The sequence below is a fragment of the Phasianus colchicus genome, unplaced genomic scaffold (assembly GCF_987193195.1).
Source record: "Phasianus colchicus unplaced genomic scaffold, bPhaCol1.hap1.1 HAP1_SCAFFOLD_62, whole genome shotgun sequence".
Classification (NCBI taxonomy): Eukaryota; Metazoa; Chordata; class Aves; order Galliformes; family Phasianidae; genus Phasianus; species Phasianus colchicus.
Window position 1 is genome coordinate 197,443 of NW_028325238.1, and position 72,089 is coordinate 269,531.

The following is a 72,089-nucleotide window of genomic DNA, read 5'->3' on the forward strand; positions in this document are numbered from 1 at the left end:
CTGGGTCTGGTTAATACCTGTTCAGATACAAGACAGAGTAAGGAAAATGTGTTTATTATTTCAGATCAGCCCTTTTTTACAAGGCATCGATTGGTTACTTGGTGGTGAATGTTGGGTTCTATTGCAGATGTGATGCCATCCATGCAGTAATGGATAGAAATACATTAAAGGAGCAGCATAACAATTTATTTCACAGGGCAAAGGTCAAGAGAGTGCTGATTCCATATTACAAATCTAACAAAACTGAAGTGGCAGAAGCATTCTTTGAAGGCTTAAGCAGATGAGGGATGTTCATTTTTCTGTTACAAAACCTAAATCAGAGAGCATTGAAATCTGTTGAATTTTGGAATAGTTGAGAGTAAGAATGTGAATTCTGTTTGTAACAGAAAAAAACTTGTTCTCATTCCATCCCTCTACTACTCGCATCTGCTCCACATGTCGAAGTAGGAAAAGAGTCATTTGTTGCTCCGTTAATTGCAAAACTGTATTTGTCAGACACCAATTCTGAATCAGCTCTCATACCTGTTACCGTGCTTTCGATAACAAGACTGCAGTTGGGGTTGGTTTGTAGGGAGGCTAGATGAATTGAAAGGGAGTGGATTGGGATAGTATAGCTGCTGGACAGAAACACCTATTTTAAAAGATGATCATCCTATGAAGTATGCCAGTTTTCCCACCTTGTGTATGTGACCTGAGGAGCTATGTTAAGATAAGCTTAAGATAATGGCAGGACAAGGGGAAATGGCTTTAAGTTGAGGGAGGGAGGATTTAGGTTGAGTATCAGGGGAAGTTCTTTACAGAGTGAATGGTGAGGTGCTGGAACAGGCTGCCCAGAGAGGCTGTGGACACCCCTCTTCCTGGAGGTGTTCAAGGCCAGTTGGATGAGGTCCTGGGCAGCCTGGTCTAATATTTAATAGGGAGGTTGGTGGCCCTGCATATGGTGGAGGGGTTGGAGCTTCATGATCTTTGAGGGTCCCTTCCAACCCAAGCCATTCTATGATTTTCTGATTCTAAGCTCAAATGCTAGTGTCTTGGGAATCAAAGCAGAGTTTCTCTTTGCCATCCCTATTTACAGTTGCTTAACTAGGATCTGTAGTATCAGAAAGAAACCTGGGATATAATTGGAGTAAATGCAATTAAATTCTTCTGTAAAATAGTCAATTTAAAACCCTTTATGTCTTGAGCGATCATGGAAAGAGTGACATAAAATGATTATTTAACGGATGTATTTGGGATCTCTGCTTGATTACTATAAAAAGATTCCTTCATAAGACATTGTATGGAGTTGGCTGATATTTGCTGAAATACTCCTGTTGAAACTTTCTGGTGTGGAATATTGCTTCCAGTATTTCATCATACCTTTAAAAACTTACGAAGTTTCAATCTACAAGTTTTGGACTCCTTCATAGTGCTTTTCTGTAGCCATTTGAAGTATTACTTCTGCCTTTCAGTCTTGCACTGAGACTTCATTTGGTGGTCTCATTCTCTACTGATCTAATTTTCTCATTTGTTTCCTTTAATATTATAGTGCTTATCATTGATTGTGTCTGTTAGTACCTCTGAAATTCTATAGAAAGATGGCTATTGCTTTCCTTTTAGCAAGTTGCTGCAGCTACTTCAAGCCGACAAATAAAAGTTTGCTTTCTCCGAAAACCTCAGTAGCCACTGCTTTGCTTTTTTGATACAGATCAAACTAGAAAGTTTATCATTATTGTCTTGAGGATTGTGTACTTGAAAGAGAAGGGCTTGTGGACTTAAAAGCTTCTTTTTGCCACAAGTGTTGTGTTTAATAGAAGATGTTATGGTGGATTGCATGTCTTGCTTTACTGAATTCACTAAGTAGGGAACCGGTTCTCTGGGTGTCTTTGTTCCACTTTGGGATAATGTTGCCTGAAGATCATAACTGTGAAATACACCTCAAGTTCTTCACTAAACTCCAGTTTTATACAGACTTCAGGAGAGAGAACGTAATTGCTAATAGAACAAGTTAAACGTGCTTAAAAAGCTCTCTGTGTGTTTTTTGTTGCTGTTGTTTGTTTGTTTGTGGAAAATACTCTTCCTTTATTTAATTCTGGAATTTTCCCAAGAAATTATTGGAAGTTGTCATATAAGAAGAGTAATAAAGAGCATATTCTAGGAACTTGTTTCACAGATTGTACCAGTTACCCCCAAGAATATGCTGCTCCACTAGCATATGTTTTATAACTTTCATAGAGTAATTTTCAAGATGGTAATGTGGAGTTTACACTTCTGTGAACCTGTTAGCTATATTTTCCAGCTCTTAAGTCTCTTGCCAAAGCAGCATTTGTTTCATGCAGATTTTTGCATCAGGCTTCCAACTTCTTCCTCAGGCTAGATGTTGGCCTAGTGCAAGTGGAGCTGAGAACATACAATGATGAGAGGATGGAGTGGTGTTCCCACTGATGTTTAACGACTCGTAGTTGCAGCATTGTGATCAGACTGTATTGTGTTAGTGTGCATGTGAGTCTAGGATTTACAGCCTTCTGCAGCTCTGCATGTAGTCTCTTCAGTTTTTTGTGATGGCTATTGTCTCCGAACATATGGAGATCTACAGATGATAATTGTCCTCTTGCATATGAAGTTAGAGACTCCCTCTACTGTGTAGAACAAATTAAACATTTGCTAGTTAACATGAGAGGTTTTTTTATGTTAAAAAATTCTTTTTATATTTATAAAAAATAGAAACATAATGCACTCCTAAACAAATTCTCAGAAGATAACCATTAAGAAAGATAATGAAAATGCTTGACTGAGATTGCATATGTGTTAATGCTAATATCAGACAATGAAAAAAAAAATCAAACCTTATGTCCACATCCTGCTCATAATATTTAACATATACAGCTGAGATGATTTATGGAAGACTGTCTCAAACTTGTCTATTAGACATTTTACTGGAAATTTTTTAATGTAGTAAAGGACCAGTGATTACTTGAGAATGACTATTCTTCAGTAAGTCTTGTCTCACAGGAGACTTGTTAACAGGCTTGGAGCTTGTTATTATCTTCAAGAGAACATAGCAAGGAATTAAATAACAAAGCTACAAAGCCCATCGTTTTGAACATCGTTTTGAACAGATTGATGCTTTTGTTTTCTGTAGCAGAAACGTTACGTATAGAAGAAAACAGCACTTCCAAAGAGCATCGCTTTTCTGAGGACTCTATGGATTCTGCACTTAATTCAGTAAATCTGTCAAGCCCAGCCCGTCAAAATTCCACTGAATATCGTACTTCGGGGAGTGCAGCATATTACAGGAATTCCTTTCAGCCAGTGACTGCTACCTCAAATTCAGCCCCGATCCTGCGCCGGCTGTCATTGAGCTCTGCTGGGAACAGCAGTTACTATGAAGTCAGAAGGAATCGAATACAGAGGAGGATTGAAGGTATGCCTGAACTTTCCAAAGTATGTAACAGCTTTTATGAACATGCAAAGTCCGTGAGTTATGAACAAAACAAAAGCATCAATCAATGATAAGCACTATAATATTAAAGGAAACAAATGAGAAAATTAGATCAGTAGAGAATGAGACCACCAAATGAAGTCTCAGTGCAAGACTGAAAGGCAGAAGTAATACTTCAAATGGCTACAGAAAAGCACTATGAAGGAGTCCAAAACTTGTAGATTGAAACTTCGTAAGTTTTTAAAGGTATGATGAAATACTGGAAGCAATATTCCACACCAGAAAGTTTCAACAGGAGTATTTCAGCAAATATCAGCCAACTCCATACAATGTCTTATGAAGGAATCTTTTTATAGTAATCAAGCAGAGATCCCAAATACATCCGTTAAATAATCATTTTATGTCACTCTTTCCATGATCGCTCAAGACATAAAGGGTTTTAAATTGACTATTTTACAGAAGAATTTAATTGCATTTACTCCAATTATATCCCAGGTTTCTTTCTGATACTACAGATCCTAGTTAAGCAACTGTAAATAGGGATGGCAAAGAGAAACTCTGCTTTGATTCCCAAGACACTAGCATTTGAGCTTAGAATCAGAAAATCATAGAATGGCTTGGGTTGGAAGGGACCCTCAAAGATCATGAAGCTCCAACCCCTCCACCATATGCAGGGCCACCAACCTCCCTATTAAATATTAGACCAGGCTGCCCAGGACCTCATCCAACTGGCCTTGAACACCTCCAGGAAGAGGGGTGTCCACAGCCTCTCTGGGCAGCCTGTTCCAGCACCTCACCATTCACTCTGTAAAGAACTTCCCCTGATACTCAACCTAAATCCTCCCTCCCTCAACTTAAAGCCATTTCCCCTTGTCCTGCCATTATCTTAAGCTTATCTTAACATAGCTCCTCAGGTCACATACACAAGGTGGGAAAACTGGCATACTTCATAGGATGATCATCTTTTAAAATAGGTGTTTCTGTCCAGCAGCTATACTATCCCAATCCACTCCCTTTCAATTCATCTAGCCTCCCTACAAACCAACCCCAACTGCAGTCTTGTTATCGAAAGCACGGTAACAGGTATGAGAGCTGATTCAGAATTGGTGTCTGACAAATACAGTTTTGCAATTAACGGAGCAACAAATGACTCTTTTCCTACTTCGACATGTGGAGCAGATGCGAGTAGTAGAGGGATGGAATGAGAACAAGTTTTTTTCTGTTACAAACAGAATTCACATTCTTACTCTCAACTATTCCAAAATTCAACAGATTTCAATGCTCTCTGATTTAGGTTTTGTAACAGAAAAATGAACATCCCTCATCTGCTTAAGCCTTCAAAGAATGCTTCTGCCACTTCAGTTTTGTTAGATTTGTAATATGGAATCAGCACTCTCTTGACCTTTGCCCTGTGAAATAAATTGTTATGCTGCTCCTTTAATGTATTTCTATCCATTACTGCATGGATGGCATCACATCTGCAATAGAACCCAACATTCACCACCAAGTAACCAATCGATGCCTTGTAAAAAAGGGCTGATCTGAAATAATAAACACATTTTCCTTACTCTGTCTTGTATCTGAACAGGTATTAACCAGACCCAGTTGTACCACAGCACTGGTAAAATACTGAAAGCAGAAGGCACTGCCATGTGATCTTATGCTGTAAGGCAGGCCCTGTAAGTAATAACTGAAGTTTTATTCTCAAGTCAGCACCAGACACCAAGGCTTCATACATGTATGAGTCCCAATTAGGAAGTTCAGCTTTTCAAAAACCAGAGTTAAATATGTTAAAGGCTGCTATTTAATGATTTCACAATGCAGCAAGCTGTTAATGACAGGTAAATTCAGCAGAAGTAGAACTTCCATATGCAGAAGATCATTAACAACATGAAATTTACTACATCTAAGAGCCACTAACAGAGCCCAGTAAGCCATATCAATTTTATCTACAAATATCAGTCTTCCAGAGGTGAGTTTTTGCACACTTGAAATGTACAAAAGATCAATGAATAATTGTCTCACCTGAAGCTGGAAAGCATCCGTTTTTCAAGTTAATTTGGTATAGACTTTCTGCACCGAACGTTTACTGTTTCAAGACCTCAAGAGGAGATGAGCAATTGCTTGCGCATCCGTTGTTATAAATCTAGATTACAAGTATCTGTGTGTATATGTAGATATACATGCCATAATTATTATGCTTTTCTTTTTCTCTATCTCATTTTTTCCCTCATTTCTCCTCTCCATCTCACTGAGATGGGGGCAGTGAATGAACAGCCACGTGACGCTCAGTGATCTGCTGGGTTAAACCCCAATGCATCACCATATCTTAAAGAACTTGCACGCTGTAAAAGATTTCTTCTTTTAAGAACGTTGCAACAAAACGTTGCTGGCATGCCATACAGAGACTTCCTAGCCTAGAAGGAAAAAAAAAACGTCAAGCAGCAGCTATTCAGTTTGAGATGTAAGGATAATTTATCTGTAGGCATGGCATTAATATGTAGCAGAACTAAACCTATTCCTTAATAGAGGACATAAGAGAACGAACACTGACCTAAGAGACCAGGGAATGGGAGAAAGGAGGAAGCAGCAAATTTAACATGTGGAATCACTTGCCTGGAAGCTAAACAGATTAGCTGGAAACTTTTCACTCACTTGGTTAAGGTATTAAGAACACAAACATTATGTATGGATAAGATTATGAGAATGACTTGAATTAATAAAGCTGATACTCCACTCATACTGAGCTTACTTGACAAATGTATAGCTTGTATAGCTGCAGCTGTTGAGATGCACAAGCTCTGCTTATTACCAACAACCTAACTGTACAGTGTACATGTAATTCAACTTTGCTATTGCTAGACTCTGATTTAAGAACTGTTCAGAAAATCCTGGACTCCCAGTGATATAAAGTATACTCCACCAGGACTATCTTAATAAAGTAGTTCACAAACATACATTCTTGACTATGCTTAAGGAGTTACAAAAGTGATAGAATCTCACTGCAGGTTACTTCAGTTCTTTCTCCCTACCCTAGGTTCACAAACAAGTGAAGAAACAAAAAAATTAGAAACATCTTCACATACCAGTTATCATTTCTGCAAGCCGAGATTACAGCTTTGAGAGTGCGGGAGATATTTCCATCCTCCTGATGGCTGAGCCAAGAGGGAAAAAGGGGAGGGGAACAAAAAACGTCCATCTATGAGGCGAAAGCTCCCGAACGAGAAGCCCCGGGCACAATCCCGCGGCACCAACCCCGGCCCGCAGCGGGGGCCCGGCCACCGCCCTCAGCGGCCCCACCCGCAGCCCCGCGCCCGTTGCTCGGCAGCTGCGAGCCAACCGAGCCTGCCGGGAAGGCGGAGGGGCAGCACCACGGATAGCTCCTATTGGTCGAAGGAGGTGAGGGCGGAGCTCGAGGACGGCCGTCTTCTTCGCTATTGGCGGAGAGAGCCGTCAGTGCGGGGCGGGGGGCGGGGCCTCGCGGCTAGCGGGGTCGCGTTGAACTCCGCGTTAGGGCGGGGGAACGGAGCGAGGGGGCGGCGGCGGTCGAGGGTAAGCGAGCCGCCGGCTGCGAGGAGAGCGGCGCGAGGTAGGGAGCGGCGCGGGGGCCGTCCTCACCTGTCACCGGGCGCTCAGCCCTCCCTCCTCGCGGCCCCCGGGCTCCGGCCGCGGGCGCGGTCCCTCGCGGTAGCGGCCGGGCTGGGGCTGTGCTTTCGTCTAAGGGGACCCTCGTCCGAGGGAGGGCGGCAGGCAGGCAGGCAGGCTGTGCGCGCGGTGCCACCGGCTGTGCGCCGCTGCGCGGACGGATGCCGGCTGCCCTCAGGTAGGTGGGAGGGGGGCGGAGAGGGCAGACCCCGGGAAGGCCGCCTCTGGGCGCGAGGGCTCCCCGCCGCCGTCGCTGCGGCAGGCGGCACCTCGGAGTGGCGCTGCGCGAGGGGGGGAGCGGCTGGGGGCTGCGGCTGGGGGCTGCGGCTGGGGGCCGCCTCCGTGCGCGGGGCGGGGGGAGTTGCGAGGGCAGAGCCGCGCGACTTCTTATTCGTATAGCCGCGCTTCTTTTCACAGCAACGTGAATAGCTGTAAAACACATAATTCTACCTAAATTAAGTTGTTTAAATTGGAGATAAACAGATGTCTTAGACCTGCTTCTCTTTTTTTGCTGGAAGAAGTGAAGTCAATCACATTCTCTTACAAACAGGGCCTGGGTGTCCCTGTAGACAGCAGGGTGACCACAAACCAGCAATGTGGCCTTGTGGTCAAGAAGGCCAATGGTATCCTGGGATGCATTAAAAAGAATGTGGCCAGCAGGTTGAGTGAGGTGAGTGAGCAAAGTATTATTTACTAACCAGCTAACTGCAGGAGAAGACTCTTAACAGAATAGAAATTTATGTTCTTAACATGCTCCTTTTTGAAGAAAATGGTAGAAAAGACAGAAGTGAGGAATAGAGGATACTTAAACCAACCTGGATCCACTAGAAAACTTCAAAGTAGGGACAGTTACAAAAGCTCAGCTATTCCATTGAGGGAGTAAGCACAAAAAGAAAGACTGAAGCCTTTAGCTAGCAGTTTGTCAGAAAACAGTCTTAAATATGCGCAAGGGTGGAAAGAGACTTCCTATTTCCTTAAATGCAAGCAGATTGAAACAGTTTCTTTTGATTTCTGTATCTATGATTTTCATAAGCAGTTACAAGAACGGTGTTCTCAGATTGGATATTATGAGTAAATGCTTGTGTTGCATTTAAGGAAATAATAAACAGCAACTATTTCTCATCCAAGAAAAAGACAAACACGTAAACTGAATGAGCAGCTTATATACATATATCCCCTAGATATCTGTAGCACTCCCATGGTGTTGGCAGAAATGGCAGAGAATTTATAGAGATGCATACCTCCTCAAGCAGAAAGCAGAGGTTACTAAGGCACACTACCCCAGGTATCACCAATAGCAGTAGAAGCTTGTGCTTAGGCAACTCAAGTACACCTTTCACCCCCCACACGAATATTAAACATTACCATCATAGCATCCCCCCCCCCCTTTTTTTTTTCTTTCTTTCCTTTTAAATTGTCTTTTATCTCAGGCCCATGAGATGCATGGAAATCAAAAGTCCGTGAGTTATGAACAAAGAAGTTCTTTGCCACAGAAAATACGTTACATATGGAGTGAGATGTTGTGCTGTTGCCAAGCACATCAGGCTTGCTAATGTAACTTCAAATGCAGAACTTCTAGCAGAACGTGCTAGAACTAATACCATGGTACAAGCCAGAGGAGTCTTGTCTGCTGCTCTTTCCTCTCACTGCTGTCGTGGACCCTGCAACAGGCTGGATTGGACAGTGCTGGTTAAACACAGCTTGTTTCCTGAGCATTTTATCAATTATTTCTGTATTGCTGATATACAGATATAGGGTTTTTTCCTGTTCCTCTGCACAGTTGAATTTCCATTTGCCACTTTCCCAGATACTGGCATCTTGGGACCTGGGAACCAAACACAAGTCAAACTAATCCCTCTAGGTATGTCATAATGCTGGTTTTTATGTTGCTGTAATTATCTGCAGTTGTATAGAGTATTTAAGACAAATGGAACTGTTTGGTATTACGGTTTGGTACATGAAAGAAAATAAAACATCCTTTATTTTAATATATGACAAAGAATGAATAATACTTACTTGCCACCAACCACTTCTCACTTCTGACACTCTACCAAACTGATGGATGTTCTACATAAAGCAACACTTTCCTTCTTCCCTTTTGATTTAGTAGATTTTTTTTTATTTTAATGTTTGTTTCAGTCTACATATTGAAATAGGTTTTACTGGGCACCTTTACTTCTCAAACTTTCTGCATTCAGGTTTGTAAAGAAAGGCAGACTTTTCTTCTCCAAGATCAGACAGACAGCACATTCTTTGGCCAACAAATTCTTGTTTCTTAACAATACTGACATTTTGCTCTGCCAAGCATTTAAAAGTGCATTCCTTTTAGAGACCTTCTCTTCGTTACAGTCTATATGTAACTGTGATACATATTTTCTCTGTATTTGGGAAAACCTAATAATAGATACAATTTACCACCAAAAATATTTGCAGTCATGACTTCATCATAGACTTTTTCATGAATTATTTAAATTTCTTCCGCTCTTCAAAAACAGAATCAGTTTCACTTATGAAATCAACATGGATGTTTATGTTTCTTACAAAAAAACTTTTATTCTTCTAGTTTTGAACCTGATTTAGCATGAAAAATACTAAGCTGAAACTACTATTTTTGTTAACCACGTTTATGTTAATGGCACTTAAGCAATCCAACCAGGATCAAAGCTCCATTGTAGGAACTGTGCAGATGCATAGCAGTAGACATATCCTGCCCTAAAGAAAAAGCAAAAATAAATAACGTAATGAAATGGAACACAAAGTAATTGGTAAAGTTATAAGAAGCATCATAGGGGGAAAAAAAAAATAGATGGACAAAGAATAAAAAAGAGGTTTGAGACAAAAATAAAAATGTTCTTACTGTCAGATTTCAGAAGTTGTACAAGGAAAAGGAGTAAAAAATTAAATTTATACAACGAGGATGTCCAGAAAATCTAAGAAGTTAATCTTGATTTTACATTGAACAAAAATAGAATGAATAAAAATCCTTAGGTCTCACAAATACGTATGTTATGATCATAAATGCACCATTAAGAGTCTTTCAACATCATCTTAAGTAATTTATTCATTTTATCTTTAGAGGGTAACAATGTGGAGCAAAAAAGTTTTGCAGTCCTCTGTGATAGAACAAGTGGCAGCAAACCTTTGAGGAGAAAGAGTAAGATGGATGGCCTTAAACAGTTTTTGCTTTTATTAATGGAGCCTGATTTGTTTTCACAGAAATGAGGCAAATAATAAACATACACAGAAAGGAGAGTAGGAGATAGAAGGACAACAAGAAAAAAAAAATGGAGTGTCAAATTTTCTCCCAAATGGACTTGCAAGAGTTGACAGTGACTTACTAGAGCATTAATTTCTTCTTTACGGCTTTATTCAGGTCTAAGACAGAAAAAAAGAACATGCACACGAGTCTTCCAATCCATATTTTCTATGTTATTTAAAGTAATAAGGTTATGTATGGTATTTTATGTTGGTTTCATTTACATTTGCAGGTACTAAAATCTAACAAGTTTCTCAAAACCTGTAACAGAAAAATGCTGAGAAGAATCAAATTTATTGCTCTCTCTCTTCACATACATTGGGCTTATGATCCTCCCACTTCAGTGGCTGCTCTTCCATGTATTACTGAGTGCAATCATGTACAAATATAAGATAAACATTTTCTTTAAAGTATTTATAGTATGTTGCGCTCAAATAAATATTTGAGAAAATAAAGAAATAACCTGACAGCTATTAATCAGAGTTTTATTGCCTTTAATATATGATCCATCCTGATATAGCAATTATTGTTGTTTTAGTAAATGCATTACCTCACTTTTACAGGTTTATTTTCAGCCAGTATATCTATCCTTTTGCTCAACACAACAGAGAACTTTCCAATAGCCAAAAAACATTCTGCCTTTAAATTAAATTAATCTTCTTGGAAATATTACTCTTCCAACTCTCCTGTTCTGTATGTCAGCTACTGCTCAAAGCTGTCTACTGTTCCTCCTGTTAACCATACAGTTATTAAAACTTGGTATATGAATACCTTTTCATCATATTTATCCACAATAAATGAATGAGACTTCTCCCCATAGAATCTTTCTATGAAACTTTCCATCCCTCTGTCTTTCTGCTAAATCTCAAATAATCTGAACTGCAGTTCATTTAGATATTAGACCTCAGGTTCAGATAACATCCTTGAGGTAATAAAATGTTATTGTCTGACAGATCTAAAGTGATATTTTTCCTGTAGAAAATTCCATGGGGCACTTACACTGAAACTGAGAAGTGTTTTTCCTTCTCTTGCTGAGTGAGGGTTTAAATAGGAAATGCATATACACAGAGCAAAATTTGGAAGGTAACATTTCCCATCAGGTCTTTTCAGTATTACAGAGCAAGAAAAAGATTTTTCAGACTTGCATGTGCTGATTAAGGTGATTGAATTTTTTCTACTATTATTTTCCTTTTAGTTTAGCAATAAAGAAATACATTAAAAAAATGCAGTAGGGGAAAGATCTGCCCATGGATTTGTTGTATTTGTGCATATCTAAATAGCAGTACAGGCATCTTGTCATCCCAAGGACACCATGGAGTATTCATATAATATAAAGAGAGATGATGGGGATTTTCTAATAACTAAATTGGAAATCAGAAATGTTACTTTTTTTTTTTTTTTTTTTTCCCAATTTACCAGTTTGCAAGCAATGCCTCCTTTTCCATAAAGACAGCTCTTCAAGAAAGCCCATTTCTAACACTCACAGACCTGTGCAGAACACCGTTTTTCATAGATGACAGACAGTAACTTTACAATAACATCAGCCATTTCTTTCAACACTGTCACAAATACCATTCAACAACAAATAGCATTCAACTAGGCCTCAACTGCCTAATCTCATTGAAGCCTGTATACCTTTCATTCAGTGTTAACATTACTTGAAAAAAAGTGTTTGGACGTTACATTATATTATCCTCAGTTCATCGTGTTGTAGCAGATCTAATCTTTAATGAAAACGAGACATGTAGGAATCCTATTTGAACTTTTCTTTTATCTTCACTCTTATTTCAAAAAGAAAGTTGTTGATTAAACACACCTAGTGACAAACCAACATGTGATTATCATCTATAATAAATGATACTCCTGCTTGCTAGTATAATTGTATTTGCTTTTCTTGTTGCCTTTGCTTGCTTCATCCACACCAGTAGATGTGTTGAGAAAACTGACTGGGAGAAAAGAGGTCATTCCCTGGTCCTGGTTACAAAGACAGCACAGACACAGCCCATGGTGACTGAAAAACAAGGAATAAAGAGGTTCAAGACTGTACTGCAAAAGTGTATTGCAACTGCAGGTTGCTTAAAGAAGTAGAAGCAAAGGGAATGTCCACAGGTTTGAAAAAGTGGCCTGCAACTACACAATATTCATTGTTTCAGAAAGGAGATTTAACGATGCAATATCTTTGGCAAGAGAACAGTTGTTTTTAGGGATCAAATAGAGAGAGAAATAGTGCTGGGGACCTAGACTCCATTTAGGACATAATACTTGTCTTGTCTCTACACATGAAAATATTTTAAATTACTAGCTGAGAGATCAGGGGTCCTGAACCATGGTATGTTCGTTATTGTTGATTGCATGTACTGTGTCATATCACTTAAAAAATTAAAAACATTAATGGCACTGAAATTTCAAACTGGGTGCACGTACCACTGTGCATAACAACTGACAAGCTATTATCTACGTTGATTAAAACTCTTAGTGCTAGTGTTTTAGCTTCTCCAAAAGCAAGGAATAAACAATTTGAATGTAGGCTTTATCAGTATTTGTACTTGTAATAAAACCAGGAATATTCATAGAATCATAGAATCATAGAATTTTTTTTTGAGTTGGAAGGGACTCTTACAGACCATTGAGTCCAGTTCCCCAGTAATGAACAGGGACACCCACAGAGGTCAGAGACCTCAGAGGCCTGTCCAGCCTGACCATGAATATCTCCCCACTGCCATAATGTTGTCTTGCCCCAGACCTATACAAGACTACAAAGTGAGTCACCAGCTCTGGATTCCTACTTAGGAGGGGTTTGCCATCAAGATAGACAGCAAGTCTCCATGTAACCCTCTCCCCTAGGCATCAGCCCTGGGAAACATGCTGCCAAATATTCTTCAGAAAAGCATCTTAGAGAGGTTTCTGTGAGCAGATGGGGGACATTTGATGAAGCAAACGGATGCTGGGTAAGCAGTAATTCTCACTCAACAACCAGCCTGGGGGCTCCGTTCTTTCTTCATTTCCATTCTTTCTGATGGAAATGTCCTTGAAACTTAACTTTTTCCTACTTTTCCAGTACTTGTTTGATACTTTCTTTTTCTAGTAAGCAAAAATTCTAAGCCCTTGTCCTCCAGTAACTGTCTTTCATTTTCTGATACATTCAAAGATAACCTTTGGAGGCATGCCTTTTTCTGGGAAGCCAAGTTCTACCAGCAGAAAAAAATTTCAAAGGCTGTATGGAGAGCATCAACTACAATGGCAATAATATCACTGACCTTGCTAGAAGGAAGAAATTGGAACCGTCTAATGTGGTAAGAACATAACTTTATCATCATCTAAACTTCTGCTTCTCCTTCTAAGGAAAGTTTGTGAGTGTGTGTGACAGATGTTCTGAAATCATATAATATATAAAACAAAGTTTGTCACATGCCTAAAGATTTCATTATACATACTTTTATGATTTTTTTTTGTTTGTTTGTTTGTCTGTTTTTAATATCTGGGAACCTGTTTCTGCTGGGATTTAAGTTTCAGCTTTACAGAATTAGCCTTCAGCATCAGATGAATGTTTTTTAAAAGAAAACCAGTAGATCAGTATATACATTTTTGCTTTCATCTTATAGTAACCCAAAACTAGGATGGACAATATTTATTGTTAAATCAATTGCAGTGTGTCAAGGATCTAAATCCTGTTATCTTCCATCCCCACAGAGCAAGTTGCATGGGTGTGCAAAATCATTAGAAAGGGAAGGCTCAGAGCCATTTTATGGGAGCTCCGTAAAGCATCAAGATACTAAACTTTGAAACTGTTATTTAGCTTATTAACATTACAGGGATTATTAACATTACATTCTATTTTTTTCTCTCCAAAGCATTCATAGTTGCTTTCATGTTTAAACTTGTGTCTTTCTGTAAGGGTTGATCAGGAAATCACTTTAATTTCTGTATTTTTAAGAATCTAGGCGTTCCTAAAATAGTTGGTGGATTACATGAGCAATGTGGGTAGGAAATAAATGTATTATTACCCTGAATTTGAGATAGATCTGTTCAAGGCTTTCTTCTGTACAGTACTGCAGCCTTCACAAAGCCCTGCTCACAGTATGTATAGTTTGATTACTGCTTTTTTTCTTTATGTATTTTGCATAGTACATAACAGTAATGAAGAATAAGATATAAGATAAACATGTACAGTAGAAATAAAGTGCAATGATTCTTCTTGGACAGATGTGCAACTTCTGAGATGTCTGTAGGACAAATTCCAGCTTTTGAAAAGCATAGCACAGCTAACAGTTCTGTAGAGTGTCTATAAACTCCTCTTTCTGGTTTATTTGGATGTGAATTTTCTGTTTGCTTGTTTTGTTTGTTAGTTGATTACATTCTGTTGCCTGTGACATTAAAGCAAAATCTACATATGTAGATTTGGTAGTGTTAGAGGTTTACCACTAAACTGTGGCATGCTAGTTTAATCTGATGATTCACTTCTGAGAATATAAAAACAGAAGTGAACTTTGCTTTCAGATGAATTATTTAAATTTCTTCCGCTCTTCAAAAACAGAATCAGTTTCACTTATGAAATCAACATGGATGTTTATGTTTCTTACAAAAAAACTTTTATTCTTCTAGTTTTGAACCTGATTTAGCATGAAAAATACTAAGCTGAAACTACTATTTTTGTTAACCACGTTTATGTTAATGGCACTTAAGCAATCCAACCAGGATCAAAGCTCCATTGTAGGAACTGTGCAGATGCATAGCAGTAGACATATCCTGCCCTAAAGAAAAAGCAAAAATAAATAACGTAATGAAATGGAACACAAAGTAATTGGTAAAGTTATAAGAAGCATCATAGGGGGAAAAAAAAAATAGATGGACAAAGAATAAAAAAGAGGTTTGAGACAAAAATAAAAATGTTCTTACTGTCAGATTTCAGAAGTTGTACAAGGAAAAGGAGTAAAAAATTAAATTTATACAACGAGGATGTCCAGAAAATCTAAGAAGTTAATCTTGATTTTACATTGAACAAAAATAGAATGAATAAAAATCCTTAGGTCTCACAAATACGTATGTTATGATCATAAATGCACCATTAAGAGTCTTTCAACATCATCTTAAGTAATTTATTCATTTTATCTTTAGAGGGTAACAATGTGGAGCAAAAAAGTTTTGCAGTCCTCTGTGATAGAACAAGTGGCAGCAAACCTTTGAGGAGAAAGAGTAAGATGGATGGCCTTAAACAGTTTTTGCTTTTATTAATGGAGCCTGATTTGTTTTCACAGAAATGAGGCAAATAATAAACATACACAGAAAGGAGAGTAGGAGATAGAAGGACAACAAGAAAAAAAAAATGGAGTGTCAAATTTTCTCCCAAATGGACTTGCAAGAGTTGACAGTGACTTACTAGAGCATTAATTTCTTCTTTACAGCTTTATTCAGGTCTAAGACAGAAAAAAAGAACATGCACACGAGTCTTCCAATCCATATTTTCTATGTTATTTAAAGTAATAAGGTTATGTATGGTATTTTATGTTGGTTTCATTTACATTTGCAGGTACTAAAATCTAACAAGTTTCTCAAAACCTGTAACAGAAAAATGCTGAGAAGAATCAAATTTATTGCTCTCTCTCTTCACATACATTGGGCTTATGATCCTCCCACTTCAGTGGCTGCTCTTCCATGTATTACTGAGTGCAATCATGTACAAATATAAGATAAACATTTTCTTTAAAGTATTTATAGTATGTTGCGCTCAAATAAATATTTGAGAAAATAAAGAAATAACCTGACAGCTATTAATCAGAGTTTTATTGCCTTTAATATATGATCCATCCTGATATAGCAATTATTGTTGTTTTAGTAAATGCATTACCTCACTTTTACAGGTTTATTTTCAGCCAGTATATCTATCCTTTTGCTCAACACAACAGAGAACTTTCCAATAGCCAAAAAACATTCTGCCTTTAAATTAAATTAATCTTCTTGGAAATATTACTCTTCCAACTCTCCTGTTCTGTATGTCAGCTACTGCTCAAAGCTGTCTACTGTTCCTCCTGTTAACCATACAGTTATTAAAACTTGGTATATGAATACCTTTTCATCATATTTATCCACAATAAATGAATGAGACTTCTCCCCATAGAATCTTTCTATGAAACTTTCCATCCCTCTGTCTTTCTGCTAAATCTCAAATAATCTGAACTGCAGTTCATTTAGATATTAGACCTCAGGTTCAGATAACATCCTTGAGGTAATAAAATGTTATTGTCTGACAGATCTAAAGTGATATTTTTCCTGTAGAAAATTCCATGGGGCACTTACACTGAAACTGAGAAGTGTTTTTCCTTCTCTTGCTGAGTGAGGGTTTAAATAGGAAATGCATATACACAGAGCAAAATTTGGAAGGTAACATTTCCCATCAGGTCTTTTCAGTATTACAGAGCAAGAAAAAGATTTTTCAGACTTGCATGTGCTGATTAAGGTGATTGAATTTTTTCTACTATTATTTTCCTTTTAGTTTAGCAATAAAGAAATACATTAAAAAAATGCAGTAGGGGAAAGATCTGCCCATGGATTTGTTGTATTTGTGCATATCTAAATAGCAGTACAGGCATCTTGTCATCCCAAGGACACCATGGAGTATTCATATAATATAAAGAGAGATGATGGGGATTTTCTAATAACTAAATTGGAAATCAGAAATGTTACTTTTTTTTTTTTTTTTTTTCCCAATTTACCAGTTTGCAAGCAATGCCTCCTTTTCCATAAAGACAGCTCTTCAAGAAAGCCCATTTCTAACACTCACAGACCTGTGCAGAACACCGTTTTTCATAGATGACAGACAGTAACTTTACAATAACATCAGCCATTTCTTTCAACACTGTCACAAATACCATTCAACAACAAATAGCATTCAACTAGGCCTCAACTGCCTAATCTCATTGAAGCCTGTATACCTTTCATTCAGTGTTAACATTACTTGAAAAAAAGTGTTTGGACGTTACATTATATTATCCTCAGTTCATCGTGTTGTAGCAGATCTAATCTTTAATGAAAACGAGACATGTAGGAATCCTATTTGAACTTTTCTTTTATCTTCACTCTTATTTCAAAAAGAAAGTTGTTGATTAAACACACCTAGTGACAAACCAACATGTGATTATCATCTATAATAAATGATACTCCTGCTTGCTAGTATAATTGTATTTGCTTTTCTTGTTGCCTTTGCTTGCTTCATCCACACCAGTAGATGTGTTGAGAAAACTGACTGGGAGAAAAGAGGTCATTCCCTGGTCCTGGTTACAAAGACAGCACAGACACAGCCCATGGTGACTGAAAAACAAGGAATAAAGAGGTTCAAGACTGTACTGCAAAAGTGTATTGCAACTGCAGGTTGCTTAAAGAAGTAGAAGCAAAGGGAATGTCCACAGGTTTGAAAAAGTGGCCTGCAACTACACAATATTCATTGTTTCAGAAAGGAGATTTAACGATGCAAAATCTTTGGCAAGAGAACAGTTGTTTTTAGGGATCAAATAGAGAGAGAAATAGTGCTGGGGACCTAGACTCCATTTAGGACATAATACTTGTCTTGTCTCTACACATGAAAATATTTTAAATTACTAGCTGAGAGATCAGGGGTCCTGAACCATGGTATGTTCGTTATTGTTGATTGCATGTACTGTGTCATATCACTTAAAAAATTAAAAACATTAATGGCACTGAAATTTCAAACTGGGTGCACGTACCACTGTGCATAACAACTGACAAGCTATTATCTACGTTGATTAAAACTCTTAGTGCTAGTGTTTTAGCTTCTCCAAAAGCAAGGAATAAACAATTTGAATGTAGGCTTTATCAGTATTTGTACTTGTAATAAAACCAGGAATATTCATAGAATCATAGAATCATAGAATTTTTTTTTGAGTTGGAAGGGACTCTTACAGACCATTGAGTCCAGTTCCCCAGTAATGAACAGGGACACCCACAGAGGTCAGAGACCTCAGAGGCCTGTCCAGCCTGACCATGAATATCTCCCCACTGCCATAATGTTGTCTTGCCCCAGACCTATACAAGACTACAAAGTGAGTCACCAGCTCTGGATTCCTACTTAGGAGGGGTTTGCCATCAAGATAGACAGTAAGTCTCCATGTAACCCTCTCCCCTAGGCATCAGCCCTGGGAAACATGCTGCCAAATATTCTTCAGAAAAGCATCTTAGAGAGGTTTCTGTGAGCAGATGGGGGACATTTGATGAAGCAAACGGATGCTGGGTAAGCAGTAATTCTCACTCAACAACCAGCCTGGGGGCTCCGTTCTTTCTTCATTTCCATTCTTTCTGATGGAAATGTCCTTGAAACTTAATTGAGTTTGCATGGAATTTTACACTTTTTGGATTTCTAATCTTTCTCATCATTAATCCTTAAATATGTGTTCCACAATACCACTAACCAATTATAGAAAAATAATTTAAAATAATCATGTATCAAACTTTTTTAAAATTCTATTTGGAAGGTAGGAGACCTAATTACAGGCATGGGACTTTAATGTATGTGCTGAAAACTGAAACTCAATATCTACTTTTTCATTGCTCTTCAGCAACCTGAGCAAATAGATTACCTCCTGTGATAGGTTTCTGACAGTCCCTCTTAGTTTGACAGTTATTTTAGAGAGAGTCACTTTTGTATATAATGAAAGGAAAAGTTGCCAAGCATACGTACATATTTTATGTTTCTTAAAACTTAAAAGCTAGAGGAAAGACTCCATTTTTAGTCATGCCATTTTAAATTCAGAGTATTTGTACCGTCCGCCAGGTTTACATCAATGACACAGAATGGCATCTAGCCCAAGGGCTGAGTTACATTTCTTGCACAGGAAGGGCAGCTTTTATAATTGAGTGTATCAGTTACTGCTTTGAACTTTTTTTGTGTTACTACATTCATGTGAAAATATGATGTGCATTTTCACATCTTCTATGTATGCCAAAAGAATTAAAAGCAATTTCTATCGAAGTGTTTCCTTGAAATTGCAACATAAAAAATATATAAATATTAAAAACAATAAAACAAAACAAGACATTTTCTCCCAGAAATACCAGGACTCTTAGAAATACCTCACGTTTCATCTCAAGAATACTGCTTTCCACTCCTCAAGATCACACTGACTCCCATCACAATGGCCTTTTCTCCCACATACACCAGCTTTCTCCCAAATACACGACATTTTCTCCCACATACACCCGTTTTCTCCCAAAGATGGGACATATTCTCCCAGAAATGCCAGCTTATTCTTTAAAAAACGGCCTTTTTTTCCCAAAATACCAGCTTTCTCACAAACACCTGTCATTTTCCAACCAAGTCTGCTACTATCTCCCAGAAACAGCCGGTTTCCGAGAAATACCTGACGTTTGCTCTCCCAAATACTACTTGACACTCCTCCAGAGGACATTGTCTCCCCTATTTACCACGTTGTCTCCCCAAGAGACCACTTGGCACACCAAAAAGACCACCGTTGCTCTCCAGTACAAGATCTTCTTTCCCACCGGTTCCCACTTTTCTCCCCCAGCTATGTCATTTCCTCCCAGAAATGCCACTTTTCCCTTGGAAATTTCACCTTCTCTTCCAAAAAGAGGAGATTTGCTCCCAGAAATACCCCTTCTCTTACAACTGCCACACGCTTTCTCCCCAAAAAGCCTCCATGACAATGCCAACTGGGACACTTGCAGCCAAGAAGAGGACACCTTCTCTCAGAAAGACCACTTTTCTCCCCAAGAGAGGAGATTTTCTCCCAATTGGATGACATTTGCTGTAAGAAAGACCTGTTTTCTTCCCTCAAGAGGACATTGTCTTTCCCACTGAGGACATTTTCTCCCAGAAGTGCCGCTACTCTGTGAAACACCTCCATTTCCTCCCAAATCTACTCCATGACACGCCTCAGGATGACACTTACTCCCCGATTTGGGGCATTTTCTCCCAGAAATACCACTTCTCTCCCAAAGGGGAGAAACCACTTCTCTCCCTTTTTCCTCTCTAGCATCTGTTTCCTCACCAATACCTGACATTTTCTCCCAGAAACACCAGCTTTCTCACACATACATCACCTTCTCCCCCCCACATCAGATGTTCCCTCCCAGAAATATGGCATATGATCACAGATATACTCTTTCAAGGGAATACCAGGTTTCATAAAAATACCTCATAATTTCTCCACGAAGTTCGTTAGCAAGATGACACTTTCACCCTAAATAGGAGATTTTCTCTCAGAAATGCATGCTTCCCCCTCACAGAACGGCATCTTCTCCCCAAATTAGGACATTATCTCCCCGAAATACCACATTTCTCCAATCCAATGACATTATCTCTACGGAGAGTTTGCAGTTGCTGGCCGTTAAATCGCGGTTCTCCCCGAATGCCGCTTTGTGCCTTCAGCAGCGGTCTCGTCTCTCTCGCATGCCGAGAAAGGGCGACTTCAGCCGGATGCTTTTCTCGGACGAGCGGCTTCTTCTGCGCACATCGCAAAGGAGCGGTTCTTGTCTTCTCCTTGTGTCCATGCATTCTGCACTACGCTTCTCTCTCATTCTTATGCCTTTCCGTTTATTCCTAGGGACATTTCGTTTTTCTCTGTTTTTCCGATGCTACACTTCAGCATTCTGTGACGAACAGAGTGGAAGGGAAAAGCCCCTCTAATAAGGCAGCTAGAAGTTCCAGGAGAGACACACATTGTGCTTTCAGAGAGGACGTTACAGAAAGTCGAGAGATGTGGATTCTTTCCTGCGGAGAAAAAACCCCCTGTTTTCAGGAAATGCAGTATTCTGAAATCGCACGTTCTCGGCATAGCAATTTCGCTATTTCGCTCTCGTGGGTGGACGGCGCCACTCTCTGTTTACCGCTTCGGTGAGTTTGCAGTTGCTGGCCGAGAAATCGCGGTTCTCCCCGAATGCCGCTGTGTGCCTTCAGCAGCGGTCTCGTCTCTCTCGCATGCCGAGAAAGAGCGACTTCAGCCGGATGCTTTTCTAATTTGAGAAAATTAGATCAGTAGAGAATGAGACCACCAAATGAAGTCTCAGTGCAAGACTGAAAGGCAGAAGTAATACTTCAAATGGCTACAGAAAAGCACTATGAAGGAGTCCAAAACTTGTAGATTGAAACTTCGTAAGTTTTTAAAGGTATGATGAAATACTGGAAGCAATATTCCACACCAGAAAGTTTCAACAGGAGTATTTCAGCAAATATCAGCCAACTCCATACAATGTCTTATGAAGGAATCTTTTTATAGTAATCAAGCAGAGATCCCAAATACATCCGTTAAATAATCATTTTATGTCACTCTTTCCATGATCGCTCAAGACATAAAGGGTTTTAAATTGACTATTTTACAGAAGAATTTAATTGCATTTACTCCAATTATATCCCAGGTTTCTTTCTGATACTACAGATCCTAGTTAAGCAACTGTAAATAGGGATGGCAAAGAGAAACTCTGCTTTGATTCCCAAGACACTAGCATTTGAGCTTAGAATCAGAAAATCATAGAATGGCTTGGGTTGGAAGGGACCCTCAAAGATCATGAAGCTCCAACCCCTCCACCATATGCAGGGCCACCAACCTCCCTATTAAATATTAGACCAGGCTGCCCAGGACCTCATCCAACTGGCCTTGAACACCTCCAGGAAGAGGGGTGTCCACAGCCTCTCTGGGCAGCCTGTTCCAGCACCTCACCATTCACTCTGTAAAGAACTTCCCCTGATACTCAACCTAAATCCTCCCTCCCTCAACTTAAAGCCATTTCCCCTTGTCCTGCCATTATCTTAAGCTTATCTTAACATAGCTCCTCAGGTCACATACACAAGGTGGGAAAACTGGCATACTTCATAGGATGATCATCTTTTAAAATAGGTGTTTCTGTCCAGCAGCTATACTATCCCAATCCACTCCCTTTCAATTCATCTAGCCTCCCTACAAACCAACCCCAACTGCAGTCTTGTTATCGAAAGCACGGTAACAGGTATGAGAGCTGATTCAGAATTGGTGTCTGACAAATACAGTTTTGCAATTAACGGAGCAACAAATGACTCTTTTCCTACTTCGACATGTGGAGCAGATGCGAGTAGTAGAGGGATGGAATGAGAACAAGTTTTTTTCTGTTACAAACAGAATTCACATTCTTACTCTCAACTATTCCAAAATTCAACAGATTTCAATGCTCTCTGATTTAGGTTTTGTAACAGAAAAATGAACATCCCTCATCTGCTTAAGCCTTCAAAGAATGCTTCTGCCACTTCAGTTTTGTTAGATTTGTAATATGGAATCAGCACTCTCTTGACCTTTGCCCTGTGAAATAAATTGTTATGCTGCTCCTTTAATGTATTTCTATCCATTACTGCATGGATGGCATCACATCTGCAATAGAACCCAACATTCACCACCAAGTAACCAATCGATGCCTTGTAAAAAAGGGCTGATCTGAAATAATAAACACATTTTCCTTACTCTGTCTTGTATCTGAACAGGTATTAACCAGACCCAGTTGTACCACAGCACTGGTAAAATACTGAAAGCAGAAGGCACTGCCATGTGATCTTATGCTGTAAGGCAGGCCCTGTAAGTAATAACTGAAGTTTTATTCTCAAGTCAGCACCAGACACCAAGGCTTCATACATGTATGAGTCCCAATTAGGAAGTTCAGCTTTTCAAAAACCAGAGTTAAATATGTTAAAGGCTGCTATTTAATGATTTCACAATGCAGCAAGCTGTTAATGACAGGTAAATTCAGCAGAAGTAGAACTTCCATATGCAGAAGATCATTAACAACATGAAATTTACTACATCTAAGAGCCACTAACAGAGCCCAGTAAGCCATATCAATTTTATCTACAAATATCAGTCTTCCAGAGGTGAGTTTTTGCACACTTGAAATGTACAAAAGATCAATGAATAATTGTCTCACCTGAAGCTGGAAAGCATCCGTTTTTCAAGTTAATTTGGTATAGACTTTCTGCACCGAACGTTTACTGTTTCAAGACCTCAAGAGGAGATGAGCAATTGCTTGCGCATCCGTTGTTATAAATCTAGATTACAAGTATCTGTGTGTATATGTAGATATACATGCCATAATTATTATGCTTTTCTTTTTCTCTATCTCATTTTTTCCCTCATTTCTCCTCTCCATCTCACTGAGATGGGGGCAGTGAATGAACAGCCACGTGACGCTCAGTGATCTGCTGGGTTAAACCCCAATGCATCACCATATCTTAAAGAACTTGCACGCTGTAAAAGATTTCTTCTTTTAAGAACGTTGCAACAAAACGTTGCTGGCATGCCATACAGAGACTTCCTAGCCTAGAAGGAAAAAAAAAACGTCAAGCAGCAGCTATTCAGTTTGAGATGTAAGGATAATTTATCTGTAGGCATGGCATTAATATGTAGCAGAACTAAACCTATTCCTTAATAGAGGACATAAGAGAACGAACACTGACCTAAGAGACCAGGGAATGGGAGAAAGGAGGAAGCAGCAAATTTAACATGTGGAATCACTTGCCTGGAAGCTAAACAGATTAGCTGGAAACTTTTCACTCACTTGGTTAAGGTATTAAGAACACAAACATTATGTATGGATAAGATTATGAGAATGACTTGAATTAATAAAGCTGATACTCCACTCATACTGAGCTTACTTGACAAATGTATAGCTTGTATAGCTGCAGCTGTTGAGATGCACAAGCTCTGCTTATTACCAACAACCTAACTGTACAGTGTACATGTAATTCAACTTTGCTATTGCTAGACTCTGATTTAAGAACTGTTCAGAAAATCCTGGACTCCCAGTGATATAAAGTATACTCCACCAGGACTATCTTAATAAAGTAGTTCACAAACATACATTCTTGACTATGCTTAAGGAGTTACAAAAGTGATAGAATCTCACTGCAGGTTACTTCAGTTCTTTCTCCCTACCCTAGGTTCACAAACAAGTGAAGAAACAAAAAAATTAGAAACATCTTCACATACCAGTTATCATTTCTGCAAGCCGAGATTACAGCTTTGAGAGTGCGGGAGATATTTCCATCCTCCTGATGGCTGAGCCAAGAGGGAAAAAGGGGAGGGGAACAAAAAACGTCCATCTATGAGGCGAAAGCTCCCGAACGAGAAGCCCCGGGCACAATCCCGCGGCACCAACCCCGGCCCGCAGCGGGGGCCCGGCCACCGCCCTCAGCGGCCCCACCCGCAGCCCCGCGCCCGTTGCTCGGCAGCTGCGAGCCAACCGAGCCTGCCGGGAAGGCGGAGGGGCAGCACCACGGATAGCTCCTATTGGTCGAAGGAGGTGAGGGCGGAGCTCGAGGACGGCCGTCTTCTTCGCTATTGGCGGAGAGAGCCGTCAGTGCGGGGCGGGGGGCGGGGCCTCGCGGCTAGCGGGGTCGCGTTGAACTCCGCGTTAGGGCGGGGGAACGGAGCGAGGGGGCGGCGGCGGTCGAGGGTAAGCGAGCCGCCGGCTGCGAGGAGAGCGGCGCGAGGTAGGGAGCGGCGCGGGGGCCGTCCTCACCTGTCACCGGGCGCTCAGCCCTCCCTCCTCGCGGCCCCCGGGCTCCGGCCGCGGGCGCGGTCCCTCGCGGTAGCGGCCGGGCTGGGGCTGTGCTTTCGTCTAAGGGGACCCTCGTCCGAGGGAGGGCGGCAGGCAGGCAGGCAGGCTGTGCGCGCGGTGCCACCGGCTGTGCGCCGCTGCGCGGACGGATGCCGGCTGCCCTCAGGTAGGTGGGAGGGGGGCGGAGAGGGCAGACCCCGGGAAGGCCGCCTCTGGGCGCGAGGGCTCCCCGCCGCCGTCGCTGCGGCAGGCGGCACCTCGGAGTGGCGCTGCGCGAGGGGGGGAGCGGCTGGGGGCTGCGGCTGGGGGCTGCGGCTGGGGGCCGCCTCCGTGCGCGGGGCGGGGGGAGTTGCGAGGGCAGAGCCGCGCGACTTCTTATTCGTATAGCCGCGCTTCTTTTCACAGCAACGTGAATAGCTGTAAAACACATAATTCTACCTAAATTAAGTTGTTTAAATTGGAGATAAACAGATGTCTTAGACCTGCTTCTCTTTTTTTGCTGGAAGAAGTGAAGTCAATCACATTCTCTTACAAACAGGGCCTGGGTGTCCCTGTAGACAGCAGGGTGACCACAAACCAGCAATGTGGCCTTGTGGTCAAGAAGGCCAATGGTATCCTGGGATGCATTAAAAAGAATGTGGCCAGCAGGTTGAGTGAGGTGAGTGAGCAAAGTATTATTTACTAACCAGCTAACTGCAGGAGAAGACTCTTAACAGAATAGAAATTTATGTTCTTAACATGCTCCTTTTTGAAGAAAATGGTAGAAAAGACAGAAGTGAGGAATAGAGGATACTTAAACCAACCTGGATCCACTAGAAAACTTCAAAGTAGGGACAGTTACAAAAGCTCAGCTATTCCATTGAGGGAGTAAGCACAAAAAGAAAGACTGAAGCCTTTAGCTAGCAGTTTGTCAGAAAACAGTCTTAAATATGCGCAAGGGTGGAAAGAGACTTCCTATTTCCTTAAATGCAAGCAGATTGAAACAGTTTCTTTTGATTTCTGTATCTATGATTTTCATAAGCAGTTACAAGAACGGTGTTCTCAGCTTGGATATTATGAGTAAATGCTTGTGTTGCATTTAAGGAAATAATAAACAGCAACTATTTCTCATCCAAGAAAAAGACAAACACGTAAACTGAATGAGCAGCTTATATACATATATCCCCTAGATATCTGTAGCACTCCCATGGTGTTGGCAGAAATGGCAGAGAATTTATAGAGATGCATACCTCCTCAAGCAGAAAGCAGAGGTTACTAAGGCACACTACCCCAGGTATCACCAATAGCAGTAGAAGCTTGTGCTTAGGCAACTCAAGTACACCTTTCACCCCCCACACGAATATTAAACATTACCATCATAGCATCCCCCCCCCCCTTTTTTTTTTCTTTCTTTCCTTTTAAATTGTCTTTTATCTCAGGCCCATGAGATGCATGGAAATCAAAAGTCCGTGAGTTATGAACAAAGAAGTTCTTTGCCACAGAAAATACGTTACATATGGAGTGAGATGTTGTGCTGTTGCCAAGCACATCAGGCTTGCTAATGTAACTTCAAATGCAGAACTTCTAGCAGAACGTGCTAGAACTAATACCATGGTACAAGCCAGAGGAGTCTTGTCTGCTGCTCTTTCCTCTCACTGCTGTCGTGGACCCTGCAACAGGCTGGATTGGACAGTGCTGGTTAAACACAGCTTGTTTCCTGAGCATTTTATCAATTATTTCTGTATTGCTGATATACAGATATAGGGTTTTTTCCTGTTCCTCTGCACAGTTGAATTTCCATTTGCCACTTTCCCAGATACTGGCATCTTGGGACCTGGGAACCAAACACAAGTCAAACTAATCCCTCTAGGTATGTCATAATGCTGGTTTTTATGTTGCTGTAATTATCTGCAGTTGTATAGAGTATTTAAGACAAATGGAACTGTTTGGTATTACGGTTTGGTACATGAAAGAAAATAAAACATCCTTTATTTTAATATATGACAAAGAATGAATAATACTTACTTGCCACCAACCACTTCTCACTTCTGACACTCTACCAAACTGATGGATGTTCTACATAAAGCAACACTTTCCTTCTTCCCTTTTGATTTAGTAGATTTTTTTTTATTTTAATGTTTGTTTCAGTCTACATATTGAAATAGGTTTTACTGGGCACCTTTACTTCTCAAACTTTCTGCATTCAGGTTTGTAAAGAAAGGCAGACTTTTCTTCTCCAAGATCAGACAGACAGCACATTCTTTGGCCAACAAATTCTTGTTTCTTAACAATACTGACATTTTGCTCTGCCAAGCATTTAAAAGTGCATTCCTTTTAGAGACCTTCTCTTCGTTACAGTCTATATGTAACTGTGATACATATTTTCTCTGTATTTGGGAAAACCTAATAATAGATACAATTTACCACCAAAAATATTTGCAGTCATGACTTCATCATAGACTTTTTCCTACTTTTCCAGTACTTGTTTGATACTTTCTTTTTCTAGTAAGCAAAAATTCTAAGCCCTTGTCCTCCAGTAACTGTCTTTCATTTTCTGATACATTCAAAGATAACCTTTGGAGGCATGCCTTTTTCTGGGAAGCCAAGTTCTAACAGCAGAAAAAAATTTCAAAGGCTGTATGGAGAGCATCAACTACAATGGCAATAATATCACTGACCTTGCTAGAAGGAAGAAATTGGAACCGTCTAATGTGGTAAGAACATAACTTTATCATCATCTAAACTTCTGCTTCTCCTTCTAAGGAAAGTTTGTGAGTGTGTGTGACAGATGTTCTGAAATCATATAATATATAAAACAAAGTTTGTCACATGCCTAAAGATTTCATTATACATACTTTTATGATTTTTTTTTTTTTGTTTGTTTGTTTGTTTTTAATATCTGGGAACCTGTTTCTGCTGGGATTTAAGTTTCAGCTTTACAGAATTAGCCTTCAGCATCAGATGAATGTTTTTTAAAAGAAAACCAGTAGATCAGTATATACATTTTTGCTTTCATCTTATAGTAACCCAAAACTAGGATGGACAATATTTATTGTTAAATCAATTGCAGTGTGTCAAGGATCTAAATCCTGTTATCTTCCATCCCCACAGAGCAAGTTGCGTGGGTGTGCAAAATCATTAGAAAGGGAAGGCTCAGAGCCATTTTATGGGAGCTCCGTAAAGCATCAAGATACTAAACTTTGAAACTGTTATTTAGCTTATTAACATTACAGGGATTATTAACATTACATTCTATTTTTTTCTCTCCAAAGCATTCATAGTTGCTTTCATGTTTAAACTTGTGTCTTTCTGTAAGGGTTGATCAGGAAATCACTTTAATTTCTGTATTTTTAAGAATCTAGGCGTTCCTAAAATAGTTGGTGGATTACATGAGCAATGTGGGTAGGAAATAAATGTATTATTACCCTGAATTTGAGATAGATCTGTTCAAGGCTTTCTTCTGTACAGTACTGCAGCCTTCACAAAGCCCTGCTCACAGTATGTATAGTTTGATTACTGCTTTTTTTCTTTATGTATTTTGCATAGTACATAACAGTAATGAAGAATAAGATATAAGATAAACATGTACAGTAGAAATAAAGTGCAATGATTCTTCTTGGACAGATGTGCAACTTCTGAGATGTCTGTAGGACAAATTCCAGCTTTTGAAAAGCATAGCACAGCTAACAGTTCTGTAGAGTGTCTATAAACTCCTCTTTCTGGTTTATTTGGATGTGAATTTTCTGTTTGCTTGTTTTGTTTGTTAGTTGATTACATTCTGTTGCCTGTGACATTAAAGCAAAATCTACATATGTAGATTTGGTAGTGTTAGAGGTTTACCACTAAACTGTGGCATGCTAGTTTAATCTGATGATTCACTTCTGAGAATATAGAAACAGAAGTGAACTTTGCTTTCAGGTGAATTATTTAAATTTCTTCCGCTCTTCAAAAACAGAATCAGTTTCACTTATGAAATCAACATGGATGTTTATGTTTCTTACAAAAAAACTTTTATTCTTCTAGTTTTGAACCTGATTTAGCATGAAAAATACTAAGCTGAAACTACTATTTTTGTTAACCACGTTTATGTTAATGGCACTTAAGCAATCCAACCAGGATCAAAGCTCCATTGTAGGAACTGTGCAGATGCATAGCAGTAGACATATCCTGCCCTAAAGAAAAAGCAAAAATAAATAACGTAATGAAATGGAACACAAAGTAATTGGTAAAGTTATAAGAAGCATCATAGGGGGAAAAAAAAAATAGATGGACAAAGAATAAAAAAGAGGTTTGAGACAAAAATAAAAATGTTCTTACTGTCAGATTTCAGAAGTTGTACAAGGAAAAGGAGTAAAAAATTAAATTTATACAACGAGGATGTCCAGAAAATCTAAGAAGTTAATCTTGATTTTACATTGAACAAAAATAGAATGAATAAAAATCCTTAGGTCTCACAAATACGTATGTTATGATCATAAATGCACCATTAAGAGTCTTTCAACATCATCTTAAGTAATTTATTCATTTTATCTTTAGAGGGTAACAATGTGGAGCAAAAAAGTTTTGCAGTCCTCTGTGATAGAACAAGTGGCAGCAAACCTTTGAGGAGAAAGAGTAAGATGGATGGCCTTAAACAGTTTTTGCTTTTATTAATGGAGCCTGATTTGTTTTCACAGAAATGAGGCAAATAATAAACATACACAGAAAGGAGAGTAGGAGATAGAAGGACAACAAGAAAAAAAAAATGGAGTGTCAAATTTTCTCCCAAATGGACTTGCAAGAGTTGACAGTGACTTACTAGAGCATTAATTTCTTCTTTACAGCTTTATTCAGGTCTAAGACAGAAAAAAAGAACATGCACACGAGTCTTCCAATCCATATTTTCTATGTTATTTAAAGTAATAAGGTTATGTATGGTATTTTATGTTGGTTTCATTTACATTTGCAGGTACTAAAATCTAACAAGTTTCTCAAAACCTGTAACAGAAAAATGCTGAGAAGAATCAAATTTATTGCTCTCTCTCTTCACATACATTGGGCTTATGATCCTCCCACTTCAGTGGCTGCTCTTCCATGTATTACTGAGTGCAATCATGTACAAATATAAGATAAACATTTTCTTTAAAGTATTTATAGTATGTTGCGCTCAAATAAATATTTGAGAAAATAAAGAAATAACCTGACAGCTATTAATCAGAGTTTTATTGCCTTTAATATATGATCCATCCTGATATAGCAATTATTGTTGTTTTAGTAAATGCATTACCTCACTTTTACAGGTTTATTTTCAGCCAGTATATCTATCCTTTTGCTCAACACAACAGAGAACTTTCCAATAGCCAAAAAACATTCTGCCTTTAAATTAAATTAATCTTCTTGGAAATATTACTCTTCCAACTCTCCTGTTCTGTATGTCAGCTACTGCTCAAAGCTGTCTACTGTTCCTCCTGTTAACCATACAGTTATTAAAACTTGGTATATGAATACCTTTTCATCATATTTATCCACAATAAATGAATGAGACTTCTCCCCATAGAATCTTTCTATGAAACTTTCCATCCCTCTGTCTTTCTGCTAAATCTCAAATAATCTGAACTGCAGTTCATTTAGATATTAGACCTCAGGTTCAGATAACATCCTTGAGGTAATAAAATGTTATTGTCTGACAGATCTAAAGTGATATTTTTCCTGTAGAAAATTCCATGGGGCACTTACACTGAAACTGAGAAGTGTTTTTCCTTCTCTTGCTGAGTGAGGGTTTAAATAGGAAATGCATATACACAGAGCAAAATTTGGAAGGTAACATTTCCCATCAGGTCTTTTCAGTATTACAGAGCAAGAAAAAGATTTTTAAGACTTGCATGTGCTGATTAAGGTGATTGAATTTTTTCTACTATTATTTTCCTTTTAGTTTAGCAATAAAGAAATACATTAAAAAAATGCAGTAGGGGAAAGATCTGCCCATGGATTTGTTGTATTTGTGCATATCTAAATAGCAGTACAGGCATCTTGTCATCCCAAGGACACCATGGAGTATTCATATAATATAAAGAGAGATGATGGGGATTTTCTAATAACTAAATTGGAAATCAGAAATGTTACTTTTTTTTTTTTTTTCCCAATTTACCAGTTTGCAAGCAATGCCTCCTTTTCCATAAAGACAGCTCTTCAAGAAAGCCCATTTCTAACACTCACAGACCTGTGCAGAACACCGTTTTTCATAGATGACAGACAGTAACTTTACAATAACATCAGCCATTTCTTTCAACACTGTCACAAATACCATTCAACAACAAATAGCATTCAACTAGGCCTCAACTGCCTAATTTCATTGAAGCCTGTATACCTTTCATTCAGTGTTAACATTACTTGAAAAAAAGTGTTTGGACGTTACATTATATTATCCTCAGTTCATCGTGTTGTAGCAGATCTAATCTTTAATGAAAACGAGACATGTAGGAATCCTATTTGAACTTTTCTTTTATCTTCACTCTTATTTCAGAAAGAAAGTTGTTGATTAAACACACCTAGTGACAAACCAACATGTGATTATCATCTATAATAAATGATACTCCTGCTTGCTAGTATAATTGTATTTGCTTTTCTTGTTGCCTTTGCTTGCTTCATCCACACCAGTAGATGTGTTGAGAAAACTGACTGGGAGAAAAGAGGTCATTCCCTGGTCCTGGTTACAAAGACAGCACAGACACAGCCCATGGTGACTGAAAAACAAGGAATAAAGAGGTTCAAGACTGTACTGCAAAAGTGTATTGCAACTGCAGGTTGCTTAAAGAAGTAGAAGCAAAGGGAATGTCCACAGGTTTGAAAAAGTGGCCTGCAACTACACAATATTCATTGTTTCAGAAAGGAGATTTAACGATGCAAAATCTTTGGCAAGAGAACAGTTGTTTTTAGGGATCAAATAGAGAGAGAAATAGTGCTGGGGACCTAGACTCCATTTAGGACATAATACTTGTCTTGTCTCTACACATGAAAATATTTTAAATTACTAGCTGAGAGATCAGGGGTCCTGAACCATGGTATGTTCGTTATTGTTGATTGCATGTACTGTGTCATATCACTTAAAAAATTAAAAACATTAATGGCACTGAAATTTCAAACTGGGTGCACGTACCACTGTGCATAACAACTGACAAGCTATTATCTACGTTGATTAAAACTCTTAGTGCTAGTGTTTTAGCTTCTCCAAAAGCAAGGAATAAACAATTTGAATGTAGGCTTTATCAGTATTTGTACTTGTAATAAAACCAGGAATATTCATAGAATCATAGAATCATAGAATTTTTTTTTGAGTTGGAAGGGACTCTTACAGACCATTGAGTCCAGTTCCCCAGTAATGAACAGGGACACCCACAGAGGTCAGAGACCTCAGAGGCCTGTCCAGCCTGACCATGAATATCTCCCCACTGCCATAATGTTGTCTTGCCCCAGACCTATACAAGACTACAAAGTGAGTCACCAGCTCTGGATTCCTACTTAGGAGGGGTTTGCCATCAAGATAGACAGCAAGTCTCCATGTAACCCTCTCCTCTAGGCATCAGCCCTGGGAAACATGCTGCCAAATATTCTTCAGAAAAGCATCTTAGAGAGGTTTCTGTGAGCAGATGGGGGACATTTGATGAAGCAAACGGATGCTGGGTAAGCAGTAATTCTCACTCAACAACCAGCCTGGGGGCTCCGTTCTTTCTTCATTTCCATTCTTTCTGATGGAAATGTCCTTGAAACTTAACTTTTTCCTACTTTTCCAGTACTTGTTTGATACTTTCTTTTTCTAGTAAGCAAAAATTCTAAGCCCTTGTCCTCCAGTAACTGTCTTTCATTTTCTGATACATTCAAAGATAACCTTTGGAGGCATGCCTTTTTCTGGGAAGCCAAGTTCTAACAGCAGAAAAAAATTTCAAAGGCTGTATGGAGAGCATCAACTACAATGTCAATAATATCACTGACCTTGCTAGAAGGAAGAAATTGGAACCTTCTAATGTGGTAAGAACATAACTTTATCATCATCTAAACTTCTGCTTCTCCTTCTAAGGAAAGTTTGTGAGTGTGTGTGACAGATGTTCTGAAATCATATAATATATAAAACAAAGTTTGTCACATGCCTAAAGATTTCATTATACATACTTTTATGATTTTTTTTTGTTTGTTTGTTTGTCTGTTTTTAATATCTGGGAACCTGTTTCTGCTGGGATTTAAGTTTCAGCTTTACAGAATTAGCCTTCAGCATCAGATGAATGTTTTTTAAAAGAAAACCAGTAGATCAGTATATACATTTTTGCTTTCATCTTATAGTAACCCAAAACTAGAATTTTTTTTTGAGTTGGAAGGGACTCTTACAGACCATTGAGTCCAGTTCCCCAGTAATGAACAGGGACACCCACAGAGGTCAGAGACCTCAGAGGCCTGTCCAGCCTGACCATGAATATCTCCCCACTGCCATAATGTTGTCTTGCCCCAGACCTATACAAGACTACAAAGTGAGTCACCAGCTCTGGATTCCTACTTAGGAGGGGTTTGCCATCACAGAATCACAGAATCACAGAATGACCTGGGTTGGAGGGGACCTCAAGGATCATGTAGTTCCAACCCCCCTGCCTAGCAGGGCCACCAAACATACACCTTTACTAGATCAGGTTGCCCAGAGCCTCGTCCAACCTGGTCTTGAACACCTCCAAGGACAGGGCATCCACAACATCCCTGGGCAGCCTGTTCCAGGACCTAACCACCCTCCTAGTAAAAAACTTCCCCCTAACATCCAACCTAAATCTTCCCTCTTTTAACTTAAAACCATTTCCCCGTGTCCTGCTATTATCAGCCCTTATGAAGAGTTTACTCCCCTCCTGGGAGTAAGTTCCCTTCAGATATTGAAAGGCTGCAATGAGGTCGCCCCGCAACCTTCTCTTCTCCAGGCTGAACAAACCCAACTCCCTCAGCCTGTCCTCATAGGGGAGGTGCTCCAGCCCCCTGATCATCTTCGTGGCCCTCCTCTGGACCCTTTCCAAAATCTCCATGTCTTTTTTGTACTGAGGGCTCCACACCTGAACACAGTACTCCAGATGGGGCCTCACAAGAGCAGAGTAGAGAGGGACAATCACCTCCCTATCCCTGCTGACCACCCCTCTCCTGATGGAGCCCAGGATCCCATTTGCTTTCCGGGCTGCCAGAGCGCACTGCTGGCTCATGTTAAGTTTCTCATCTATCAGGACCCCTAGGTCTTTCTCTGCCGAGCTGCTCTCAAGGACAACTCCCCCCAGCCTGTACAGGTGCCTGGGGTTCTTCCGGCCCAAGTGCAAAACCTTGCACTTTGCCTTATTGAACCTCATTAGGTTCACCCGAGCCCAGCTTTCCAGCCTGTCAAGGTCCCTCTGAATGGCCTCCATTCCCTCCACCGTATCGACTGCACCACTCAGCTTGGTGTCATCAGCAAACTTGCTGAGGGTGCACTCCATTCCCTCATCATCCACCATCAAGATAGACAGCAAGTCTCCATGTAACCCTCTCCTCTAGGCATCAGCCCTGGGAAACATGCTGCCAAATATTCTTCAGAAAAGCATCTTAGAGAGGTTTCTGTGAGCAGATGGGGGACATTTGATGAAGCAAACGGATGCTGGGTAAGCAGTAATTCTCACTCAACAACCAGCCTGGGGGCTCCGTTCTTTCTTCATTTCCATTCTTTCTGATGGAAATGTCCTTGAAACTTAATTGAGTTTGCATGGAATTTTACACTTTTTGGATTTCTAATCTTTCTCATCATTAATCCTTAAATATGTGTTCCACAATACCACTAACCAATTATAGAAAAATAATTTAAAATAATCATGTATCAAACTTTTTTAAAATTCTATTTGGAAGGTAGGAGACCTAATTACAGGCATGGGACTTTAATGTATGTGCTGAAAACTGAAACTCAATATCTACTTTTTCATTGCTCTTCAGCAACCTGAGCAAATAGATTACCTCCTGTGATAGGTTTCTGACAGTCCCTCTTAGTTTGACAGTTATTTTAGAGAGAGTCACTTTTGTATATAATGAAAGGAAAAGTTGCCAAGCATACGTACATATTTTATGTTTCTTAAAACTTAAAAGCTAGAGGAAAGACTCCATTTTTAGTCATGCCATTTTAAATTCAGAGTATTTGTACCGTCCGCCAGGTTTACATCAATGACACAGAATGGCATCTAGCCCAAGGGCTGAGTTACATTTCTTGCACAGGAAGGGCAGCTTTTATAATTGAGTGTATCAGTTACTGCTTTGAACATTTTTTGTGTTACTACATTCATGTGAAAATATGATGTGCATTTTCACATCTTCTATGTATGCCAAAAGAATTAAAAGCAATTTCTATCGAAGTGTTTCCTTGAAATTGCAACATAAAAAATATAGAAATATTAAAAACAATAAAACAAAACAAGACATTTTCTCCCAGAAATACCAGGACTCTTAGAAATACCTCACGTTTCATCTCAAGAATACTGCTTTCCACTCCTCAAGATCACACTGACTCCCATCACAATGGCCTTTTCTCCCACATACACCAGCTTTCTCCCAAATACACGACATTTTCTCCCACATACACCCGTTTTCTCCCAAAGATGGGACATATTCTCCCAGAAATGCCAGCTTATTCTTTAAAAAACAGCCTTTTTTTCCCAAAATACCAGCTTTCTCACAAACACCTGTCATTTTCCAACCAAGTCTGCTACTATCTCCCAGAAACAGCCGGTTTCCGAGAAATACCTGACGTTTGCTCTCCCAAATACTACTTGACACTCCTCCAGAGGACATTGTCTCCCCTATTTACCACGTTGTCTCCCCAAGAGACCACTTGGCACACCAAAAAGACCACCGTTGCTCTCCAGTACAAGATCTTCTTTCCCACCGGTTCCCACTTTTCTCCCCCAGCTATGTCATTTCCTCCCAGAAATGCCACTTTTCCCTTGGAAATTTCACCTTCTCTTCCAAAAAGAGGAGATTTGCTCCCAGAAATACCCCTTCTCTTACAACTGCCACACGCTTTCTCCCCAAAAAGCCTCCGTGACAATGCCAAATGGGACACTTGCAGCCAAGAAGAGGACACCTTCTCTCAGAAAGACCACTTTTCTCCCCAAGAGAGGAGATTTTCTCCCAATTGGATGACATTTGCTGTAAGAAAGACCTGTTTTCTTCCCTCAAGAGGACATTGTCTTTCCCACTGAGGACATTTTCTCCCAGAAGTGCCGCTACTCTGTGAAACACCTCCATTTCCTCCCAAATCTACTCCATGACACGCCTCAGGATGACACTTACTCCCCGATTTGGGGCATTTTCTCCCAGAAATACCACTTCTCTCCCAAAGGGATGGCCTTTTCCCTCTCTAGCATCTGTTTCCTCACCAATACCTGGCATTTTCTCCCAGAAACACCAGCTTTCTCACAGATACATCACCTTCCCCCCCCCACATCAGACCTCTTCTCCCAGAAATACCAGGACTCTGCTGAATATTTCCCATTTCCTCCGGAACATACAGCATTACACTCCGCAAGAGGACAGTTTCTTTCAGAAATGTGGCATTTTATCACAGATACACCATTTTTATGCCCAGTAGAGCTCCTTTTCTCCCAGAAATAGCACTGCTCTTAGGAAGAGCTCCCATTTTCTAACCAAAATGCTGCTTTACACTCCTCAAGATCACACTTACCCCCATCAAGATGGCAGTGTCACAGAAATACCAGCTTCTGCCCCCAAAATGGGACTTTGGCTCTCCAAAACAAGACATTTTCTCCCAGAAATACCAGGACTCTTAGAAATACCTCACATTTCATCTCAAGAATACTGCTTTCCACTCCTCAAGATCACACTGACTCCCATCACAATGGCCTTTTCTCCCACATACACCAGCTTTCTCCCAAATACACGACATTTTCTCCCACATACACCCGTTTTCTCCCAAAGATGGGACATATTCTCCCAGAAATGCCAGCTTATTCTTTAAAAAACGGCCTTTTTTCCCCAAAATACCAGCCTTTTCCCTCTCTAGCATCTGTTTCCTCACCAATACCTGGCATTTTCTCCCAGAAACACCAGCTTTCTCACAGATACATCACCTTCCCCCCCCCACATCAGACCTCTTCTCCCAGAAATACCAGGACTCTGCTGAATATTTCCCATTTCCTCCGGAACATACAGCATTACACTCCGCAAGAGGACAGTTTCTTTCAGAAATGTGGCATTTTATCACAGATACACCATTTTTATGCCCAGTAGAGCTCCTTTTCTCCCAGAAATAGCACTGCTCTTAGGAAGAGCTCCCATTTTCTAACCAAAATGCTGCTTTACACTCCTCAAGATCACACTTACCCCCATCAAGATGGCAGTGTCACAGAAATACCAGCTTCTGCCCCCAAAATGGGACTTTGGCTCTCCAAAACAAGACATTTTCTCCCAGAAATACCAGGACTCTTAGAAATACCTCACGTTTCATCTCAAGAATACTGCTTTCCACTCCTCAAGATCACACTGACTCCCATCACAATGGCCTTTTCTCCCACATACACCAGCTTTCTCCCAAATACACGACATTTTCTCCCACATACACCCGTTTTCTCCCAAAGATGGGACATATTCTCCCAGAAATGCCAGCTTATTCTTTAAAAAATGGCCTTTTTTCCCCAAAATACCAGCCTTTTCCCTCTCTAGCATCTGTTTCCTCACCAATACCTGGCATTTTCTCCCAGAAACACCAGCTTTCTCACAGATACATCACCTTCCCCCCCCCACATCAGACCTCTTCTCCCAGAAATACCAGGACTCTGCTGAATATTTCCCATTTCCTCCGGAACATACAGCATTACACTCCGCAAGAGGACAGTTTCTTTCAGAAATGTGGCATTTTATCACAGGTACACCATTTTTATGCCCAGTAGAGCTCCTTTTCTCCCAGAAATAGCACTGCTCTTAGGAAGAGCTCCCATTTTCTAACCAAAATGCTGCTTTACACTCCTCAAGATCACACTTACCCCCATCAAGATGGCAGTGTCACAGAAATACCAGCTTCTGCCCCCAAAATGGGACTTTGGCTCTCCAAAACAAGACATTTTCTCCCAGAAATACCAGGACTCTTAGAAATACCTCACGTTTCATCTCAAGAATACTGCTTTCCACTCCTCAAGATCACACTGACTCCCATCACAATGGCCTTTTCTCCCACATACACCAGCTTTCTCCCAAATACACGACATTTTCTCCCACATACACCCGTTTTCTCCCAAAGATGGGACATATTCTCCCAGAAATGCCAGCTTATTCTTTAAAAAACGGCCTTTTTTTCCCAAAATACCAGCTTTCTCACAAACACCTGTCATTTTCCAACCAAGTCTGCTACTATCTCCCAGAAACAGCCGGTTTCCGAGAAATACCTGACGTTTGCTCTCCCAAATACTACTTGACACTCCTCCAGAGGACATTGTCTCCCCTATTTACCACGTTGTCTCCCCAAGAGACCACTTGGCACACCAAAAAGACCACCGTTGCTCTCCAGTACAAGATCTTCTTTCCCACCGGTTCCCACTTTTCTCCCCCAGCTATGTCATTTCCTCCCAGAAATGCCACTTTTCCCTTGGAAATTTCACCTTCTCTTCCAAAAAGAGGAGATTTGCTCCCAGAAATACCCCTTCTCTTACAACTGCCACACGCTTTCTCCCCAAAAAGCCTCCATGACAATGCCAACTGGGACACTTGCAGCCAAGAAGAGGACACCTTCTCTCAGAAAGACCACTTTTCTCCCCAAGAGAGGAGATTTTCTCCCAATTGGATGACATTTGCTGTAAGAAAGACCTGTTTTCTTCCCTCAAGAGGACATTGTCTTTCCCACTGAGGACATTTTCTCCCAGAAGTGCCGCTACTCTGTGAAACACCTCCATTTCCTCCCAAATCTACTCCATGACACGCCTCAGGATGACACTTACTCCCCGATTTGGGGCATTTTCTCCCAGAAATACCACTTCTCTCCCAAAGGGATGGCCTTTTCCCTCTCTAGCATCTGTTTCCTCACCAATACCTGGCATTTTCTCCCAGAAACACCAGCTTTCTCACAGATACATCACCTTCCCCCCCCCACATCAGACCTCTTCTCCCAGAAATACCAGGACTCTGCTGAATATTTCCCATTTCCTCCGGAACATACAGCATTACACTCCGCAAGAGGACAGCTTCTTTCAGAAATGTGGCATTTTATCACAGATACACCATTTTTATGCCCAGTAGAGCTCCTTTTCTCCCAGAAATAGCACTGCTCTTAGGAAGAGCTCCCATTTTCTAACCAAAATGCTGCTTTTCACTCCTCAAGATCACACTTACCCCCATCAAGATGGCAGTGTCACAGAAATACCAGCTTCTGCCCCCAAAATGGGACTTTGGCTCTCCAAAACAAGACATTTTCTCCCAGAAATACCAGGACTCTTAGAAATACCTCACGTTTCATCTCAAGAATACTGCTTTCCACTCCTCAAGATCACACTGACTCCCATCACAATGGCCTTTTCTCCCACATACACCAGCTTTCTCCCAAATACACGACATTTTCTCCCACATACACCCGTTTTCTCCCAAAGATGGGACATATTCTCCCAGAAATGCCAGCTTATTCTTTAAAAAACGGCCTTTTTTTCCCAAAATACCAGCTTTCTCACAAACACCTGTCATTTTCCAACCAAGTCTGCTACTATCTCCCAGAAACAGCCGGTTTCCGAGAAATACCTGACGTTTGCTCTCCCAAATACTACTTGACACTCCTCCAGAGGACATTGTCTCCCCTATTTACCACGTTGTCTCCCCAAGAGACCACTTGGCACACCAAAAAGACCACCGTTGCTCTCCAGTACAAGATCTTCTTTCCCACCGGTTCCCACTTTTCTCCCCCAGCTATGTCATTTCCTCCCAGAAATGCCACTTTTCCCTTGGAAATTTCACCTTCTCTTCCAAAAAGAGGAGATTTGCTCCCAGAAATACCCCTTCTCTTACAACTGCCACACGCTTTCTCCCCAAAAAGCCTCCATGACAATGCCAACTGGGACACTTGCAGCCAAGAAGAGGACACCTTCTCTCAGAAAGACCACTTTTCTCCCCAAGAGAGGAGATTTTCTCCCAATTGGATGACATTTGCTGTAAGAAAGACCTGTTTTCTTCCCTCAAGAGGACATTGTCTTTCCCACTGAGGACATTTTCTCCCAGAAGTGCCGCTACTCTGTGAAACACCTCCATTTCCTCCCAAATCTACTCCATGACACGCCTCAGGATGACACTTACTCCCCGATTTGGGGCATTTTCTCCCAGAAATACCACTTCTCTCCCAAAGGGATGGCCTTTTCCCCCTCTAGCATCTGTTTCCTCACCAATACCTGGCATTTTCTCCCAGAAACACCAGCTTTCTCACAGATACATCACCTTCCCCCCCCACATCAGACCTCTTCTCCCAGAAATACCAGGACTCTGCTGAATATTTCCCATTTCCTCCGGAACATACAGCATTACACTCCGCAAGAGGACAGTTTCTTTCAGAAATGTGGCATTTTATCACAGATACACCATTTTTATGCCCAGTAGAGCTCCTTTTCTCCCAGAAATAGCACTGCTCTTAGGAAGAGCTCCCATTTTCTAACCAAAATGCTGCTTTTCACTCCTCAAGATCACACTTACCCCCATCAAGATGGCAGTGTCACAGAAATACCAGCTTCTGCCCCCAAAATGGGACTTTGGCTCTCCAAAACAAGACATTTTCTCCCAGAAATACCAGGACTCTTAGAAATACCTCACGTTTCATCTCAAGAATACTGCTTTCCACTCCTCAAGATCACACTGACTCCCATCACAATGGCCTTTTCTCCCACATACACCAGCTTTCTCCCAAATACACGACATTTTCTCCCACATACACCCGTTTTCTCCCAAAGATGGGACATATTCTCCCAGAAATGCCAGCTTATTCTTTAAAAAACGGCCTTTTTTCCCCAAAATACCAGCCTTTTCCCTCTCTAGCATCTGTTTCCTCACCAATACCTGGCATTTTCTCCCAGAAACACCAGCTTTCTCACAGATACATCACCTTCCCCCCCCCACATCAGACCTCTTCTCCCAGAAATACCAGGACTCTGCTGAATATTTCCCATTTCCTCCGGAACATACAGCATTACACTCCGCAAGAGGACAGTTTCTTTCAGAAATGTGGCATTTTATCACAGATACACCATTTTTATGCCCAGTAGAGCTCCTTTTCTCCCAGAAATAGCACTGCTCTTAGGAAGAGCTCCCATTTTCTAACCAAAATGCTGCTTTTCACTCCTCAAGATCACACTTACCCCCATCAAGATGGCAGTGTCACAGAAATACCAGCTTCTGCCCCCAAAATGGGACTTTGGCTCTCCAAAACAAGACATTTTCTCCCAGAAATACCAGGACTCTTAGAAATACCTCACGTTTCATCTCAAGAATACTGCTTTCCACTCCTCAAGATCACACTGACTCCCATCACAATGGCCTTTTCTCCCACATACACCAGCTTTCTCCCAAATACACGACATTTTCTCCCACATACACCCGTTTTCTCCCAAAGATGGGACATATTCTCCCAGAAATGCCAGCTTATTCTTTAAAAAACGGCCTTTTTTCCCCAAAATACCAGCCTTTTCCCTCTCTAGCATCTGTTTCCTCACCAATACCTGGCATTTTCTCCCAGAAACACCAGCTTTCTCACAGATACATCACCTTCCCCCCCCACATCAGACCTCTTCTCCCAGAAATACCAGGACTCTGCTGAATATTTCCCATTTCCTCCGGAACATACAGCATTACACTCCGCAAAAGGACAGTTTCTTTCAGAAATGTGGCATTTTATCACAGATACACCATTTTTATGCCCAGTAGAGCTCCTTTTCTCCCAGAAATAGCACTGCTCTTAGGAAGAGCTCCCATTTTCTAACCAAAATGCTGCTTTACACTCCTCAAGATCACACTTACCCCCATCAAGATGGCAGTGTCAGAGAAATACCAGCTTCTGCCCCCAAAATGGGACTTTGGCTCTCCAAAACAAGACATTTTCTCCCAGAAATACCAGGACTCTTAGAAATACCTCACGTTTCATCTCAAGAATACTGCTTTCCACTCCTCAAGATCACACTGACTCCCATCACAATGGCCTTTTCTCCCACATACACCAGCTTTCTCCCAAATACACGACATTTTCTCCCACATACACCCGTTTTCTCCCAAAGATGGGACATATTCTCCCAGAAATGCCAGCTTATTCTTTAAAAAACGGCCTTTTTTTCCCAAAATACCAGCTTTCTCACAAACACCTGTCATTTTCCAACCAAGTCTGCTACTATCTCCCAGAAACAGCCGGTTTCCGAGAAATACCTGACGTTTGCTCTCCCAAATACTACTTGACACTCCTCCAGAGGACATTGTCTCCCCTATTTACCACGTTGTCTCCCCAAGAGACCACTTGGCACACCAAAAAGACCACCGTTGCTCTCCAGTACAAGATCTTCTTTCCCACCGGTTCCCACTTTTCTCCCCCAGCTATGTCATTTCCTCCCAGAAATGCCACTTTTCCCTTGGAAATTTCACCTTCTCTTCCAAAAAGAGGAGATTTGCTCCCAGAAATACCCCTTCTCTTACAACTGCCACACGCTTTCTCCCCAAAAAGCCTCCATGACAATGCCAACTGGGACACTTGCAGCCAAGAAGAGGACACCTTCTCTCAGAAAGACCACTTTTCTCCCCAAGAGAGGAGATTTTCTCCCAATTGGATGACATTTGCTGTAAGAAAGACCTGTTTTCTTCCCTCAAGAGGACATTGTCTTTCCCACTGAGGACATTTTCTCCCAGAAGTGCCGCTACTCTGTGAAACACCTCCATTTCCTCCCAAATCTACTCCATGACACGCCTCAGGATGACACTTACTCCCCGATTTGGGGCATTTTCTCCCAGAAATACCACTTCTCTCCCAAAGGGATGGCCTTTTCCCTCTCTAGCATCTGTTTCCTCACCAATACCTGGCATTTTCTCCCAGAAACACCAGCTTTCTCACAGATACATCACCTTCCCCCCCCCACATCAGACCTCTTCTCCCAGAAATACCAGGACTCTGCTGAATATTTCCCATTTCCTCCGGAACATACAGCATTACACTCCGCAAGAGGACAGTTTCTTTCAGAAATGTGGCATTTTATCACAGATACACCATTTTTATGCCCAGTAGAGCTCCTTTTCTCCCAGAAATAGCACTGCTCTTAGGAAGAGCTCCCATTTTCTAACCAAAATGCTGCTTTTCACTCCTCAAGATCACACTTACCCCCATCAAGATGGCAGTGTCACAGAAATACCAGCTTCTGCCCCCAAAATGGGACTTTGGCTCTCCAAAACAAGACATTTTCTCCCAGAAATACCAGGACTCTTAGAAATACCTCACGTTTCATCTCAAGAATACTGCTTTCCACTCCTCAAGATCACACTGACTCCCATCACAATGGCCTTTTCTCCCACATACACCAGCTTTCTCCCAAATACACGACATTTTCTCCCACATACACCCGTTTTCTCCCAAAGATGGGACATATTCTCCCAGAAATGCCAGCTTATTCTTTAAAAAACGGCCTTTTTTTCCCAAAATACCAGCTTTCTCACAAACACCTGTCATTTTCCAACCAAGTCTGCTACTATCTCCCAGAAACAGCCGGTTTCCGAGAAATACCTGACGTTTGCTCTCCCAAATACTACTTGACACTCCTCCAGAGGACATTGTCTCCCCTATTTACCACGTTGTCTCCCCAAGAGACCACTTGGCACACCAAAAAGACCACCGTTGCTCTCCAGTACAAGATCTTCTTTCCCACCGGTTCCCACTTTTCTCCCCCAGCTATGTCATTTCCTCCCAGAAATGCCACTTTTCCCTTGGAAATTTCACCTTCTCTTCCAAAAAGAGGAGATTTGCTCCCAGAAATACCCCTTCTCTTACAACTGCCACACGCTTTCTCCCCAAAAAGCCTCCGTGACAATGCCAACTGGGACACTTGCAGCCAAGAAGAGGACACCTTCTCTCAGAAAGACCACTTTTCTCCCCAAGAGAGGAGATTTTCTCCCAATTGGATGACATTTGCTGTAAGAAAGACCTGTTTTCTTCCCTCAAGAGGACATTGTCTTTCCCACTGAGGACATTTTCTCCCAGAAGTGCCGCTACTCTGTGAAACGCCTCCATTTCCTCCCAAATCTACTCCATGACACGCCTCAGGATGACACTTACTCCCCGATTTGGGGCATTTTCTCCCAGAAATACCACTTCTCTCCCAAAGGGATGGCCTTTTCCCTCTCTAGCATCTGTTTCCTCACCAATACCTGGCATTTTCTCCCAGAAACACCAGCTTTCTCACAGATACATCACCTTCCCCCCCCCACATCAGACCTCTTCTCCCAGAAATACCAGGACTCTGCTGAATATTTCCCGTTTCCTCCGGAACATACAGCATTACACTCCGCAAGAGGACAGTTTCTTTCAGAAATGTGGCATTTTATCACAGATACACCATTTTTATGCCCAGTAGAGCTCCTTTTCTCCCAGAAATAGCACTGCTCTTAGGAAGAGCTCCCATTTTCTAACCAAAATGCTGCTTTACACTCCTCAAGATCACACTTACCCCCATCAAGATGGCAGTGTCACAGAAATACCAGCTTCTGCCCCCAAAATGGGACTTTGGCTCTCCAAAACAAGACATTTTCTCCCAGAAATACCAGGACTCTTAGAAATACCTCACGTTTCATCTCAAGAATACTGCTTTCCACTCCTCAAGATCACACTGACTCCCATCACAATGGCCTTTTCTCCCACATACACCAGCTTTCTCCCAAATACACGACATTTTCTCCCACATACACCCGTTTTCTCCCAAAGATGGGACATATTCTCCCAGAAATGCCAGCTTATTCTTTAAAAAACGGCCTTTTTTTCCCAAAATACCAGCTTTCTCACAAACACCTGTCATTTTCCAACCAAGTCTGCTACTATCTCCCAGAAACAGCCGGTTTCCGAGAAATACCTGACGTTTGCTCTCCCAAATACTACTTGACACTCCTCCAGAGGACATTGTCTCCCCTATTTACCACGTTGTCTCCCCAAGAGACCACTTGGCACACCAAAAAGACCACCGTTGCTCTCCAGTACAAGATCTTCTTTCCCACCGGTTCCCACTTTTCTCCCCCAGCTATGTCATTTCCTCCCAGAGATGCCACTTTTCCCTTGGAAATTTCACCTTCTCTTCCAAAAAGAGGAGTTTTGCTCCCAGAAATACCCCTTCTCTTACAACTGCCACACGCTTTCTCCCCAAAAAGCCTCCGTGACAATGCCAAATGGGACACTTGCAGCCAAGAAGAGGACACCTTCTCTCAGAAAGACCACTTTTCTCCCCAAGAGAGGAGATTTTCTCCCAATTGGATGACATTTGCTGTAAGAAAGACCTGTTTTCTTCCCTCAAGAGGACATTGTCTTTCCCACTGAGGACATTTTCTCCCAGAAGTGCCGCTACTCTGTGAAACACCTCCATTTCCTCCCAAATCTACTCCATGACACGCCTCAGGATGACACTTACTCCCCGATTTGGGGCATTTTCTCCCAGAAATACCACTTCTCTCCCAAAGGGATGGCCTTTTCCCTCTCTAGCATCTGTTTCCTCACCAATACCTGGCATTTTCTCCCAGAAACACCAGCTTTCTCACAGATACATCACCTTCCCCCCCCCACATCAGACCTCTTCTCCCAGAAATACCAGGACTCTGCTGAATATTTCCCATTTCCTCCGGAACATACAGCATTACACTCTGCAAGAGGACAGTTTCTTTCAGAAATGTGGCATTTTATCACAGATACACCATTTTTATGCCCAGTAGAGCTCCTTTTCTCCCAGAAATAGCACTGCTCTTAGGAAGAGCTCCCATTTTCTAACCAAAATGCTGCTTTACACTCCTCAAGATCACACTTACCCCCATCAAGATGGCAGTGTCACAGAAATACCAGCTTCTGCCCCCAAAATGGGACTTTGGCTCTCCAAAACAAGACATTTTCTCCCAGAAATACCAGGACTCTTAGAAATACCTCACGTTTCATCTCAAGAATACTGCTTTCCACTCCTCAAGATCACACTGACTCCCATCACAATGGCCTTTTCTCCCACATACACCAGCTTTCTCCCAAATACACGACATTTTCTCCCACATACACCCGTTTTCTCCCAAAGATGGGACATATTCTCCCAGAAATGCCAGCTTATTCTTTAAAAAACGGCCTTTTTTTCCCAAAATACCAGCTTTCTCACAAACACCTGTCATTTTCCAACCAAGTCTGCTACTATCTCCCAGAAACAGCCGGTTTCCGAGAAATACCTGACGTTTGCTCTCCCAAATACTACTTGACACTCCTCCAGAGGACATTGTCTCCCCTATTTACCACGTTGTCTCCCCAAGAGACCACTTGGCACACCAAAAAGACCACCGTTGCTCTCCAGTACAAGATCTTCTTTCCCACCGGTTCCCACTTTTCTCCCCCAGCTATGTCATTTCCTCCCAGAAATGCCACTTTTCCCTTGGAAATTTCACCTTCTCTTCCAAAAAGAGGAGATTTCCTCCCAGAAATACCCCTTCTCTTACAACTGCCACACGCTTTCTCCCCAAAAAGCCTCCGTGACAATGCCAAATGGGACACTTGCAGCCAAGAAGAGGACACCTTCTCTCAGAAAGACCACTTTTCTCCCCAAGAGAGGAGATTTTCTCCCAATTGGATGACATTTGCTGTAAGAAAGACCTGTTTTCTTCCCTCAAGAGGACATTGTCTTTCCCACTGAGGACATTTTCTCCCAGAAGTGCCGCTACTCTGTGAAACACCTCCATTTCCTCCCAAATCTACTCCATGACACGCCTCAGGATGACACTCCCCGATTTGGGGCATTTTCTCCCAGAAATACCACTTCTCTCCCAAAGGGATGGCCTTTTCCCTCTCTAGCATCTGTTTCCTCACCAATACCTGGCATTTTCTCCCAGAAACACCAGCTTTCTCACAGATACATCACCTTCCCCCCCCCACATCAGACCTCTTCTCCCAGAAATACCAGGACTCTGCTGAATATTTCCCATTTCCTCCGGAACATACAGCATTACACTCCGCAAGAGGACAGTTTCTTTCAGAAATGTGGCATTTTATCACAGATACACCATTTTTATGCCCAGTAGAGCTCCTTTTCTCCCAGAAATAGCACTGCTCTTAGGAAGAGCTCCCATTTTCTAACCAAAATGCTGCTTTACACTCCTCAAGATCACACTTACCCCCATCAAGATGGCAGTGTCACAGAAATACCAGCTTCTGCCCCCAAAATGGGACTTTGGCTCTCCAAAACAAGACATTTTCTCCCAGAAATACCAGGACTCTTAGAAATACCTCACGTTTCATCTCAAGAATACTGCTTTCCACTCCTCAAGATCACACTGACTCCCATCACAATGGCCTTTTCTCCCACATACACCAGCTTTCTCCCAAATACACGACATTTTCTCCCACATACACCCGTTTTCTCCCAAAGATGGGACATATTCTCCCAGAAATGCCAGCTTATTCTTTAAAAAACGGCCTTTTTTCCCCAAAATACCAGCCTTTTCCCTCTCTAGCGTCTGTTTCCTCACCAATACCTGGCATTTTCTCCCAGAAACACCAGCTTTCTCACAGATACATCACCTTCCCCCCCCCACATCAGACCTCTTCTCCCAGAAATACCAGGACTCTGCTGAATATTTCCCATTTCCTCCGGAACATACAGCATTACACTCCGCAAGAGGACAGCTTCTTTCAGAAATGTGGCATTTTATCACAGATACACCATTTTTATGCCCAGTAGAGCTCCTTTTCTCCCAGAAATAGCACTGCTCTTAGGAAGAGCTCCCATTTTCTAACCAAAATGCTGCTTTATACTCCTCAAGATCACACTTACCCCCATCAAGATGGCAGTGTCACAGAAATACCAGCTTCTGCCCCCAAAATGGGACTTTGGCTCTCCAAAACAAGACATTTTCTCCCAGAAATACCAGGACTCTTAGAAATACCTCACGTTTCATCTCAAGAATACTGCTTTCCACTCCTCAAGATCACACTGACTCCCATCACAATGGCCTTTTCTCCCACATACACCAGCTTTCTCCCAAATACACGACATTTTCTCCCACATACACCCGTTTTCTCCCAAAGATGGGACATATTCTCCCAGAAATGCCAGCTTATTCTTTAACAAACGGCCTTTTTTCCCCAAAATACCATCCTTTTCCCTCTCTAGCGTCTGTTTCCTCACCAATACCTGGCATTTTCTCCCAGAAACACCAGCTTTCTCACAGATACATCACCTTCCCCCCCCCACATCAGACCTCTTCTCCCAGAAATACCAGGACTCTGCTGAATATTTCCCGTTTCCTCCGGAACATACAGCATTACACTCCGCAAGAGGACAGTTTCTTTCAGAAATGTGGCATTTTATCACAGATACACCATTTTTATGCCCAGTAGAGCTCCTTTTCTCCCAGAAATAGCACTGCTCTTAGGAAGAGCTCCCATTTTCTAACCAAAATGCTGCTTTACACTCCTCAAGATCACACTTACCCCCATCAAGATGGCAGTGTCACAGAAATACCAGCTTCTGCCCCCAAAATGGGACTTTGGCTCTCCAAAACAAGACATTTTCTCCCAGAAATACCAGGACTCTTAGAAATACCTCACGTTTCATCTCAAGAATACTGCTTTCCACTCCTCAAGATCACACTGACTCCCATCACAATGGCCTTTTCTCCCACATACACCAGCTTTCTCCCAAATACACGACATTTTCTCCCACATACACCCGTTTTCTCCCAAAGATGGGACATATTCTCCCAGAAATGCCAGCTTATTCTTTAAAAAACGGCCTTTTTTTCCCAAAATACCAGCTTTCTCACAAACACCTGTCATTTTCCAACCAAGTCTGCTACTATCTCCCAGAAACAGCCGGTTTCCGAGAAATACCTGACGTTTGCTCTCCCAAATACTACTTGACACTCCTCCAGAGGACATTGTCTCCCCTATTTACCACGTTGTCTCCCCAAGAGACCACTTGGCACACCAAAAAGACCACCGTTGCTCTCCAGTACAAGATCTTCTTTCCCACCGGTTCCCACTTTTCTCCCCCAGCTATGTCATTTCCTCCCAGAGATGCCACTTTTCCCTTGGAAATTTCACCTTCTCTTCCAAAAAGAGGAGTTTTGCTCCCAGAAATACCCCTTCTCTTACAACTGCCACACGCTTTCTCCCCAAAAAGCCTCCGTGACAATGCCAAATGGGACACTTGCAGCCAAGAAGAGGACACCTTCTCTCAGAAAGACCACTTTTCTCCCCAAGAGAGGAGATTTTCTCCCAATTGGATGACATTTGCTGTAAGAAAGACCTGTTTTCTTCCCTCAAGAGGACATTGTCTTTCCCACTGAGGACATTTTCTCCCAGAAGTGCCGCTACTCTGTGAAACACCTCCATTTCCTCCCAAATCTACTCCATGACACGCCTCAGGATGACACTTACTCCCCGATTTGGGGCATTTTCTCCCAGAAATACCACTTCTCTCCCAAAGGGATGGCCTTTTCCCTCTCTAGCATCTGTTTCCTCACCAATACCTGGCATTTTCTCCCAGAAACACCAGCTTTCTCACAGATACATCACCTTCCCCCCCCCACATCAGACCTCTTCTCCCAGAAATACCAGGACTCTGCTGAATATTTCCCATTTCCTCCGGAACATACAGCATTACACTCTGCAAGAGGACAGTTTCTTTCAGAAATGTGGCATTTTATCACAGATACACCATTTTTATGCCCAGTAGAGCTCCTTTTCTCCCAGAAATAGCACTGCTCTTAGGAAGAGCTCCCATTTTCTAACCAAAATGCTGCTTTACACTCCTCAAGATCACACTTACCCCCATCAAGATGGCAGTGTCACAGAAATACCAGCTTCTGCCCCCAAAATGGGACTTTGGCTCTCCAAAACAAGACATTTTCTCCCAGAAATACCAGGACTCTTAGAAATACCTCACGTTTCATCTCAAGAATACTGCTTTCCACTCCTCAAGATCACACTGACTCCCATCACAATGGCCTTTTCTCCCACATACACCAGCTTTCTCCCAAATACACGACATTTTCTCCCACATACACCCGTTTTCTCCCAAAGATGGGACATATTCTCCCAGAAATGCCAGCTTATTCTTTAAAAAACGGCCTTTTTTTCCCAAAATACCAGCTTTCTCACAAACACCTGTCATTTTCCAACCAAGTCTGCTACTATCTCCCAGAAACAGCCGGTTTCCGAGAAATACCTGACGTTTGCTCTCCCAAATACTACTTGACACTCCTCCAGAGGACATTGTCTCCCCTATTTACCACGTTGTCTCCCCAAGAGACCACTTGGCACACCAAAAAGACCACCGTTGCTCTCCAGTACAAGATCTTCTTTCCCACCGGTTCCCACTTTTCTCCCCCAGCTATGTCATTTCCTCCCAGAAATGCCACTTTTCCCTTGGAAATTTCACCTTCTCTTCCAAAAAGAGGAGATTTCCTCCCAGAAATACCCCTTCTCTTACAACTGCCACACGCTTTCTCCCCAAAAAGCCTCCGTGACAATGCCAAATGGGACACTTGCAGCCAAGAAGAGGACACCTTCTCTCAGAAAGACCACTTTTCTCCCCAAGAGAGGAGATTTTCTCCCAATTGGATGACATTTGCTGTAAGAAAGACCTGTTTTCTTCCCTCAAGAGGACATTGTCTTTCCCACTGAGGACATTTTCTCCCAGAAGTGCCGCTACTCTGTGAAACACCTCCATTTCCTCCCAAATCTACTCCATGACACGCCTCAGGATGACACTCCCCGATTTGGGGCATTTTCTCCCAGAAATACCACTTCTCTCCCAAAGGGATGGCCTTTTCCCTCTCTAGCATCTGTTTCCTCACCAATACCTGGCATTTTCTCCCAGAAACACCAGCTTTCTCACAGATACATCACCTTCCCCCCCCCACATCAGACCTCTTCTCCCAGAAATACCAGGACTCTGCTGAATATTTCCCATTTCCTCCGGAACATACAGCATTACACTCCGCAAGAGGACAGTTTCTTTCAGAAATGTGGCATTTTATCACAGATACACCATTTTTATGCCCAGTAGAGCTCCTTTTCTCCCAGAAATAGCACTGCTCTTAGGAAGAGCTCCCATTTTCTAACCAAAATGCTGCTTTACACTCCTCAAGATCACACTTACCCCCATCAAGATGGCAGTGTCACAGAAATACCAGCTTCTGCCCCCAAAATGGGACTTTGGCTCTCCAAAACAAGACATTTTCTCCCAGAAATACCAGGACTCTTAGAAATACCTCACGTTTCATCTCAAGAATACTGCTTTCCACTCCTCAAGATCACACTGACTCCCATCACAATGGCCTTTTCTCCCACATACACCAGCTTTCTCCCAAATACACGACATTTTCTCCCACATACACCCGTTTTCTCCCAAAGATGGGACATATTCTCCCAGAAATGCCAGCTTATTCTTTAAAAAACGGCCTTTTTTCCCCAAAATACCAGCCTTTTCCCTCTCTAGCGTCTGTTTCCTCACCAATACCTGGCATTTTCTCCCAGAAACACCAGCTTTCTCACAGATACATCACCTTCCCCCCCCCACATCAGACCTCTTCTCCCAGAAATACCAGGACTCTGCTGAATATTTCCCATTTCCTCCGGAACATACAGCATTACACTCCGCAAGAGGACAGCTTCTTTCAGAAATGTGGCATTTTATCACAGATACACCATTTTTATGCCCAGTAGAGCTCCTTTTCTCCCAGAAATAGCACTGCTCTTAGGAAGAGCTCCCATTTTCTAACCAAAATGCTGCTTTATACTCCTCAAGATCACACTTACCCCCATCAAGATGGCAGTGTCACAGAAATACCAGCTTCTGCCCCCAAAATGGGACTTTGGCTCTCCAAAACAAGACATTTTCTCCCAGAAATACCAGGACTCTTAGAAATACCTCACGTTTCATCTCAAGAATACTGCTTTCCACTCCTCAAGATCACACTGACTCCCATCACAATGGCCTTTTCTCCCACATACACCAGCTTTCTCCCAAATACACGACATTTTCTCCCACATACACCCGTTTTCTCCCAAAGATGGGACATATTCTCCCAGAAATGCCAGCTTATTCTTTAACAAACGGCCTTTTTTCCCCAAAATACCATCCTTTTCCCTCTCTAGCGTCTGTTTCCTCACCAATACCTGGCATTTTCTCCCAGAAACACCAGCTTTCTCACAGATACATCACCTTCCCCCCCCCACATCAGACCTCTTCTCCCAGAAATACCAGGACTCTGCTGAATATTTCTCATTTCCTCCGGAACATACAGCATTACACTCCGCAAGAGGACAGTTTCTTTCAGAAATGTGGCATTTTATCACAGATACACCATTTTTATGCCCAGTAGAGCTCCTTTTCTCCCAGAAATAGCACTGCTCTTAGGAAGAGCTCCCATTTTCTAACCAAAATGCTGCTTTACACTCCTCAAGATCACACTTACCCCCATCAAGATGGCAGTGTCACAGAAATACCAGCTTCTGCCCCCAAAATGGGACTTTGGCTCTCCAAAACAAGACATTTTCTCCCAGAAATACCAGGACTCTTAGAAATACCTCACGTTTCATCTCAAGAATACTGCTTTCCACTCCTCAAGATCACACTGACTCCCATCACAATGGCCTTTTCTCCCACATACACCAGCTTTCTCCCAAATACACGACATTTTCTCCCACATACACCCGTTTTCTCCCAAAGATGGGACATATTCTCCCAGAAATGCCAGCTTATTCTTTAAAAAACGGCCTTTTTTTCCCAAAATACCAGCTTTCTCACAAACACCTGTCATTTTCCAACCAAGTCTGCTACTATCTCCCAGAAACAGCCGGTTTCCGAGAAATACCTGACGTTTGCTCTCCCAAATACTACTTGACACTCCTCCAGAGGACATTGTCTCCCCTATTTACCACGTTGTCTCCCCAAGAGACCACTTGGCACACCAAAAAGACCACCGTTGCTCTCCAGTACAAGATCTTCTTTCCCACCGGTTCCCACTTTTCTCCCCCAGCTATGTCATTTCCTCCCAGAAATGCCACTTTTCCCTTGGAAATTTCACCTTCTCTTCCAAAAAGAGGAGATTTGCTCCCAGAAATACCCCTTCTCTTACAACTGCCACACGCTTTCTCCCCAAAAAGCCTCCGTGACAATGCCAAATGGGACACTTGCAGCCAAGAAGAGGACACCTTCTCTCAGAAAGACCACTTTTCTCCCCAAGAGAGGAGATTTTCTCCCAATTGGATGACATTTGCTGTAAGAAAGACCTGTTTTCTTCCCTCAAGAGGACATTGTCTTTCCCACTGAGGACATTTTCTCCCAGAAGTGCCGCTACTCTGTGAAACACCTCCATTTCCTCCCAAATCTACTCCATGACACGCCTCAGGATGACACTTACTCCCCGATTTGGGGCATTTTCTCCCAGAAATACCACTTCTCTCCCAAAGGGATGGCCTTTTCCCTCTCTAGCATCTGTTTCCTCACCAATACCTGGCATTTTCTCCCAGAAACACCAGCTTTCTCACAGATACATCACCTTCCCCCCCCCACATCAGACCTCTTCTCCCAGAAATACCAGGACTCTGCTGAATATTTCCCATTTCCTCCGGAACATACAGCATTACACTCTGCAAGAGGACAGTTTCTTTCAGAAATGTGGCATTTTATCACAGATACACCATTTTTATGCCCAGTAGAGCTCCTTTTCTCCCAGAAATAGCACTGCTCTTAGGAAGAGCTCCCATTTTCTAACCAAAATGCTGCTTTACACTCCTCAAGATCACACTTACCCCCATCAAGATGGCAGTGTCACAGAAATACCAGCTTCTGCCCCCAAAATGGGACTTTGGCTCTCCAAAACAAGACATTTTCTCCCAGAAATACCAGGACTCTTAGAAATACCTCACGTTTCATCTCAAGAATACTGCTTTCCACTCCTCAAGATCACACTGACTCCCATCACAATGGCCTTTTCTCCCACATACACCAGCTTTCTCCCAAATACACGACATTTTCTCCCACATACACCCGTTTTCTCCCAAAGATGGGACATATTCTCCCAGAAATGCCAGCTTATTCTTTAAAAAACGGCCTTTTTTTCCCAAAATACCAGCTTTCTCACAAACACCTGTCATTTTCCAACCAAGTCTGCTACTATCTCCCAGAAACAGCCGGTTTCCGAGAAATACCTGATGTTTGCTCTCCCAAATACTACTTGACACTCCTCCAGAGGACATTGTCTCCCCTATTTACCACGTTGTCTCCCCAAGAGACCACTTGGCACACCAAAAAGACCACCGTTGCTCTCCAGTACAAGATCTTCTTTCCCACCGGTTCCCACTTTTCTCCCCCAGCTATGTCATTTCCTCCCAGAAATGCCACTTTTCCCTTGGAAATTTCACCTTCTCTTCCAAAAAGAGGAGATTTGCTCCCAGAAATACCCCTTCTCTTACAACTGCCACACGCTTTCTCCCCAAAAAGCCTCCATGACAATGCCAACTGGGACACTTGCAGCCAAGAAGAGGACACCTTCTCTCAGAAAGACCACTTTTCTCCCCAACAGAGGAGATTTTCTCCCAATTGGATGACATTTGCTGTAAGAAAGACCTGTTTTCTTCCCTCAAGAGGACATTGTCTTTCCCACTGAGGACATTTTCTCCCAGAAGTGCCGCTACTCTGTGAAACACCTCCATTTCCTCCCAAATCTACTCCATGACACGCCTCAGGATGACACTTACTCCCCGATTTGGGGCATTTTCTCCCAGAAATACCACTTCTCTCCCAAAGGGATGGCCTTTTCCCCCTCTAGCATCTGTTTCCTCACCAATACCTGGCATTTTCTCCCAGAAACACCAGCTTTCTCACAGATACATCACCTTCCCCCCCCCACATCAGACCTCTTCTCCCAGAAATACCAGGACTCTGCTGAATATTTCCCATTTCCTCCGGAACATACAGCATTACACTCCGCAAGAGGACAGTTTCTTTCAGAAATGTGGCATTTTATCACAGATACACCATTTTTATGCCCAGTAGAGCTCCTTTTCTCCCAGAAATAGCACTGCTCTTAGGAAGAGCTCCCATTTTCGAACCAAAATGCTGCTTTTCACTCCTCAAGATCACACTTACCCCCATCAAGATGGCAGTGTCACAGAAATACCAGCTTCTGCCCCCAAAATGGGACTTTGGCTCTCCAAAACAAGACATTTTCTCCCAGAAATACCAGGACTCTTAGAAATACCTCACGTTTCATCTCAAGAATACTGCTTTCCACTCCTCAAGATCACACTGACTCCCATCACAATGGCCTTTTCTCCCACATACACCAGCTTTCTCCCAAATACACGACATTTTCTCCCACATACACCCGTTTTCTCCCAAAGATGGGACATATTCTCCCAGAAATGCCAGCTTATTCTTTAAAAAACGGCCTTTTTTTCCCAAAATACCAGCTTTCTCACAAACACCTGTCATTTTCCAACCAAGTCTGCTACTATCTCCCAGAAACAGCCGGTTTCCGAGAAATACCTGACGTTTGCTCTCCCAAATACTACTTGACACTCCTCCAGAGGACATTGTCTCCCCTATTTACCACGTTGTCTCCCCAAGAGACCACTTGGCACACCAAAAAGACCACCGTTGCTCTCCAGTACAAGATCTTCTTTCCCACCGGTTCCCACTTTTCTCCCCCAGCTATGTCATTTCCTCCCAGAAATGCCACTTTTCCCTTGGAAATTTCACCTTCTCTTCCAAAAAGAGGAGATTTGCTCCCAGAAATACCCCTTCTCTTACAACTGCCACACGCTTTCTCCCCAAAAAGCCTCCATGACAATGCCAACTGGGACACTTGCAGCCAAGAAGAGGACACCTTCTCTCAGAAAGACCACTTTTCTCCCCAACAGAGGAGATTTTCTCCCAATTGGATGACATTTGCTGTAAGAAAGACCTGTTTTCTTCCCTCAAGAGGACATTGTCTTTCCCACTGAGGACATTTTCTCCCAGAAGTGCCGCTACTCGGTGAAACACCTCCATTTCCTCCCAAATCTACTCCATGACACGCCTCAGGATGACACTTACTCCCCGATTTGGGGCATTTTCTCCCAGAAATACCACTTCTCTCCCAAAGGGATGGCCTTTTCCCTCTCTAGCATCTGTTTCCTCACCAATACCTGGCATTTTCTCCCAGAAACACCAGCTTTCTCACAGATACATCACCTTCCCCCCCCCACATCAGACCTCTTCTCCCAGAAATACCAGGACTCTGCTGAATATTTCCCATTTCCTCCGGAACATACAGCATTACACTCCGCAAAAGGACAGTTTCTTTCAGAACTGTGGCATTTTATCACAGATACACCATTTTTATGCCCAGTAGAGCTCCTTTTCTCCCAGAAATAGCACTGCTCTTAGGAAGAGCTCCCATTTTCTAACCAAAATGCTGCTTTACACTCCTCAAGATCACACTTACCCCCATCAAGATGGCAGTGTCACAGAAATACCAGCTTCTGCCCCCAAAATGGGACTTTGGCTCTCCAAAACAAGACATTTTCTCCCAGAAATACCAGGACTCTTAGAAATACCTCACGTTTCATCTCAAGAATACTGCTTTCCACTCCTCAAGATCACACTGACTCCCATCACAATGGCCTTTTCTCCCACATACACCAGCTTTCTCCCAAATACACGACATTTTCTCCCACATACACCCGTTTTCTCCCAAAGATGGGACATATTCTCCCAGAAATGCCAGCTTATTCTTTAAAAAACGGCCTTTTTTCCCCAAAATACCAGACTTTTCCCTCTCTAGCATCTGTTTCCTCACCAATACCTGGCATTTTCTCCCAGAAACACCAGCTTTCTCACAGATACATCACCTTCCCCCCCCCACATCAGACCTCTTCTCCCAGAAATACCAGGACTCTGCTGAATATTTCCCATTTCCTCCGGAACATACAGCATTACACTCCGCAAGAGGACAGTTTCTTTCAGAAATGTGGCATTTTATCACAGATACACCATTTTTATGCCCAGTAGAGCTCCTTTTCTCCCAGAAATAGCACTGCTCTTAGGAAGAGCTCCCATTTTCTAACCAAAATGCTGCTTTACACTCCTCAAGATCACACTTACCCCCATCAAGATGGCAGTGTCACAGAAATACCAGCTTCTGCCCCCAAAATGGGACTTTGGCTCTCCAAAACAAGACATTTTCTCCCAGAAATACCAGGACTCTTAGAAATACCTCACGTTTCATCTCAAGAATACTGCTTTCCACTCCTCAAGATCACACTGACTCCCATCACAATGGCCTTTTCTCCCACATACACCAGCTTTCTCCCAAATACACGACATTTTCTCCCACATACACCCGTTTTCTCCCAAAGATGGGACATATTCTCCCAGAAATGCCAGCTTATTCTTTAAAAAACGGCCTTTTTTTCCCAAAATACCAGCTTTCTCACAAACACCTGTCATTTTCCAACCAAGTCTGCTACTATCTCCCAGAAACAGCCGGTTTCCGAGAAATACCTGACGTTTGCTCTCCCAAATACTACTTGACACTCCTCCAGAGGACATTGTCTCCCCTATTTACCACGTTGTCTCCCCAAGAGACCACTTGGCACACCAAAAAGACCACCGTTGCTCTCCAGTACAAGATCTTCTTTCCCACCGGTTCCCACTTTTCTCCCCCAGCTATGTCATTTCCTCCCAGAAATGCCACTTTTCCCTTGGAAATTTCACCTTCTCTTCCAAAAAGAGGAGATTTGCTCCCAGAAATACCCCTTCTCTTACAACTGCCACACGCTTTCTCCCCAAAAAGCCTCCGTGACAATGCCAACTGGGACACTTGCAGCCAAGAAGAGGACACCTTCTCTCAGAAAGACCACTTTTCTCCCCAAGAGAGGAGATTTTCTCCCAATTGGATGACATTTGCTGTAAGAAAGACCTGTTTTCTTCCCTCAAGAGGACATTGTCTTTCCCACTGAGGACATTTTCTCCCAGAAGTGCCGCTACTCTGTGAAACACCTCCATTTCCTCCCAAATCTACTCCATGACACGCCTCAGGATGACACTTACTCCCCGATTTGGGGCATTTTCTCCCAGAAATACCACTTCTCTCCCAAAGGGATGGCCTTTTCCCTCTCTAGCATCTGTTTCCTCACCAATACCTGGCATTTTCTCCCAGAAACACCAGCTTTCTCACAGATACATCACCTTCCCCCCCCCACATCAGACCTCTTCTCCCAGAAATACCAGGACTCTGCTGAATATTTCCCGTTTCCTCCGGAACATACAGCATTACACTCCGCAAGAGGACAGTTTCTTTCAGAAATGTGGCATTTTATCACAGATACACCATTTTTATGCCCAGTAGAGCTCCTTTTCTCCCAGAAATAGCACTGCTCTTAGGAAGAGCTCCCATTTTCTAACCAAAATGCTGCTTTACACTCCTCAAGATCACACTTACCCCCATCAAGATGGCAGTGTCACAGAAATACCAGCTTCTGCCCCCAAAATGGGACTTTGGCTCTCCAAAACAAGACATTTTCTCCCAGAAATACCAGGACTCTTAGAAATACCTCACGTTTCATCTCAAGAATACTGCTTTCCACTCCTCAAGATCACACTGACTCCCATCACAATGGCCTTTTCTCCCACATACACCAGCTTTCTCCCAAATACACGACATTTTCTCCCACATACACCCGTTTTCTCCCAAAGATGGGACATATTCTCCCAGAAATGCCAGCTTATTCTTTAAAAAACGGCCTTTTTTTCCCAAAATACCAGCTTTCTCACAAACACCTGTCATTTTCCAACCAAGTCTGCTACTATCTCCCAGAAACAGCCGGTTTCCGAGAAATACCTGACGTTTGCTCTCCCAAATACTACTTGACACTCCTCCAGAGGACATTGTCTCCCCTATTTACCACGTTGTCTCCCCAAGAGACCACTTGGCACACCAAAAAGACCACCGTTGCTCTCCAGTACAAGATCTTCTTTCCCACCGGTTCCCACTTTTCTCCCCCAGCTATGTCATTTCCTCCCAGAAATGCCACTTTTCCCTTGGAAATTTCACCTTCTCTTCCAAAAAGAGGAGATTTGCTCCCAGAAATACCCCTTCTCTTACAACTGCCACACGCTTTCTCCCCAAAAAGCCTCCATGACAATGCCAACTGGGACACTTGCAGCCAAGAAGAGGACACCTTCTCTCAGAAAGACCACTTTTCTCCCCAACAGAGGAGATTTTCTCCCAATTGGATGACATTTGCTGTAAGAAAGACCTGTTTTCTTCCCTCAAGAGGACATTGTCTTTCCCACTGAGGACATTTTCTCCCAGAAGTGCCGCTACTCGGTGAAACACCTCCATTTCCTCCCAAATCTACTCCATGACACGCCTCAGGATGACACTTACTCCCCGATTTGGGGCATTTTCTCCCAGAAATACCACTTCTCTCCCAAAGGGATGGCCTTTTCCCTCTCTAGCATCTGTTTCCTCACCAATACCTGGCATTTTCTCCCAGAAACACCAGCTTTCTCACAGATACATCACCTTCCCCCCCCCACATCAGACCTCTTCTCCCAGAAATACCAGGACTCTGCTGAATATTTCCCATTTCCTCCGGAACATACAGCATTACACTCCGCAAAAGGACAGTTTCTTTCAGAACTGTGGCATTTTATCACAGATACACCATTTTTATGCCCAGTAGAGCTCCTTTTCTCCCAGAAATAGCACTGCTCTTAGGAAGAGCTCCCATTTTCTAACCAAAATGCTGCTTTACACTCCTCAAGATCACACTTACCCCCATCAAGATGGCAGTGTCACAGAAATACCAGCTTCTGCCCCCAAAATGGGACTTTGGCTCTCCAAAACAAGACATTTTCTCCCAGAAATACCAGGACTCTTAGAAATACCTCACGTTTCATCTCAAGAATACTGCTTTCCACTCCTCAAGATCACACTGACTCCCATCACAATGGCCTTTTCTCCCACATACACCAGCTTTCTCCCAAATACACGACATTTTCTCCCACATACACCCGTTTTCTCCCAAAGATGGGACATATTCTCCCAGAAATGCCAGCTTATTCTTTAAAAAACGGCCTTTTTTCCCCAAAATACCAGACTTTTCCCTCTCTAGCATCTGTTTCCTCACCAATACCTGGCATTTTCTCCCAGAAACACCAGCTTTCTCACAGATACATCACCTTCCCCCCCCCACATCAGACCTCTTCTCCCAGAAATACCAGGACTCTGCTGAATATTTCCCATTTCCTCCGGAACATACAGCATTACACTCCGCAAGAGGACAGTTTCTTTCAGAAATGTGGCATTTTATCACAGATACACCATTTTTATGCCCAGTAGAGCTCCTTTTCTCCCAGAAATAGCACTGCTCTTAGGAAGAGCTCCCATTTTCTAACCAAAATGCTGCTTTACACTCCTCAAGATCACACTTACCCCCATCAAGATGGCAGTGTCACAGAAATACCAGCTTCTGCCCCCAAAATGGGACTTTGGCTCTCCAAAACAAGACATTTTCTCCCAGAAATACCAGGACTCTTAGAAATACCTCACGTTTCATCTCAAGAATACTGCTTTCCACTCCTCAAGATCACACTGACTCCCATCACAATGGCCTTTTCTCCCACATACACCAGCTTTCTCCCAAATACACGACATTTTCTCCCACATACACCCGTTTTCTCCCAAAGATGGGACATATTCTCCCAGAAATGCCAGCTTATTCTTTAAAAAACGGCCTTTTTTTCCCAAAATACCAGCTTTCTCACAAACACCTGTCATTTTCCAACCAAGTCTGCTACTATCTCCCAGAAACAGCCGGTTTCCGAGAAATACCTGACGTTTGCTCTCCCAAATACTACTTGACACTCCTCCAGAGGACATTGTCTCCCCTATTTACCACGTTGTCTCCCCAAGAGACCACTTGGCACACCAAAAAGACCACCGTTGCTCTCCAGTACAAGATCTTCTTTCCCACCGGTTCCCACTTTTCTCCCCCAGCTATGTCATTTCCTCCCAGAAATGCCACTTTTCCCTTGGAAATTTCACCTTCTCTTCCAAAAAGAGGAGATTTGCTCCCAGAAATACCCCTTCTCTTACAACTGCCACACGCTTTCTCCCCAAAAAGCCTCCGTGACAATGCCAACTGGGACACTTGCAGCCAAGAAGAGGACACCTTCTCTCAGAAAGACCACTTTTCTCCCCAAGAGAGGAGATTTTCTCCCAATTGGATGACATTTGCTGTAAGAAAGACCTGTTTTCTTCCCTCAAGAGGACATTGTCTTTCCCACTGAGGACATTTTCTCCCAGAAGTGCCGCTACTCTGTGAAACACCTCCATTTCCTCCCAAATCTACTCCATGACACGCCTCAGGATGACACTTACTCCCCGATTTGGGGCATTTTCTCCCAGAAATACCACTTCTCTCCCAAAGGGATGGCCTTTTCCCTCTCTAGCATCTGTTTCCTCACCAATACCTGGCATTTTCTCCCAGAAACACCAGCTTTCTCACAGATACATCACCTTCCCCCCCCCACATCAGACCTCTTCTCCCAGAAATACCAGGACTCTGCTGAATATTTCCCGTTTCCTCCGGAACATACAGCATTACACTCCGCAAGAGGACAGTTTCTTTCAGAAATGTGGCATTTTATCACAGATACACCATTTTTATGCCCAGTAGAGCTCCTTTTCTCCCAGAAATAGCACTGCTCTTAGGAAGAGCTCCCATTTTCTAACCAAAATGCTGCTTTACACTCCTCAAGATCACACTTACCCCCATCAAGATGGCAGTGTCACAGAAATACCAGCTTCTGCCCCCAAAATGGGACTTTGGCTCTCCAAAACAAGACATTTTCTCCCAGAAATACCAGGACTCTTAGAAATACCTCACGTTTCATCTCAAGAATACTGCTTTCCACTCCTCAAGATCACACTGACTCCCATCACAATGGCCTTTTCTCCCACATACACCAGCTTTCTCCCAAATACACGACATTTTCTCCCACATACACCCGTTTTCTCCCAAAGATGGGACATATTCTCCCAGAAATGCCAGCTTATTCTTTAAAAAACGGCCTTTTTTTCCCAAAATACCAGCTTTCTCACAAACACCTGTCATTTTCCAACCAAGTCTGCTACTATCTCCCAGAAACAGCCGGTTTCCGAGAAATACCTGACGTTTGCTCTCCCAAATACTACTTGACACTCCTCCAGAGGACATTGTCTCCCCTATTTACCACGTTGTCTCCCCAAGAGACCACTTGGCACACCAAAAAGACCACCGTTGCTCTCCAGTACAAGATCTTCTTTCCCACCGGTTCCCACTTTTCTCCCCCAGCTATGTCATTTCCTCCCAGAAATGCCACTTTTCCCTTGGAAATTTCACCTTCTCTTCCAAAAAGAGGAGATTTGCTCCCAGAAATACCCCTTCTCTTACAACTGCCACACGCTTTCTCCCCAAAAAGCCTCCGTGACAATGCCAACTGGGACACTTGCAGCCAAGAAGAGGACACCTTCTCTCAGAAAGACCACTTTTCTCCCCAAGAGAGGAGATTTTCTCCCAATTGGATGACATTTGCTGTAAGAAAGACCTGTTTTCTTCCCTCAAGAGGACATTGTCTTTCCCACTGAGGACATTTTCTCCCAGAAGTGCCGCTACTCTGTGAAACACCTCCATTTCCTCCCAAATCTACTCCATGACACGCCTCAGGATGACACTTACTCCCCGATTTGGGGCATTTTCTCCCAGAAATACCACTTCTCTCCCAAAGGGATGGCCTTTTCCCTCTCTAGCATCTGTTTCCTCACCAATACCTGGCATTTTCTCCCAGAAACACCAGCTTTCTCACAGATACATCACCTTCCCCCCCCCACATCAGACCTCTTCTCCCAGAAATACCAGGACTCTGCTGAATATTTCCCGTTTCCTCCGGAACATACAGCATTACACTCCGCAAGAGGACAGTTTCTTTCAGAAATGTGGCATTTTATCACAGATACACCATTTTTATGCCCAGTAGAGCTCCTTTTCTCCCAGAAATAGCACTGCTCTTAGGAAGAGCTCCCATTTTCTAACCAAAATGCTGCTTTACACTCCTCAAGATCACACTTACCCCCATCAAGATGGCAGTGTCACAGAAATACCAGCTTCTGCCCCCAAAATGGGACTTTGGCTCTCCAAAACAAGACATTTTCTCCCAGAAATACCAGGACTCTTAGAAATACCTCACGTTTCATCTCAAGAATACTGCTTTCCACTCCTCAAGATCACACTGACTCCCATCACAATGGCCTTTTCTCCCACATACACCAGCTTTCTCCCAAATACACGACATTTTCTCCCACATACACCCGTTTTCTCCCAAAGATGGGACATATTCTCCCAGAAATGCCAGCTTATTCTTTAAAAAACGGCCTTTTTTTCCCAAAATACCAGCTTTCTCACAAACACCTGTCATTTTCCAACCAAGTCTGCTACTATCTCCCAGAAACAGCCGGTTTCCGAGAAATACCTGACGTTTGCTCTCCCAAATACTACTTGACACTCCTCCAGAGGACATTGTCTCCCCTATTTACCACGTTGCCTCCCCAAGAGACCACTTGGCACACCAAAAAGACCACCGTTGCTCTCCAGTACAAGATCTTCTTTCCCACCGGTTCCCACTTTTCTCCCCCAGCTATGTCATTTCCTCCCAGAGATGCCACTTTTCCCTTGGAAATTTCACCTTCTCTTCCAAAAAGAGGAGTTTTGCTCCCAGAAATACCCCTTCTCTTACAACTGCCACACGCTTTCTCCCCAAAAAGCCTCCGTGACAATGCCAAATGGGACACTTGCAGCCAAGAAGAGGACACCTTCTCTCAGAAAGACCACTTTTCTCCCCAAGAGAGGAGATTTTCTCCCAATTGGATGACATTTGCTGTAAGAAAGACCTGTTTTCTTCCCTCAAGAGGACATTGTCTTTCCCACTGAGGACATTTTCTCCCAGAAGTGCCGCTACTCTGTGAAACACCTCCATTTCCTCCCAAATCTACTCCATGACACGCCTCAGGATGACACTTACTCCCCGATTTGGGGCATTTTCTCCCAGAAATACCACTTCTCTCCCAAAGGGATGGCCTTTTCCCTCTCTAGCATCTGTTTCCTCACCAATACCTGGCATTTTCTCCCAGAAACACCAGCTTTCTCACAGATACATCACCTTCCCCCCCCCACATCAGACCTCTTCTCCCAGAAATACCAGGACTCTGCTGAATATTTCCCATTTCCTCCGGAACATACAGCATTACACTCTGCAAGAGGACAGTTTCTTTCAGAAATGTGGCATTTTATCACAGATACACCATTTTTATGCCCAGTAGAGCTCCTTTTCTCCCAGAAATAGCACTGCTCTTAGGAAGAGCTCCCATTTTCTAACCAAAATGCTGCTTTTCACTCCTCAAGATCACACTTACCCCCATCAAGATGGCAGTGTCACAGAAATACCAGCTTCTGCCCCCAAAATGGGACTTTGGCTCTCCAAAACAAGACATTTTCTCCCAGAAATACCAGGACTCTTAGAAATACCTCACGTTTCATCTCAAGAATACTGCTTTCCACTCCTCAAGATCACACTGACTCCCATCACAATGGCCTTTTCTCCCACATACACCAGCTTTCTCCCAAATACACGACATTTTCTCCCACATACACCCGTTTTCTCCCAAAGATGGGACATATTCTCCCAGAAATGCCAGCTTATTCTTTAAAAAACGGCCTTTTTTTCCCAAAATACCAGCTTTCTCACAAACACCTGTCATTTTCCAACCAAGTCTGCTACTATCTCCCAGAAACAGCCGGTTTCCGAGAAATACCTGACGTTTGCTCTCCCAAATACTACTTGACACTCCTCCAGAGGACATTGTCTCCCCTATTTACCACGTTGTCTCCCCAAGAGACCACTTGGCACACCAAAAAGACCACCGTTGCTCTCCAGTACAAGATCTTCTTTCCCACCGGTTCCCACTTTTCTCCCCCAGCTATGTCATTTCCTCCCAGAAATGCCACTTTTCCCTTGGAAATTTCACCTTCTCTTCCAAAAAGAGGAGATTTGCTCCCAGAAATACCCCTTCTCTTACAACTGCCACACGCTTTCTCCCCAAAAAGCCTCCGTGACAATGCCAAATGGGACACTTGCAGCCAAGAAGAGGACACCTTCTCTCAGAAAGACCACTTTTCTCCCCAAGAGAGGAGATTTTCTCCCAATTGGATGACATTTGCTGTAAGAAAGACCTGTTTTCTTCCCTCAAGAGGACATTGTCTTTCCCACTGAGGACATTTTCTCCCAGAAGTGCCGCTACTCTGTGAAACACCTCCATTTCCTCCCAAATCTACTCCATGACACGCCTCAGGATGACACTTACTCCCCGATTTGGGGCATTTTCTCCCAGAAATACCACTTCTCTCCCAAAGGGATGGCCTTTTCCCCCTCTAGCATCTGTTTCCTCACCAATACCTGGCATTTTCTCCCAGAAACACCAGCTTTCTCACAGATACATCACCTTCCCCCCCCCACATCAGACCTCTTCTCCCAGAAATACCAGGACTCTGCTGAATATTTCCCATTTCCTCCGGAACATACAGCATTACACTCCGCAAGAGGACAGTTTCTTTCAGAAATGTGGCATTTTATCACAGATACACCATTTTTATGCCCAGTAGAGCTCCTTTTCTCCCAGAAATAGCACTGCTCTTAGGAAGAGCTCCCATTTTCTAACCAAAATGCTGCTTTTCACTCCTCAAGATCACACTTACCCCCATCAAGATGGCAGTGTCACAGAAATACCAGCTTCTGCCCCCAAAATGGGACTTTGGCTCTCCAAAACAAGACATTTTCTCCCAGAAATACCAGGACTCTTAGAAATACCTCACGTTTCATCTCAAGAATACTGCTTTCCACTCCTCAAGATCACACTGACTCCCATCACAATGGCCTTTTCTCCCACATACACCAGCTTTCTCCCAAATACACGACATTTTCTCCCACATACACCCGTTTTCTCCCAAAGATGGGACATATTCTCCCAGAAATGCCAGCTTATTCTTTAAAAAACGGCCTTTTTTTCCCAAAATACCAGCTTTCTCACAAACACCTGTCATTTTCCAACCAAGTCTGCTACTATCTCCCAGAAACAGCCGGTTTCCGAGAAATACCTGACGTTTGCTCTCCCAAATACTACTTGACACTCCTCCAGAGGACATTGTCTCCCCTATTTACCACGTTGTCTCCCCAAGAGACCACTTGGCACACCAAAAAGACCACCGTTGCTCTCCAGTACAAGATCTTCTTTCCCACCGGTTCCCACTTTTCTCCCCCAGCTATGTCATTTCCTCCCAGAAATGCCACTTTTCCCTTGGAAATTTCACCTTCTCTTCCAAAAAGAGGAGATTTGCTCCCAGAAATACCCCTTCTCTTACAACTGCCACACGCTTTCTCCCCAAAAAGCCTCCGTGACAATGCCAAATGGGACACTTGCAGCCAAGAAGAGGACACCTTCTCTCAGAAAGACCACTTTTCTCCCCAAGAGAGGAGATTTTCTCCCAATTGGATGACATTTGCTGTAAGAAAGACCTGTTTTCTTCCCTCAAGAGGACATTGTCTTTCCCACTGAGGACATTTTCTCCCAGAAGTGCCGCTACTCTGTGAAACACCTCCATTTCCTCCCAAATCTACTCCATGACACGCCTCAGGATGACACTTACTCCCCGATTTGGGGCATTTTCTCCCAGAAATACCACTTCTCTCCCAAAGGGATGGCCTTTTCCCTCTCTAGCATCTGTTTCCTCACCAATACCTGGCATTTTCTCCCAGAAACACCAGCTTTCTCACAGATACATCACCTTCCCCCCCCCACATCAGACCTCTTCTCCCAGAAATACCAGGACTCTGCTGAATATTTCCCATTTCCTCCGGAACATACAGCATTACACTCCGCAAGAGGACAGTTTCTTTCAGAAATGTGGCATTTTATCACAGATACACCATTTTTATGCCCAGTAGAGCTCCTTTTCTCCCAGAAATAGCACTGCTCTTAGGAAGAGCTCCCATTTTCTAACCAAAATGCTGCTTTACACTCCTCAAGATCACACTTACCCCCATCAAGATGGCAGTGTCACAGAAATACCAGCTTCTGCCCCCAAAATGGGACTTTGGCTCTCCAAAACAAGACATTTTCTCCCAGAAATACCAGGACTCTTAGAAATACCTCACGTTTCATCTCAAGAATACTGCTTTCCACTCCTCAAGATCACACTGACTCCCATCACAATGGCCTTTTCTCCCACATACACCAGCTTTCTCCCAAATACACGACATTTTCTCCCACATACACCCGTTTTCTCCCAAAGATGGGACATATTCTCCCAGAAATGCCAGCTTATTCTTTAAAAAACGGCCTTTTTTCCCCAAAATACCAGCCTTTTCCCTCTCTAGCATCTGTTTCCTCACCAATACCTGGCATTTTCTCCCAGAAACACCAGCTTTCTCACAGATACATCACCTTCCCCCCCCCACATCAGACCTCTTCTCCCAGAAATACCAGGACTCTGCTGAATATTTCCCATTTCCTCCGGAACATACAGCATTACACTCCGCAAAAGGACAGTTTCTTTCAGAAATGTGGCATTTTATCACAGATACACCATTTTTATGCCCAGTAGAGCTCCTTTTCTCCCAGAAATAGCACTGCTCTTAGGAAGAGCTCCCATTTTCTAACCAAAATGCTGCTTTACACTCCTCAAGATCACACTTACCCCCATCAAGATGGCAGTGTCAGAGAAATACCAGCTTCTGCCCCCAAAATGGGACTTTGGCTCTCCAAAACAAGACATTTTCTCCCAGAAATACCAGGACTCTTAGAAATACCTCACGTTTCATCTCAAGAATACTGCTTTCCACTCCTCAAGATCACACTGACTCCCATCACAATGGCCTTTTCTCCCACATACACCAGCTTTCTCCCAAATACACGACATTTTCTCCCACATACACCCGTTTTCTCCCAAAGATGGGACATATTCTCCCAGAAATGCCAGCTTATTCTTTAAAAAACGGCCTTTTTTTCCCAAAATACCAGCTTTCTCACAAACACCTGTCATTTTCCAACCAAGTCTGCTACTATCTCCCAGAAACAGCCGGTTTCCGAGAAATACCTGACGTTTGCTCTCCCAAATACTACTTGACACTCCTCCAGAGGACATTGTCTCCCCTATTTACCACGTTGCCTCCCCAAGAGACCACTTGGCACACCAAAAAGACCACCGTTGCTCTCCAGTACAAGATCTTCTTTCCCACCGGTTCCCACTTTTCTCCCCCAGCTATGTCATTTCCTCCCAGAAATGCCACTTTTCCCTTGGAAATTTCACCTTCTCTTCCAAAAAGAGGAGATTTGCTCCCAGAAATACCCCTTCTCTTACAACTGCCACACGCTTTCTCCCCAAAAAGCCTCCGTGACAATGCCAACTGGGACACTTGCAGCCAAGAAGAGGACACCTTCTCTCAGAAAGACCACTTTTCTCCCCAAGAGAGGAGATTTTCTCCCAATTGGATGACATTTGCTGTAAGAAAGACCTGTTTTCTTCCCTCAAGAGGACATTGTCTTTCCCACTGAGGACATTTTCTCCCAGAAGTGCCGCTACTCTGTGAAACACCTCCATTTCCTCCCAAATCTACTCCATGACACGCCTCAGGATGACACTTACTCCCCGATTTGGGGCATTTTCTCCCAGAAATACCACTTCTCTCCCAAAGGGATGGCCTTTTCCCTCTCTAGCATCTGTTTCCTCACCAATACCTGGCATTTTCTCCCAGAAACACCAGCTTTCTCACAGATACATCACCTTCCCCCCCCCACATCAGACCTCTTCTCCCAGAAATACCAGGACTCTGCTGAATATTTCCCATTTCCTCCGGAACATACAGCATTACACTCCGCAAGAGGACAGTTTCTTTCAGAAATGTGGCATTTTATCACAGATACACCATTTTTATGCCCAGTAGAGCTCCTTTTCTCCCAGAAATAGCACTGCTCTTAGGAAGAGCTCCCATTTTCTAACCAAAATGCTGCTTTTCACTCCTCAAGATCACACTTACCCCCATCAAGATGGCAGTGTCACAGAAATACCAGCTTCTGCCCCCAAAATGGGACTTTGGCTCTCCAAAACAAGACATTTTCTCCCAGAAATACCAGGACTCTTAGAAATACCTCACGTTTCATCTCAAGAATACTGCTTTCCACTCCTCAAGATCACACTGACTCCCATCACAATGGCCTTTTCTCCCACATACACCAGCTTTCTCCCAAATACACGACATTTTCTCCCACATACACCCGTTTTCTCCCAAAGATGGGACATATTCTCCCAGAAATGCCAGCTTATTCTTTAAAAAACGGCCTTTTTTTCCCAAAATACCAGCTTTCTCACAAACACCTGTCATTTTCCAACCAAGTCTGCTACTATCTCCCAGAAACAGCCGGTTTCCGAGAAATACCTGACGTTTGCTCTCCCAAATACTACTTGACACTCCTCCAGAGGACATTGTCTCCCCTATTTACCACGTTGTCTCCCCAAGAGACCACTTGGCACACCAAAAAGACCACCGTTGCTCTCCAGTACAAGATCTTCTTTCCCACCGGTTCCCACTTTTCTCCCCCAGCTATGTCATTTCCTCCCAGAAATGCCACTTTTCCCTTGGAAATTTCACCTTCTCTTCCAAAAAGAGGAGATTTGCTCCCAGAAATACCCCTTCTCTTACAACTGCCACACGCTTTCTCCCCAAAAAGCCTCCGTGACAATGCCAACTGGGACACTTGCAGCCAAGAAGAGGACACCTTCTCTCAGAAAGACCACTTTTCTCCCCAAGAGAGGAGATTTTCTCCCAATTGGATGACATTTGCTGTAAGAAAGACCTGTTTTCTTCCCTCAAGAGGACATTGTCTTTCCCACTGAGGACATTTTCTCCCAGAAGTGCCGCTACTCTGTGAAACGCCTCCATTTCCTCCCAAATCTACTCCATGACACGCCTCAGGATGACACTTACTCCCCGATTTGGGGCATTTTCTCCCAGAAATACCACTTCTCTCCCAAAGGGATGGCCTTTTCCCTCTCTAGCATCTGTTTCCTCACCAATACCTGGCATTTTCTCCCAGAAACACCAGCTTTCTCACAGATACATCACCTTCCCCCCCCCACATCAGACCTCTTCTCCCAGAAATACCAGGACTCTGCTGAATATTTCCCGTTTCCTCCGGAACATACAGCATTACACTCCGCAAGAGGACAGTTTCTTTCAGAAATGTGGCATTTTATCACAGATACACCATTTTTATGCCCAGTAGAGCTCCTTTTCTCCCAGAAATAGCACTGCTCTTAGGAAGAGCTCCCATTTTCTAACCAAAATGCTGCTTTACACTCCTCAAGATCACACTTACCCCCATCAAGATGGCAGTGTCACAGAAATACCAGCTTCTGCCCCCAAAATGGGACTTTGGCTCTCCAAAACAAGACATTTTCTCCCAGAAATACCAGGACTCTTAGAAATACCTCACGTTTCATCTCAAGAATACTGCTTTCCACTCCTCAAGATCACACTGACTCCCATCACAATGGCCTTTTCTCCCACATACACCAGCTTTCTCCCAAATACACGACATTTTCTCCCACATACACCCGTTTTCTCCCAAAGATGGGACATATTCTCCCAGAAATGCCAGCTTATTCTTTAAAAAACGGCCTTTTTTTCCCAAAATACCAGCTTTCTCACAAACACCTGTCATTTTCCAACCAAGTCTGCTACTATCTCCCAGAAACAGCCGGTTTCCGAGAAATACCTGACGTTTGCTCTCCCAAATACTACTTGACACTCCTCCAGAGGACATTGTCTCCCCTATTTACCACGTTGTCTCCCCAAGAGACCACTTGGCACACCAAAAAGACCACCGTTGCTCTCCAGTACAAGATCTTCTTTCCCACCGGTTCCCACTTTTCTCCCCCAGCTATGTCATTTCCTCCCAGAGATGCCACTTTTCCCTTGGAAATTTCACCTTCTCTTCCAAAAAGAGGAGTTTTGCTCCCAGAAATACCCCTTCTCTTACAACTGCCACACGCTTTCTCCCCAAAAAGCCTCCGTGACAATGCCAAATGGGACACTTGCAGCCAAGAAGAGGACACCTTCTCTCAGAAAGACCACTTTTCTCCCCAAGAGAGGAGATTTTCTCCCAATTGGATGACATTTGCTGTAAGAAAGACCTGTTTTCTTCCCTCAAGAGGACATTGTCTTTCCCACTGAGGACATTTTCTCCCAGAAGTGCCGCTACTCTGTGAAACACCTCCATTTCCTCCCAAATCTACTCCATGACACGCCTCAGGATGACACTTACTCCCCGATTTGGGGCATTTTCTCCCAGAAATACCACTTCTCTCCCAAAGGGATGGCCTTTTCCCTCTCTAGCATCTGTTTCCTCACCAATACCTGGCATTTTCTCCCAGAAACACCAGCTTTCTCACAGATACATCACCTTCCCCCCCCCACATCAGACCTCTTCTCCCAGAAATACCAGGACTCTGCTGAATATTTCCCATTTCCTCCGGAACATACAGCATTACACTCCGCAAGAGGACAGTTTCTTTCAGAAATGTGGCATTTTATCACAGATACACCATTTTTATGCCCAGTAGAGCTCCTTTTCTCCCAGAAATAGCACTGCTCTTAGGAAGAGCTCCCATTTTCTAACCAAAATGCTGCTTTTCACTCCTCAAGATCACACTTACCCCCATCAAGATGGCAGTGTCACAGAAATACCAGCTTCTGCCCCCAAAATGGGACTTTGGCTCTCCAAAACAAGACATTTTCTCCCAGAAATACCAGGACTCTTAGAAATACCTCACGTTTCATCTCAAGAATACTGCTTTCCACTCCTCAAGATCACACTGACTCCCATCACAATGGCCTTTTCTCC

The 72,089-nt window shown here is 42.7% G+C and overlaps 2 long non-coding RNA genes across 2 annotated transcripts; both read left to right on the forward strand.

Moving 5' to 3' along the window:
- The first annotated feature begins 6,945 nt into the window (after positions 1–6,945).
- On the forward strand, positions 6,946–15,950 carry LOC149911648 (uncharacterized). The gene is made up of 4 exons (XR_016463067.1): positions 6,946–7,010; positions 7,617–7,736; positions 13,471–13,615; positions 15,850–15,950. It is a non-coding gene; the product is annotated as an uncharacterized LOC149911648 (long non-coding RNA).
- Positions 15,951–24,733: 8,783 nt separating this feature from the next.
- LOC149911649 (uncharacterized) lies at positions 24,734–29,923 on the forward strand. Its single transcript, XR_016463064.1, has 4 exons — positions 24,734–24,798; positions 25,405–25,524; positions 27,415–27,559; positions 29,794–29,923. It is a non-coding gene; the product is annotated as an uncharacterized LOC149911649 (long non-coding RNA).
- The last annotated feature ends 42,166 nt before the right edge of the window (positions 29,924–72,089 follow it).